This window comes from Thalassophryne amazonica, chromosome 3, assembly GCF_902500255.1.
Source record: "Thalassophryne amazonica chromosome 3, fThaAma1.1, whole genome shotgun sequence".
In the NCBI taxonomy this organism is placed as follows: Eukaryota; Metazoa; Chordata; class Actinopteri; order Batrachoidiformes; family Batrachoididae; genus Thalassophryne; species Thalassophryne amazonica.
In genome coordinates, this window is record NC_047105.1 from 65,576,074 (window position 1) to 65,648,162 (window position 72,089).

The following is a 72,089-nucleotide window of genomic DNA, read 5'->3' on the forward strand; positions in this document are numbered from 1 at the left end:
TTAATCATTAGTGATCGATCTCTGCTCCCTTCCACAGCATGTCTTTTTCCTGGTTCTCTCCCTCAGCCCCAACCAGTCCCAGCAGAAGACTGCCCCTCCCTGAGCCTGGTTCTGCTGGAGGTTTCTTCCTGTTAAAAGGGAGTTTTTCCTTCCCACTGTAGCCAAGTGCTTGCTCACAGGGGGTCGTTTTGACCGTTGGGGTTTTACATAATTATTGTATGGCCTTGCCTTACAATATAAAGCGCCTTGGGGCAACTGTTTGTTGTGATTTGGCACTATATAAAAAAATTGATTGATTGATTGATTGATGTAACAATAAGAAATATACTCAAAACCTGGATTAATCTTTTTAGTCACATAGCACTACTATTATTCTGAACACTACTGTAAATGTACAAGTAGTACATATGTCTGCAAAGGCGTTTTTGACGATGCATGGATTTTGTGTGCCTTCATTGTGAAGTCATTCACAGATACCTTTCTGATCAATATATGCTTCAGATCATCCACCTGGTCTTCTTGGTTGTTGAGATTTATTATAAAATGTGTTTTTCTAACCTTTCCTTGACCATTGAACAAACTACTCCAAAATCCCATCACCTCTGGATATCTATCCAAGTAATATTCCCAACAGATTTGAAGGAAATTCATCCAACTATTAGCTATCGCAACTTTAGTGATGTGTTGGGAAAAGGTGTAGTCAGATTGAATCAATACCTGCTGCTTAAATGACATATAAGGGTGATTCTTAGACTACGGGCACTTATTATGTCCTTTGATCATATTGTATGAAAAACAGAAAAAAGGGGAAATTTCACACTTTTATAGTTATCTTTACAATGAAAGTGTGTTAAGAAATTTGTTCTAGTAGTCTATGATGACTTTTTCACCTTTTTTTCAGCATCATTATATGCAAATATTGCCATTTTGTGCTTGTCCCACACCCAGACTTTTGATCTTCAATGATAAAAATGAATGGTAAAGAAACGTTTTTTTCTAATGTTTTAAAATATCTCTGAATAAAATATCAGTAAAATAATCAAAACATAATTGGGGTATTCAATGTCATACAACTGTTGTGATTTTTTTAAACAAAATGTAGTTGTCCCACACTATTGCCGTAATTTCCACCACAACACTGTAATGTCCCTTTAAACAGTTTGTATGAAAGATTGTTTGGGTAGTTTATATGGAGATAAACAGTGACATCAGAGCACATGTATATAGCGCCAAATCACAACAAACAGTTGCCCCAAGGCGCTTTATATTGTAAGGCAATGGTGTGGTGGAAATTACATTTACAAGGCCAATATTGCCCGTAGTTAAAGAATCACCCATAAACTATTAACACCCACTTGGACTGGAAGGATTCGGCATAGCTGTTGGTGTCATTGCCAAAGGTACTGTTGCTTCGGAACATCTCCAGACCCAATAGACCTGCCCTGTATGATAGGAGATTACATGCATGTAATGTGTGTAACATCAGCATTGGTAACACCAGAGATATGTTCACAATGGGGCCAACCGATTATTTTTGATCACACAGTTGTACCAAGGAAAACTGAATGAAGACTTCACTGAAATTAAAGCATTTTGCAGACAGTTGCTACAAGCTCATAAGCTGCTGAAGGTATTAGATCATGTGCTCATTGTTTATCTGCCATCTTTGGTTGGCATGACAAGTGAATCTTTAATTTAATTCTGTAATATTCTTTCATTTTGAACCTTCTTGCTCAAAGGAGATGTGGTGTGAGGTTGAGCAAATCGCCGCATTACTGAGCATGGACTGGAAGAGGATAGGTTGTAGTTTGACAGATTTCCATCAAACACCCCCCACCCCACCCACCCCCAAAAAAATGATCACCAGAAATGGAGGAGAAAATGGAGTAATCTTCATCAAGTAGATGCTGTCCGGTCCATAGGTATTTGGACTATGATGCAATTTTTTTGTGTAATTTCTGCTTCTGTACTACCACAATGCATTTGAAATAAAACCATTAAAATGTGCTTGTAGTGTCAACTTTTACTTTAATTCAGACTTTAACAAAAATATCACATTACTTGTATTTGTATGTACAATCCCTCTATTTTCATATGCCAAAAAATAATTGGACAAAACAAAATATAAGGATCATTAATCCAAATCCACCCCCTGCCCATCACTGACTCATCAGCACTGCACTGTAATCTGCCTAATAATGTCATGTTTATGATGTATTAAAATATATCAGGGTACATTTCAAAACCGCAACCAGTGACTACTGTGTGTGATAAATAAACACAAATAGTTAAGAAATACAACCTATCTGTGGCAATAGAATTGAACAAATCCCCAAAATAAAGAAGGTGTAATGAATGGCAGTCTTTAAAAAAAAACTGAGGCACTTATATAATAGTAAAAAAAATAATAACACTAATAGAATGAAACAACAGACCAAATGCCGACTGGTGATTTAAAAGATGTTGGCAATTCTGGTTCGATTCTTATTTTTAAACTTTCATCTTTAATGAGCTGCACAGTCACTGTTTGGTGTATTTTTATCTCTCTGGGCCTAATCCTTGAAGAGTACCTGATTTTATTTTACATTTTTTACATCATCAATACTTTAATACTTTTTTGACCCAGTGCAGCACTCGCAGTTATTTGTTCACAAAGAACCTACACTTTACCAAACATTTTCTGGTGTAAATGAAACAGGTGTTTGACTTGTTCTATGTCCGCGTGTCATCGGAGTCCTGTGAATACAAGTGAATAAACCCTAACTGCCAGAAACTGTCATTATCTGGTCAAAGTCAGTGAAGACATTTGAAGTTCTTACCTTTGACGGTTGACAGTTGAAATACTGCTGTTATTTCTCTTAATGTTTTTTAGTACAAATCATTCTGAAGCTGTACCTTCAACTACTTAACACACCCAAAACGTTCCCATAAAGAAGGACAAAGTCCACTGTCAGACACTCTGTGATCGATGGGGCATCGAGGCAGGTGAGGGTGTGAAGAGAACTTTAATATGGCATCCTACCTGACCAAAGGTCAACAGAACAAACAAGCTGACAGCTCTTTAACACCTCAACGTCACAGTCTGGCCTTCAGAATGAGACGCACAGCTGGATCTTTAATCCTCACAACATCTGGGCCTAAAGGTGCATCAGTCCGACATCAACAACCCAAAAAACACTATCAAGTCTGAGCAGTTTATTTGAATTCCTGATATAAATTGTGTTAACTACAGAACAGTAAGTAGAGAGGACTTTGGAGAGTATTTTACTGTATGGGCCCCTCTTGGGTTGTACAGAGCAATTTCAGGTACACAAGATGACATTAAATTTTATGTAATATTTATGCATTTTATACATAAACATTACATGCAACATGTTGCATGTAATGTTTCTCTATGTATATCTCAGTACACAGAGAAACCCCAATAATTCCTAGGGTGAAGGTCCCTAGGTGGCGTTGTTGAGCTTTTCTTTTTGCTGGTTTATTGATCATCCCTTGACTCAAGTTGGCACACATCCACATCTCTGGCGCTCTAGCTGCCACAGTAAATGGGTGATTCTTAGACTACGGGCACTTATTATGTCCTTTGATCACATTGTATGAAAAACAGAAAAAAAGGGGAAATTTCACACTTTTATAGTTATCTTTACAATGAAAGTGTGTTAAGAAATTTGTTCTAGTAGTCTTTGATGACTTTTTCACCTTTTTTCAGCATCATTATATGCAAATATTGCCGTTTTGTGCTTGTCCCACACCCAGACTTTTGATCTTCAATGATAAAAATGAATGGTAAAGAAATGTTTTTTCTAATGTTTTAAAATATCTCTGAATAAAATATCAGTAAAATAATCAAAACATAATTGGGGTATTCAATGTCATACAACTGTTGTGATTTTTTTAAACAAAATGTAGTTGTCCCACACTATTGCCGTAATTTCCACCACAACACTGTAATGTCCCTTTAAACAGTTTGTATAAAAGATTGTTTGGGTAGTTTCTATGGAGATAAACAGTAACATCAGAGCACATGTATATAGCGCCAAATCACAACAAACAGTTGCCCCAAGGCGCTTTATATTGTAAGGCAATGGTGTGGTGGAAATTACATTTACAAGGCCAATAGTGCCCGTAGTTAAAGAATCACCCAAATATAAGGATTATTGCTAATACATGATGAAAATATGTTTCTGCCTGCTTGAAATGTGGAATCTGGACGTCACCAACTGCTATGTTTCTTCCCTTCAAATGCTTTGAAAAGAAGTTTGACCTTGAGCTTATTTGTGGGTGGTTCCAGAACAACAACATTAATGTTATGGAGTGGCCAGCCCAATCCTGGGACCTTAATCCAACAGAAAACTTGTGGAGTGACATCAAAAATGCTGTTTCCGAGGCAAAGCCAAGAAATGCAGAGGAATTGTGGAATGTAGTTCAATCGTCCCAGGTTGGAATACCTGTTCACAGGTGCCAGAAATTGGTCGACTCCATGCAACACAGACATGAAGTGGTTCTCAGAAACAGTGGTTATACAACTAAATATTAGTTATACAGTAACTGTTTAAGTTTGTGAAGAAAAATGCAGATACTACAATGTTATTTGAACAGCCTAACATTCCTTTTTCTTCACTTTCTGTAAAGTAATAAATTTTGTAAATTTTTCTTCCTGTTTACCTCTGCCAACGAAGTTGGGCGAAGATTATGTTTTTGCGCCTGTTTGTTTGTTTGTTTGTGAACAGCCTGGAGTCCACAACTTTTCATATATCGTTATGAAATTTTTTAGAGGCTTCATATTCTGATTCAATTTTCAAGGACATAGGTCAGAGTTCAAAGTGAGGAAAAATGTTGGGGAAATCCCTATTCTTTAACATTTTAATTTTTCAAAAATTCATAATTGTCCAAAAAAGGTCAAATTTTTTTCACATTTGAGGGCATTATGTAAGGTGGTGTCCTTTATCGACTGACAGTTTGTTCCAGCTCTGATCCAGATTACAGATTTTGTGGCCGTTTAAATTTAACATTGAAAACCCCATTTAATGTTTATTTTACATTATATTTTAATCAAGCATGCCCCAATCACTGTCACTTTTGAAAGTGAAGTGCAGAATGGCACTATCGACTGACAAAGTTTGATCCGTATCTGATCCGGATTGTGGATTTTGTGACTATTTAAATTTAACATTGAAAACCCCATTTAGTGTACATTTAGAATTATATCTCAATCAAAAACGCCTCAATCACTCATTTGTGACAATGAGGTGGAAACTGGCACTCTCAATGAATACACTAAGTTTGATCTGCATCTGATCTGTATTGAGGATTAGCAGATATTTGATTTTAACATTGAAAAGCCCGTTTGATCTATATTTTGTATTATATTTTAGCTTATGGAAAGCCACTTCTAACAAGGCTTTAACCTTGAAAATCTTTTCCAAAGTAAAAATTTGTGGAATTGAAAACTAAGTTTAACTTGTGTCGGCGGAAGTTTGCGCTGTACAAGCACAGTGCTTTGACTCGGAAAAGAACTCAAGTTCAAGTTTTCAAGTTCAAGTTTGTTTATTTGAATATGTACAGTACACAAGACAAGACAAAACAATATCATTATTACATAAAAAAGTACATATTCAAAAAGGAATGGGAAGAAGTATAGACTTATTAGTCCCATCCCTTTACTCTGAACTTGCAACTTATATCAACATTCGGTTCCTTGGTTACAGTGTTGTTCCCACTTCTGCAATTTATATATTTCAGAAGTTTCAAGCTACTTAGAACAATTTATACTCACTTATTTGTGAACATTTCTTGTTGCTTTCACAGTTTCAGTCAACTTTTCTATGATTTACACATAAGAAATTCCAACATTCATTTGCATCATTTAATAAGACAAGTGCAACAGGGTTTCGTCTATTGCTCAACTCTCAAAAATGTATGTTTTCTAAGTTGCTTCACTGTATCGTGACAGAATCACCAGGAATTTGAGCTTTACTCACTTTTTTAAACACACTATTAGTTTGAACACAACAGTATTATGTCAGATTGCTCACTATTACCGCATATATGTCAAAACTTTTTTGAATGTTTGTAAACGATCGGTTATAACATTCTGAAATACCAGTACCACAGATTATTCATGTTTGTCCCGATTGGGTATCAGACTGTTTTTTTTACGCCACTATAGTTAATGATCTTGTGCCATGAAATGGCAAAGGAAGATCTCAACACAGTTAACACAATTTAATGTTGGTGTTCACTGCGAGGGGGCCTACAGCCTGGTCTGTGACAGGTGACATGCTCGTTAGGGTGGTTCCGAAAAACAAACGTCAACGTTTTCAAGGTGCTTCTTCATTTTTTTTAGTGCCTTTAGGGGTAAAAATAAATTAGGTGAAATTTCATGAGACTTGAAAAACATTCTGTTTTTTGTGACGTGTGAGTGACATTTTGGGTTCTGGACTGGATACATTAGTGGCAGATTTTGTTACATCTGCCCCAAGTCGTACTTTTGAGGCCTTCAACATCAACATGGACTTCCTCATCAAGGACCTCTCAGAGTTGGAGGATGACCCATCATTCCAGTTGTCACAGCAGGTCCTGGATAACATCACTGCTGTCAATGATTTTGTTGATTGAGGAGTTGCACTTATCCAGGATTAATAAAGGATGAACAGCAGCGCCAATACCTGATGCAAGTTGTTAAGTGGCACCAACATCAGTTCCTGAAGGCAAAGAAAATCAGAACTAAATGCCACTCCTCAAGACTGTTTCTGTTCACCAAATAGGTGGACAGTGACATGTAATACTTTAAGGATTGTTGTTTCATTTTGTGTTTCCAGCTACAACCCCAATTCCAATGAAGTTGGGATGTTGTGTAAAATATAAATTAAAACAGAATACAATCATTTGCAAATCCTCTTCAACTTATATTCAATTGAATACACCACAAAGACAAGATATTTAATGTTAAAACTGATAAACTTTATTGTTTTGTGCAAATATTTGCTCATTTTGAAATGGATGCCTGCAACACATTTCAAAAAAGCTGGGACAGTGGTATGTTTACCACTGTGTTACATCACTTTTCCTTCTAACAACACTCAATAAGCGTTTGTGAACTGGTTAAAATAGTAACAAAATAAAATTTTGCACACAACATTTTCTCATCAAGGTGAACAATTTTGTCAGGAAGCACCTTAAGAAAGTCACATTTTTATTTTTGGCACACTGTAGAGGACTACCCTAAAGTTCATACAGTAGTGTTCAGAATAATAGTAGTGCTATGTGACTAAAAAGATTAATCCAGGTTTTGAGTATATTTCTTATTGTTACATGGGAAACAAGGTACCAGTAGATTCAGTAGATTCTCACAAATCCAACAAGACCAAGCATTCATGATATGCACACTCTTAAGGCTATGAAATTGGGCTATTAGTAAAAAAAAAGTAGAAAAGGGGATGTTCACAATAATAGTAGCATCTGCTGTCAACGCTACAAACTCAAAACTATTATGTTCAAACTGCTTTTTTAGCAATCCAGTGAATCACTAAACTAGTATTTAGTTGTATAACCACAGTTTTTCATGATTTCTTCACATCTGCGAGGCATTAATTTTGTTGGTTTGGAACCAAGATTTTGCTCATTTACTAGTGTGCTTGGGGTCATTGTCTTGTTGAAACACCCATTTCAAGGGCATGTCCTCTTCAGCATAAGGCAACATGACCTCTTCAAGTATTTTGACATATCCAAACTGATCCATGATACCTGGTATGCGATATATAGGCCCAACACCATAGTAGGAGAAACATGCCCATATCATGATGCTTGCACCACCATGCTTCACTGTCTTCACTGTGAACTGTGGCTTGAATTCAGAGTTTGGGGGTTGTCTCACAAAGTGTCTGCAGCCCTTGGACCCAAAAAGAACAATTTTACTCTCATCAGTCCACAAAATATTCCTCCATTTCTCTTTAGGCCAGTTGATGTGTTCTTTGGCAAATTGTAACCTCTTCTGCACATGTCTTTTATTTAACAGAGGGACTTTGCGGGGGATTCTTGCAAATAAATTAGCTTCACACAGGTATCTTCTAACTGTCACAGCACTTACAGGTAACTCCAGACTGTCTTTGATCATCCTGGAGCTGATCAATGGGTGAGCCTTTGCCATTCTGGTTATTCTTCTATCCATTTTGGTGGTTTTCTGTTTTCTTCCATGCATCTCTGTTTTTTTTTTGTTTTTTTTTTCCATTTTAAAGCATTGGAGATCATTGTAGATGAACAGCCTATCATTTTTTGCACCTGCGTATAAGTTTTCCCCTCTCCAATCAACTTTTTAATCAAACTACGCTGTTCTTCTGAACAATGTCTTGAACGTCCCATTTTCCTCAGGCTTTTAAAGAGAAAAGCATGTTCAACAGGTGCTGGCTTCATCCTTAAATAGGGGACACCTGATTCACACCTGTTTGTTCCACAAAACTGACAAACTCACTGACTGAATGCCACACTACTATTATTGTGAACACCCCCTTTTCTACTTTTTTTTTTTACTAATAGCCCAATTTCATAGCCTTAAGAGTGTGCATATCATGAATGCTTGGTCTTGTTGGATTTGTGAGAATCGACTGAATCTACTGGTACCTTGTTTCCCATGTAACAATAAGAAATATACTCAAAACCTGGATTAATATTTTTAATCACATAGCACTACTATTATTCTGAACACTACTGTAGATGCCAAATCACAGAAGCATTTCAGGAAAGGCAGAGAGATGAATCATCTTCTGCCTGTTTTTGTTCTGCATAGAACTGCAACAAACCTGAAATGATGTTCATGTGCTGTCTCCTATAAATGTTGTTAGCAGGTAAAGTTTTATCAGCTTGTGAAGTAGGTAGTCAACATTTCTTCCTCAAACTGTCCTAAAATCTGATAGGTATATGAAGCCTCTTCTTCTGGCAACTTGGTCAGGGATGGTGTTAGTCTTGTGGCCAACTGCTGGATTCTCTGAAAATGGAGTCTGCTGTTCATACATACTCCAGTAAAAAAAAAAAATCTTGCCAAAAGATTTCCACAAAGATCTCTTTGTTGCCCTATTGCATGACATTGCCGTCATGTTGTTCTGAGCAGCATTTTCCAGTGACACTCATGAAGCTCTTGGGTGTATGAAAGCTTCCAAGATGGAAGGTAAGCCCCTTGTAGATACCAGACAGAATGTCTCCCAGTAGGTTTTGTAATATTTTCTTTAAAAAAATATTTCAACTGTAATGAAATATCTCACTTTTTTATTACATTACATTCATAAAGTACTCACAGTTATTCTCCTTTTCCACATTTTATGTTATAGTCTTATTCTAAAATAGAGTAAAATATTTTTTCCCCTACAAATTCTACTTGCAGCACCCCATAATGACAATATATTTTTTGCAAACCTATTTAAGATTAAAAAAATAAGAAAGCACATGTATAATATGTGTATATGGACATGAGCAAGCGAAGCTCAGCATCTCACCATGTCACTTAGGTCCTTCAGACTTGTCTTTCAGTCAGGGGGACAAAGCTCCCCAGACCCCCAACTACAGCCCTCTTAACCCCCACCATTTTAAGCATTTTCCTTATTTGCATCTCAGATGCCTGGACAACAGTCCTCTCATTTTACATCCAACACACTTTATTTTCATTAAATGCTTCTGGGGAGTACAAGTATGGCTAAAAAACAACTTCAGCTTCAACTTCTTAACCCCCCGTCATTTTAAGCATTTTTTTAAAATGTAGATATAAATTCATATTCAAACTTTTCAGCTAATTGACAGTACAGCTGCACAATATGGCCAAATTAGCTGAACTTTCAGGTCTTATTTTTCAGAAAATCCTCCTCTACACCACTCCATCAGGAAGCTATATTTTATATGTTTAATTAAATTTATACCAGGTTGTAGAGGTTTGCTATCAATTTGAGTTTAAGGGAGACAATTTTAGATTTTTTTGTATTTGAAATGGCATCAACAAATTAAAATGTGTGAAATACCAAGTGTTCCAATACTTTTGAGAGCAAATAAAAAACACTCGGGCAGCAACTTACATCTCAAATAAGCAAACGGAGCACGAATCAGCTGCTGACTGTTCATTTGATTAAGCTAAAATCACTGGAGAAACATGTATATATATATAAGGCAACCAGAATGAAAGGAGAAATGCCACTTTTAACAACCTGGACCTCATTTCTGTTATAAAATACAGCCGTTTACTCACCAATATAACTTTGGTGTCATGAGGAGTCAGTTGCTCAAACAATGTGTTCAGGTTCAACTGTGGCTCAAAGATGTACAAACTACTGTACAGGAGGAACCTAGCAGTCAATATGTCACCAATTTCAAAATGCTCTTTTCAACTAGACGTGCTGTGCCGTAGCATGTCAATCATCTGGGTGGCACCTGGGGTGTCCAATCAGATTTCATGGGAGTCCAGTGTAACCCAGCTACACCCATGCCAGGAAGTGTTCAACATTTTACATTTCCTGTTTCACTGTGGACCCAAAATTTAGCACTTCCTGTTTCAGTCTAAACTTGCTACTGAATTCCTGCGAGATCCCACGAGATCTCCTTTATTGTCAAACCAGGAGGTGTTCAATATTCGACTTTTTTTTACTATTGAAAGAGATAAACAAAAAGTTATACAGAAACTTTACAGAGGATTAAATAGAACAGCAAAAACAGCATACCAAAGAACAGGTTCATTTAAAAAACAGATCAAAAAATGGGAATTATTAAAAAAAAAAATTCAAAAGTTAAACACATTTAAACACACTGTGGACTCAAAATGTGGCACTTCCTCTTTGGGACTCAGTGTACCATGACTATATTCGCGCAGCTGTGCTTCGCTCGTATAAATATCCACACCCTTTGCCATGAATCTTAAAATGGAGCTCGGGTGCATCCTGTTTGCACTGATCATCATGGGGTAAATTCAGTTGATTAGACATGATTTGGGAAGGCACACACCTGTCTACATATAAGGTCCCACAGTTGACAGTGCATGTCAGAGCACAAACCAAGCATGAAGTCAAAGGAATTGTCTATAGACCTCTGAGACAGGATTCTATCGAGGCACAAATCTGGGGAAGGGTACAGAAACATTTCTGCTGCTTTAAAGGTCCCAGTGAACACAGTGGCCCCAATCATCTGTAATTGGAAGAAGTTCAGATCCACCAGGATACTTCCTAGAGCTGGCCACCCGTCTAAACTGAGCGATCAAGGGAGAAGGGCCTTAGTCAGGGGGGTGACCAAGAACCCAATGGTCAGTCTGTCAGCACTCCAGCATTCCTCTGTGGAGAGAGGAGAACCTTCCAGAAGGACAACCATCTCTGCAGCAATCCACCAATCAGACCTGTATGGTAGAGTGGTCAGACAGAAGCCAGTCCTTAGTAAAAGGCACACGAGTTTGCCCAAAGACACCTGAAGGACTCTTTGACCATGAGAAACAAAATTCTCTGGTCTGATGAGACAAAGATTGAACTCTTTGGCATCAATGTCATGTTTGGAGGAAACAAGGCACCATACTACAGTGAAGCATTGTGGTGGCAGCATCATGCTGTGGGGATGTTTTTCAGTGGCAGGAACTGGGAGACTAGTCAGGATTGAGGGAAAGATGAATGCAGCAATATACAGAGACATCCTGAATGAAAACCTGCTCCAGAGCACTCTTGACCTCAGACTGGGGTGACGTTTCATCTTTCAGCAGGACAATGACCCTAAGTACACAGCCAAGTTATCAAAGGAGTAGCTTCAGGACAACTCTGTGAATGTCCTTAAGTGGCCCAGCCAGAGCCCAGACCTGAATCTGATTGAACATCTCTGGAGAGATCTGAAAATGACTGTGCATCAATGCACAATAGAACAGGGGTCACCAACCTTGTTCCTGGAAGGCATCTGCCCTGCATGTTTTCTAACTCTCCCTGTTCCACTCCCAGGCAATTAACTATTAGGTGTGCTCAGCCAATCAACAGCTGGAAGACACCACTTAAAAAAAAAAACAAAAAAAAACAGGTGTGACTTGAGTAGGTTGTCGTGGAAAACATACAAGGCAGGGGCTCTCCAGGAACAGGGTTGGTGACCCCTGCAATAGAACATCTCTGGAGAGATCTGAAAGTGGCCATGCACCGATGCTCCCCATCCAACCTGATGGAGCTTGAGAGGCGCTACAAAGAGGAATGGGCCAAACTGCCCAAAGATAGGTGTGCCAACCTTGTGTCATCATATTCAAGAAGACTTGAGGCTGTAATTAATCCCAAAGGTGCATCAACAAATTATTGGGCAAAGGGTGTGAATACATACATACAGGTGATTTATTTTTTAATTTTTAATAAATTTGCAAACTTTCATGTTGTCATTATGGGGTGTTGAGAGTAGACTTTTAAGGGGAAAAATGAATTTACTCCATTTTGGAATTTATACACACACACACACACACACGGGTGATTCTTAGACTACGGGCACTTATGTCCTTTGATCATATTGTATGAAAAACAGAGAAAAGGGGAAATTTCACACTTTTATAGTTATCTTTACAATGAAAGTGTGTTAAGAAATTTGTTCTAGTAGTCTATGATGACTTTTTCACCTTTTTTCAGCATCATTATATGCAAATATTGCCGTTTTGTGCTTGTCCCACACCCAGACTTTTGATCTTCAATTATAAAAATGAATGGTAAAGAAACGTTTTTTCTAATGTTTTAAAATATCTATGAATAAAATATCAGTAAAATAATCAAAACATAATTGGGGTATTCAATGTCATACAACTGTTGTGATTTTTTTTAAACAAAATGTAGTTGTCCCACACTATTGCCGTAATTTCCACCACAACATTGTAATGTCCCTTTAAACAGTTTGTATGAAAGATTGTTTGGGTAGTTTCTATGGAGATAAACAGTGACATCAGAGCACATGTATATAGCGCCAAATCACAACAAACAGTTGCCCCATGGCGCTTTATATTGTAAGGCAATGGTGTGGTGGAAATTACATTTACAAGGCCAATAGTGCCCGTAGTTAAAGAATCACCCACATATAAGGATTATTGCTAATACATGATGAAAATATGTTTCTGCCTGCTTGAAATGTGGAATCTGGACGTCACCAACTGCTATGTTTCCTCCCTTAAAATGCTTTGAAAAGAAGTTATATATATATATATATATATATATATATATATATATATATACACACACACACACAGTACCTTTCAGAATAATAGTAGTGCTATGTGACTAAAAACATTAATCCAGGTTTTGAGTATATTTCTTATTGTTACATGGGAAATAAGTAGATTCAGTAGATTCTCACAAATCCAACAAGATCAAGCATCAGAGGTGATTTTAGACTTCCAGTTTTAGGGGTGCTTATCACATTTTTAAAAATTTTAAAATCTAGATGTCCAGAAATACAATTTTCCATGATTTCAGAGTGAAAACATTGCTTGTTAAAGCTGCATTCATTGTCAAAATGATTAAAAAAAAAGCATATTAGCAATGGATAAAGGCCCATACATAAAATTCCTGCATTCTGGTGAAGTTCATATAACAATTTAATCTCCTAATGTGGTGAGGGCAAATAGTAATTGTAACTTAGGAGCAGGTCTGAAATATTCAGAGGCTGAGTACAGTATATTATGCTTGTTTTTATATTAGTCTTATGAGCCTATAATTATTGAAGATTTTTTATTTCATCTTAACAGATTATTATGTCATAGTACTTAGTACAGAACACTCACCCTGGTATCACTTTTCAATTACATTTAGAAAGTTTTAGGCATTACTTAGATTGTGTTTTAGTTTTGGCTATTCATTTATTCTACAAACTGATTGATGTCTCAGTTTTTCTGGCAGCACGTCCATCCACTCTGCAAGTCATAAAAATACAGTAGTTGCAGTTGTTATGATCAGTGAGGTTTAGTGCCGTGTGCAGGAGGACCTGGTTTAGCACAGCGACAGCAGCACGCCACTATAAGGCTGGATGGAGAACACAGATGGTACACTGCACATAAATGGGTTCAGGATATATGAATATGTGAAATATATGACTATGAATTATTTATTGAATTAACAGCAAAGCATAGAAAGGACAGACAAAATCTAATGAAGTCCTTAAAAGTAAGAAAAATAAAAATGTGTGACTTAAAAGTCAGAATTTATACCAAAACACCAGTAACCTCCACAGTCTGATACACATATTCAATTTACCCCGAGCTTCACTTTCCATCCTTTGCTATTCTCAATGTCCATATCTACTATCACATAAGGTCTATAGAGTGCACAAACCTCACCTGAAGCTTTTTTTTGCTTTTGAAAAAAATGCTCTGATATCCATCACTGCACTGCAGGTTTGCCACTTACTGCTAACAAATAAAAATACAAAACGTTTTATGATTTATGCCTTTTTAGCAGGAATTTAAATTATTCACTTATTATCATGCTGTGCATTAAACTTTGTGGTAAAGTTTACTGTCTTAATTCTGAAATGCTTAGTTAAGGACCTTAACTAAGCATTTAAGGTCAGATCTGTGTACATGGTATTTGATGGAGAGTGATTTGTTAATGGAAGCTACACAGACTGAAGGGCGAGCACCATTTAGTAGCTGACATTAGGATTTAGTTGAAAGAAAAAAAAAAAGGACAACACTGAATCAATGTTACATTTGATCACGCACAGCGCGCACTAATTTGTAGAGCAATATACTGTGTTTAGCGATAGCTAGCTAGGTGAGTAAAATAAGCACTTTTCAGAAAGTTGCACTTGCTCTTCACATTCAGAGACATAAACTATGAAAAAATACCTCGCAAATGTGACAGTCACCTGGCAATCACTTGACAGCGCGGCTGTGTGAGGTTACCACCACCAGCACTCACAGGACAGCGCCTCTACTAAATGAGCGCCACCCGCAGCCGCACCACGTGACACAAACACATGCCAGAGCAGAGAGAGAGATGAATGTAGGTGCGCTTCGTGGATTGAACCATTTGCCCAAGAGATGATCAAATTACTGTGTTCTTGTAATACATATTTTGGCATAATGCTTGAAATAGGTTGTCCAAAAAATAGTAGTATAGAAGCATATATATAAATATTTTTAGGGGTGCTTAAAATATATTTCGGGGTGCTTGAGCACCCCTAAAAATAGGCTAACTCCGCCCCCACCAAGCATTCATGACATGCACTCTTAAGGCTATGAAATTGGGCTATTAGTAAAAAAAAAAAGTAGAAAAGGGGGTGTTCACAATAATAGTAGTGTGGCATTCAGTCAGTGAGTTCGTCAGTTTTGTGGAACAAACAGGTGTGAATCAGGTGTCCCCTATTTAAGGATGAAGCCAGCACCTGTTGAACATGCTTTTCTCTTTGAAAGCCTGAGGAAAATGGGACGTTCAAGACATTGTTCAGAAGAACAGCGTAGTTTGATTAAAAAGTTGATTGGAGAGGGGAAAACTTATACGCAGGTGCAAAAAATTACAGGCTGTTCATCTACAATGATCTCCAATGCTTTAAAATGGACAAAAACACCAGAGACGTGTGGAAGAAAATGGAAAACAACCATCAAAATGGATAGAAGAATAACCAGAATGGCAAAGGCTCACCCATTGATCAGCTCCAGGATGATCAAAGACAGTCTGGAGTTACCTGTAAGTGCTGTGACAGTCAGAAGATGCCTGTGTGAAGCTAATTTATTTGCAAGAATCCCCCGCAAAGTCCCTCTGTTAAATAAAAGACGTGCAGAAGAGGTTACAATTTGCCAAAGAACACATCAACTGGCCTAAAGAGAAATGGAGGAATATTTTGTGGACTAAGAGTAAAATTGTTCTTTCTTGGCCGCAGACAGTTTGTGAGACGACCCCCAAACTCTGAATTCAAGCCACAGTTCACAGTGAAGCATGGTGGTGCAAGCATCACGATATGGGCATGTTTCTCCTACTATGGTGTTGGGCCTATATATCGCATACCAGGTATCATGGATCAGTTTGGATATGTCAAAATACTTGAAGAGGTCATGTTGCCTTATGCTGAAGAGAACATGCCCTTGAAATGGGTGTTTCAACAAGACAATGACCCCAAGCACACTAGTAAATGAGCAAAATCTTGATTCCAAACCAACAAAATTAATGCCTCGCAGAAGTGAAGAAATCATGAAAAACTGTGGTTATACAACTAAATACTAGTTTAGTGATTCACAGGATTGCTAAAAAAAAGCAGTTTGAACATAATAGCTTTGAGTTTGTAGCATCAACAGCAGATGCTATTATTGTGAACACCCCCTTTTCTACTTTTTTTTTTTTTTTTTAACTAACAGCCCAATTTCATAGCCTTAAGAGTGTGCATATCATGAATGCTTGGTCTTGTTGGACTTGTGACAATCTACTGAATCTATTGGTACCTTGTTTCCCATGTAACAATAAGAAATACTCATAACCTGGATTAATCTTTTTAGTCACATAGCACTACTATTCTGAACACTACTGTACATACACACACACATATGTCCTATTTTCAGGGTTACCGTACTCCAGGATTGGGGTCTTCAGCTGGTTCAGAACACTGCTGCAGAAGGTTTGAACATATCACACCCATTCTGGCCTCTTTACACTGGCTCCCTGTCTCAGTGAGAGCAGATTTTAAGGTTTTATTATTGACTTATACAACCCCTGGCAATAATTATGGAATCACCGGCCTCGGAGGATGTTCATTCAGTTTAATTTTGTAGAAAAAAAAAGCAGATCACAGACATGACACAAAACTAAAGTCATTTCAAATGGCAACTTTCTGGCTTTAAGAAACACTATAAGAAATCAAGAAAAAAAATTGTGGCAGTCAGTAACGGTTACTTTTTTAGACCAAGCAGAGGGAAAAAAAATATGGACTCAATTCTGAGGAATAAATTATGGAATCACCCTGTAAATTTTCATCCCCAAAACTAACACCTGCATCAAATCAGATCTGCTCGTTAGTCTGCATCTAAAAAGGAGTGATCACACCGTGGAGAGCTGTTGCACCAAGTGGACTGACATGAATCATGGCTCCAACACAAGAGATGTCAATTGAAACAAAGGAGAGGATTATCAAACGCTTAAAAGAGGGTAAATCATCACGCAATGTTGCAAAAGATGTTGGTTATTCACAGTCAGCTGTATCTAAACTCTGTCAAATACAAACAACATGGGAAGGTTGTTAAAGGCAAACATACTGATAGACCAAGGAAGACAAAGCGTCAAGACAGAAAACAAAGCAATATGTCTCAAAAATCAAAAATGCACAACAAAACAAATGAGGAATGAATGGGAGGAAACTGGAATCAACGTCTGTGACCGAACTGTAAGAAACCGCCTAAAGGAAATGGGATTTACATACAGAAAAGCTAAATGAAAGCCATCATTAACACCTAAACAGAAAAAAACAAGGTTACAATCGGCTAAGGAAAAGCAATTGTGGACTGTGGATGACTGGATTAAAGTCATATTCAGTGATGAATCTCAAATCTGCATTGGGCAAGGTGATGATGCTGGAACTTTTGTTTGGTGCCGTTCCAATGAGATTTAGAAAGATGACTGCCTGAAGAGAACATGTAAATTTCCACAGTCATTGATGATATGGGGCTGCATGTCAGGTAAAGGCACTGGGGAGATGGCTGTCATTACATCATCAATAAATGCACAAGTTTACGTTATTTTGGACACTTTTCTTATCCCATCAATTGAAAAGGATGTTCGGGGATGATGAAATCATTTTTCAAGATGATAATGCATCTTGCCATAGAGCAAAAACTGTGAAAACATTCCTTGCAAAAAGACACAGGGTCAATGTCATGGCCTGCAAATAGTCCGGATCTTAATCCAATTGAAAATCTTTGGTGGAAGTTGAAGAAAATGGTCCATGACAAGGCTCCAACCTGCAAAGCTGATCTGTCAACAGCAATCAGAGAAAGTTGGAGCCAGATTGATGAAGAGTACTGTTTGTCACTCATTAAGTCCATGCCTCAGAGACTGCAAGCTGTTATAAAAGCCAGAGGTGGTGCAACAAAATACTAGTGATGTGTTGGAGCGTTCTTTTGTTTTTCATGATTCCATATTTTTTCCTCAGAATTGAGTGATTCCATATTTTTTTTTCCCTCTGCTTGGTCTAAAAAAGTAACCATTACTGACCGCCACAATTTTTTTTCCTGATTTCTTATAGTGTTTCTTAAAGCCAGAAAGTTGCCATTTGAAATGACTTTAGTTTTTTGTCATGTCTGTGATTTGCTTTTTTTCTACAAAATTAAACAACTGAATGAACATCCTCCGAGGCCGGTGATTCCATAATTTTTGCCAGGGGTTGTAGGGTTGTTCATGGACTGGCGCCATCTTATCTGGCCGATCTGGTGGAACACTACTTGCCGGCCCGGGCTTTGCGGTCGCAGGATGCGGTACTTCTCTGTGTTCCCAGGGTGAAGACAGCGGGACAGAGAGCTTTTTTTTTTTTTTTTTTTAAACGTGCACCCGCTCTGTGGAACGGTCTTCCTGCGACCGTGAGGCACGCGGAGTCCGTGGACATTTTTAAGTCAAGACTTCAGACAACTTTATTGATCCCAAAAAAGGGCAATTATGTTTACACTCCAATTACCTCAGACACAAGATACAGCAATTAATCCACAATTATTACTTGTTTACCGTAATAATGGCACACATCAAAAGACATTAAAGACAACACATATGCATTTGACACTGTTTATGTGCACTAAACCTGAAGCAGTCCATCATCCGAATTGAGGCAAAGTGGGTGAAGGCCGCTGCAACTGTAAGTCGCGCCACCAGACAATCTTGAGAGGGGACAAGGCCTGCCGCAGAGAGGGAGGGGCAGAGAGTGGTAAGAGGAGAGGCGGGAGCATGCTTTGGTCCATCTGTAAGTCTTAAAACCTATTTTTATTCTCCTTATGAATATTTTTTTGTTTTATTCTTTTACTTGTTTTAATTATCTTTAAATGTTTGAATGTTTAAATTTTTATTCATTTATTTTGATTTTTATGTTGAACTGTTCTGTGTGAGGCGCCTTGAGACAGCTTTTGTTGTGATTTGGTGCTTTATAAGCTAATTAAATTTGATTGAAATTGATATTTTTTGCAGGCCTTTAAATGCAGGAAAGGATGTGTATTAAGTTGGCCATACAAGTCAACTCCTGACACCCGATCATGTACCCTATATCATCCCACGTTTTAGTAATTTCAGCTTCTAACACCCCCCCCCCCCCCCCCCCCCCTTGTCCTAGTATGGTAGATTGTGTGCCTGATAATTCTTGTCCACATTTTTAACTATAGAATAAGTGGGTGGTGATGAGATAGTACAGGTGAGGTAATGTGTTTGTATGCAGGGACGTCAAGCTAAAATCTAACTTAGGTATAATCATGTATTGTTTGGCATTTGACGAGTCTCCAAAGTATACATTAGACCAATAAGAAAAGGCCTCTTGTTAGGTTATCCCACTGGAGGCGAGTGATGTTGCACAAGTGCATTCAGACTTTGCATTGTTTTGTTTATCTGATGGTGCCCGCAGCAAAAAAAAAAAAAAAAAAAAAAAAAAACACACACCTTTCTGGAACATCTTGCACACTGGACTACAGAAAACAGCTATAAGTTCCTTGAAAATTATTATTAAAATTATTTTTATTTTTTTGCATTTTCGGTATTTATATTGCATGCTATTAGTACTTCCTGCGAGTTTGAACAGTCCTCATCCTAAGCATTTCATTGCACTGCTGACTCTGTGTTAACCTGCATATGATCAATAAATTATCTTGTATCTTCTAAAAGCAATAATGCTGTTGTTCAGGCTGCATATTGGAAGACAGGCTAAACAACAAATGACATTTCAAAACAAAATTAATTAGTGTCATCTTTAACACTTTTATTGATTTAACTAAACATTTACGGTTACAATCAAGCATTATTCTGCACCGACATCCATTACAAAACAGTTCTATATAGCTGTTTTGTTATACTGCTGCCAGAATTCAGCGGGCTTAAAAAAAACATACAACAAAGATATGCATACAACATCCTACAACAGAATTGGAACATTAAAATGTAGGCCAAAATGAGCATAGGTGAATAAAATGTAAGTTCTTTCATATTTGCAGGAATTCTACAACAACCAAATTACATTTAAGAATAAAGACTTTTGAAACAGCTGAGTGTAGCTCGATAATATAGTCATATATATATTAATGTATATGTGGGATTGTAGTTACCTTTGACACAATTCTCCCAGAACATCTTTTATATCATTGTTGGGGCACTACACCTAGTGTGGCGAACAACCAACTAAAGAAACGTTTGGTACTCACTGATCAACTCTGTATAAATAAAGCACTTACTGTCAATCATTAACTACTTTAAATGTTCCCGCAATAAGTAGAACTTTGAACCTGCAGTCACCACATCTGCCTACAGTAGCTGCACAAATGCTGCAAGGCAGAAGTCAGCTGCTCTTTACACAGAAGTATAGACACACTAGAGAAATATTGACATTGATATAAATTCTAAGAATATGAAAGTAATGATAAATGCTGTAATGTGTACACTTCTAAATATGATTATTCATGTACTTCTCAGAGTAGGTAACTTGATAGCAGTATGACATACATATACGTACATATATAAGTGTGTGTGTGGGGGGGGGGCGTCGTGACGTAGCTGGTAGCTTGGTGCGACGGCCGTTTCACTGAGACTGTAAAGCCTGGGCGATGTTCACGGCTGAGCCCGGGGGCAGCTGCCAACCATCTTGGCCTTGGTGGGTCTGCAGCAAACAGTACAGCTGCTTAAGGTGAGTCACGATGTTGTCTTTGATATCTGGGATAGAAATCTGCAGACGAACGCTGCCACTGTCAAAGGATCGTGTATTGTCCCCAGCAAACATCTCACTGATCATACGAGCCACAACTGGAATGACCTGCAGGGCAGAGGAGGGAGAGACGGCCACTGGGTGAAATGCAAAACTCCTGAGAAAACATTCTCCATGATCCTGTGGTTCACCATGGCAACAGTGCATTTGTTGTTTGCACACTTTGTCCCCACAGGCCTTTCAAGTGAACTCAGATCAGTTAGTTATTTTTGGCACATTATGTCAACAGTGTAAATTAACTCAGATGCATGTAAAGTTCTCAGTTGTTTAGGCATGTTTCTAGGCTTTTTGTACTTTGTAATATGAACACAGAAACAGATTTCAGTATGTTTATGTTTAAGCTTTTGCGTCCTCTGTGCTTCCCAGGCAAACATGCTAGTTACATGAGCAGAAGAAACAGCAGCTCTCCATAAATGGTGCATCTATTTTCACATCGTTGTGAGAAAACTGTGCTCGTCTCTTCCTTCTCCTGTTACCTTCTCTTTGGATGTGACTTAGGTAATTTTGTAAAACATTTCCCGCTCCCTGAAAATGTACCACATCAGATGTATAAAGTTTGTGCAACAGATGAGACGGGAGATCTGAGTTTTTGAACTTACAGAAGACTCCCAGGTTGGCTTGTGTGAAAGTGTAGTGTAAAAACACTAAGATTATTTTTAAGATGTACTATGAACTATTTTTCTGCCACTGGATGACGGACTTGTGCCAGACTTCAGCACGTAAACAAAGCTTCTCTCCTCTCCTCTGTACTGAGCAGAAAGATTAGGCAGTTTAAGCCTTTTAATAGACCTTAACAGATCTCAAAGTGGTAAAAACTAGATTTATGTGGATTGTAATCTGACCATGTTCTTGTTCAGAGGAATTTTTAACTTCTAACTGGAGTGCCAAGGGCCCTCTGGGTTACCGGCCCAATGAAAGCCCAAGGCAAAATGCCCATTTTTGGCATAAAAATGGCCACCATTTCCAAACAAATTAATCTATGAATAAACTTTTTTGATGTGAAATATGTCAATGACCCATATTACATCGTTGACAAATTCGAAAAAAGTTAGACCGTTTTTGATCAAATTGCTTTTAAGTGCTCAAAATGGCTATTTTTGGCAAAAAATGGCTGCCATTTCCAAATGAACAAATCTACAAATATGATTTTTAGACAGGAACAATGTCAATGGCCCATATTATGCCCTTGCCAAATTAGAAAAAAGTTAGACAGTTTTTGAGAAAGTGCAATTAACGGCCAACGACAACTACGATGGACGATGTGCCACGACATAGGGATAGTGGCCTATCGGCCGGTAGCCCAACATATAAAATGTGATTTTTGGATGCGTTTCTCTAAAGTTATTGGCATCTGCCACCTTGGAAAAATTCAACAGCCATGCATGCTCATTATGAGTAATGAGTACTGCTGCCTCTTTATAAATGTGAGAACGGGCAACAGTTTCACATGGCACAACTCACGTGCACTAAATATGCACATCCAGCCAGTCAGGGAATGTACATGGAAGAGACAAGCTCAGAGACAAGGTGATGGTTTACTGGTTAGGCGATGGGCTTGAGACCAGAGGATCCTCAGTTCAAATCACAGTGCGACTGGAAAATCACCAAGGGCCCTTGGGCAAGGTCCTTAATCCCGAAGTTGCCCCCAGTGTGTAGTGGGCGCCTTGCATGGCAACACCCTCACACTGGCGTGAATGTGAGGCATTATTATAAAGCACTTTTCCATCTGATGCAGATGGAAAAGTGCTATATAAATGCAGTCCATTTACCATTTATTCTCTGTACAGAAAGACCATCCAACCAATAAATACTTACATAGAAAACATTTGTTGGCTGCTATGAATGTTGGTCAAATTTTTTTTTATTTATTTTTTTTTTATTTTGAGACAGATAAAAAATATTGCACACAAAGACTGCTGGATATCTGCTAGACACATGTAAGACAACGCTCAGGTGCATTGTGTCAACTGTCAATACCCATGTTAGTTAATTACATAAAGCCATCTGTGGAAAAGCATCACTTGTCATTGGTAAGCTTGTCAATGTCTGCCCAGGGTGCCATGGGTTAGTACAAACTATGCGCTTGTTCTTCTGTCTTGGCTAGGCCTGTCGCGACAATTACTATGTGAACGTTGAATAATTAAGATGAACACGGTCATTTTGCTAGCCTCGATATAAAATTCTTTCCATGCGTGCTTGTTTGCATAAGTCACCAACATTTCAGCAAGTCACACTACTTCTGTCCCTCTCTGTAGCTGGTGGGGTCAGCCTGCTCTGTCAGAGGGCCTCATGCAGCAGTGAGCCAGGCAGATGAAGTGACACATTATCACTCACTCATCACCTATCTTCAACCGCTTACTGCAATTAGGGTCACGGGGGGCTGGAGCCTATTCCAGCAGTCATAGGGCATGAGGCAGGGTATTATTCCACCCAGAAATTTTTGAAGAATAAATGACATTAGTTAACTTGGGCTTTTCTTCAGAAATATGAACCTAAAAGCCAAAGCATACCAATCCACATTTGTGTTAAATCACTGTCCCCATATAAGATCAGACTGCTGCATGCAAGTTTAGGCAGAGAAACTAATAACAAAAGTTGACCTTTTACATGAATTGGTGTAAGATTTCACAGATGGGTCGGTTGCTAAATAACAACGCTGCCTAAAATGATTTCAAATCTGTACAGAGTGAGGTTTTGTGAGTTTCCGTCACTTGTGCAAAATCAAAAACTCGACGAAATATTGACAGTGGTCTGATTCGGTACCTTAAAAACAAATAAAAAACAAATACTTAACGCACTGCACAATAAATTCATCCAACACGAATGACCAGAGATGTAATACAATTCATAAGCTTTCAATGAAAGAAGAAATTTTACATTTACACTGTGTCACAAAGTGCACAGCTCTCTGCTGCTTGCTCAATAAAAGCTACTGTTTGTATGTTTTGGATACAGGATGCTCTGTCCATCCAATATTAATGTATTTTTAAATTTGTAAACATTATGACCTATGCATAACATCAAATTAAATAAAATGTAACATAAAAGAACTTGATTTTAACATCAAATGTCATGAACTGTAACATAAAATAATAAAATTTGATTTAAATTGTTGCTCTTGCACTAGACAACAAGAGTGCTCTGAGAGCACAATATCCCCCGCTGGCACATGCTGCTTTGGTACAAGTGCTTGCTACATTCTGATAACATTTCAAGGTGATAGTTGATTTCAGAATGCAGAAACCAACTCATGAAACTGGCAGTGTCTACGTTTGATAATCAAGGGCCATAACTCTGGTAAAAAAGGGTCCAATTCGAACTATATGATAACATGCGTACTACCAATCTATAACAAGGACTTGTACCAAGTTTCACAAAATTCCTCCTAAAAATGTGAGAGGAGTTGCTTTCAGAACACTTATACCCTGTTTGGGAGGGAGTAGTCAAGAACCTAGCTTAGACATGTCTTAGACAAGTATATACATCATTTAGGGGAGGATAACTCAACTATTCTAAACTAATATGACCCCAATGAACAACTGGATGTCCCAAAATCTCTATCTGGGATGAACAGCTCAGAAATGACCACGCCCCTTTTCATCCCGAGTGTTACTTCAAATACAGCTGTATTTTCTAAACTGCAGCAGCAAGATTTTCCAAGGTACTCAATATATCCAGAAAGGCCAGTACAAATTTAGAAGGATCATAGAAGAGAGTAAAATATCTAATTTTGATATTTTTAAGAGAAAACATTAGGTCAAATGACCTATATAAAGTCTAGAATCACCACATATTTAGCTACTTAAACTTTCTGGGCTATTGGCTGTTGGGAAATTTCCCTGATAATCTTTAAAACATTTAAAATCTCTAGAGACTGCTGTCTGCTAAATAAACATGTTTTGTTTTGTATTTTTCCACTTTAAATGATTATTCCATTGATAACAGTATGACTGAAAATTAAATTTCATTATATTTGGCCAATGTTTGTTTTCTTTCCATGTATGGGTAATAAGTTGGCCCACTTATTTTAACTATTTTCTCTTAAAATATCAAAATTTTACACTTTACTATGACCCTCCCAAACATGTACTGGTCATTCTGAACATTTTGAATACCTTGGAAAATCTATAGCTGCTGCAGTTCAGAAAATACAGCTGTGTTTGAAGTAACGCTCTGGTCATTTTCGGGCTGTTTATCCCAGATAGACATTTTATCACATATCCCAAGTTTTTAATCGGGGTCATATTAATCTAGAACAGTGGAGTTATCCTGTCCTAAATGATGTGCATACATGGGTGATTCTTAGACTACGGGCACTTATTATGTCCTTTGATCATATTGTATGAAAAACAGAAAAAAGGGGAAATTTCACGCTTTTATAGTTATTTTTACAATGAAAGTGTGTTAAGAAATTTGTTCTAGTAGTCTATGATGACCTTTTCACCTTTTTTCAGCATCATTATATGCAAATATTGCCGTTTTGTGCTTGTCCCACACCCAGACTTTTGATCTTCAATGATAAAAATGAATGGTAAAAAAAACATTTTTTCTAATGTTTTAAAATATCTCTGAATAAAATATCAGTAAAATAATCAAAACATAATTGGGGTATTCAATGTCATACAACTGTTGTGATTTTTTTTTTTAAACAAAATGTAGTTGTCCCACACTATTGCCGTAATTTCCACCATAACACTGTAATGTCCCTTTAAACAGTTTGTATGAAAGATTGTTTGGGTAGTTTCTATGGAGATAAACAGTGACATCAGAGCACATGTATATAGCGCCAAATCACAACAAACAGTTGCCCCAAGGCGCTTTATATTGTAAGGCAATGGTGTGGAGGAAATTACATTTACAAGGCCAATAGTGCCCGTAGTTAAAGAATCACCCACATGCCTCTGCTAGGTCCTCTACTAGTGGGAAATCACCACGACATAATCACCCCTTCGGGCCTTTGGCCAGAGGAGATAAAAACATGACAAATTTTGAATTATTCATCTTATTATATGCCACTTTGCATAGGCCCACTGATAATGTCTGACAAGGGCCCATCATATGGAGAAAATGGCCCATTCGTTCAGGCACTGAAGGCCCATCAGCCCATACCATCCTTAGGAAATATGCATTTCTAATTTATGATATTTTATTTACTTTCCAAATTTCAATTCCAATGCTGAATATTCTTAAGAATTAAACATTCCTTGCTCTTTGAAAGGATGCACTTGCATTTTTATTATGCTATATTATCATTATATCTATGTCATAAATGGTCTTTAAACTACATTTGATGATAATATTGTGATATTATCATTTATCATGGAATTTTCTGAGGCAATTATCATCCAGCAAAATTTGTTATCATGACAAGCCTAGTCTTGGCTAGATTACCTTACAAAATGACATCATCATCCCTCACCTGAACAATGATGAGTTTCCTCTCCCGGGGCCGTCCATCAGGCCACTCCTCCCCAAAACACAAGCTGATTTCAAACTGAGGAGGGGAGGGTGTCTGGCCTCGCTGATGGGCTATCACACCTGCACACCAATAACTTTATTAGTCAAATTCCCCAAAAATCAAAACCATACTAACTGAAACATATATGGAAGACATTTTACACATTATCCAGACAAAAGTACTGCACAGAGAAAACTCTACTTACCACTAAGAAAAGACTCCAGGCAAAAGAGTTTGACCTTCCGCTGACGCTCTATCAGATTTGGTTCAGCTGTACCTGGAGCACAGGGTCCAGACCAGTATACTTTACACTGGCAGAGGCGGACTGCATAGATGTCATGACCGCTGACCTCCAGGATTAATCCTCTGTCCATCACATCCAGTAGACGGTTAGTGAAGATCCTCTGCTTGTCATTGGTAATGTGCTCTGTGGTGGGAAAGCGCAACTGTTCCAGATTCACAGGTCCAAACAGCTCCTCCTGGTTCACCATGGGCCCGAGGTCTCCAAAGAACAATCTGCAGCCATGTGGGTTACTGACTGTGACTGTTGGACACATCTCTTTCCCTCTGTATTGGAACTGCACCTCCAGGTCAGTCACTGTGTCACACACAAACAAAGGTGCATATGAAGTTCTTGCGTACAGTCAGGTCTCCACTAAAAACAGCATACCCCAATAAAAATTAACATCTTACAAGATATGTCCTAGACTCCAGGGAAAGTGCTCCAGAAAACCCATGGTGCCACTTTCCACAAGGAGATTCTAGGTCACCCCCCTATTCTGCTGGCTTTTGAGAGAGTGTGATGATATCATCCCCTTCCAGGTCACTGTCAGCTTGACGAGAACTACCTGCATTTGTCTCCTTTGACTAAAGTTTGAAGTCAAGTCTGAAACCTGTGCACATGATCTCTTCTGGTAAACTGAGCCATCTCCTGAGATCCACTCACATCTCAAATGTTTGCACCCTTCGCTACCTCACCAGTCTTTCCTCCTGGCTTGTACAAGCTGATGCAACAAGGGTCTCTCTTTTGGAAACTACTGATCCTTTACCTCTGGGCCACCACATGAAGGTGAGAGCTTCTAAAATTGTCAGCATTGCTCAGCATATTTATATTATTCAAAACAAATGACATACCTTAAACAGTCTCAAAGACTGTATCAACAAGCAGCTCTGAAACTTTTCAAAGATATTCAGGAATAAGTAGAATTTATATGTAGAAACTACTACCCTTATGTCAACAGCCCCAAAAAGGATAGCCATGCATAGACTAATGTTCGATATGTGGATTAATAGTCCTTTTATTGATGCATATAAAGATCACTCAATGACGGTATTTATACCAAAGTATTAGAAGGAACATATGCTCACTGGGGAGGGAACTGATCCACGTTTCAGGAGAGGCAAACAAGGTATCAGGTAGGGAAGGGGGCTGCATTGAAGGGTCAGGTAGAGCAGCAGGGGGCATGTCAGCCAAAGGCGTTGGGTGCATTTCCACATCTGCAGGCTCCTGTTTAGGCCAAATTTTAGCAGGCTCATCTTCGGGCCACACCTCTACTGAAGGAGGACAACTCTGAGGCTGCATAGAAGATTCAGAGCCAACAGGAGACCACATGGTGAGAGGAGACGGACTGGTGCCTAAAATTGATAAGAATACATGAGTTTAATCTGTTTACCAACAAAACTGTCACTGCATTTTCTGTTATGTTATCATCATTTTTGATTTTCTACCATAATGATGAAAGAGTGAAAATAAATCACCATTGGATGGGTATGGAGGGAGGGAGTCTGGTGTATTAGGAACATCTTCATCACCACCATCTTCATCATACGGAGTCCAAGAACCTGTGTCTGAAGAAGCTGCAGAGTGGGAACCTGAAAACATTAAAGTGGATGAAACTGAGGCATGACTGCAAAAATTGACTGAAAATACCTCTTATGTCCACTAACACATAAAATTTCATATAAAGTCCAATAACTCTTGTTCACCTTGGTTACTAAGGGGTGGTGGAATGTCACACACGTCATATATCTTCAAGGGATTCATGGGGACCTCTTTGGTGCCATCGTAGACCAGCTTAAATTCACGGCTTTTGTTCAGAGCACATCGAAGCTGAGCTTTCCACTTGGCAGGATCAGGCTCATCGACTCCCTCTTGAAATTTTCCTGTCTCTACAGCCCATGCCTGGATGAATTAATTAAAACAGAAGAGACTTAGTCTTCATCACATTTCTACAATGGATGCATGTTTTTTTTCTTGATATTATATATATATATATATATATATATATATATATATATATATATATAAATAAAAAAAATATGATATATAATATATATCAAAAATATAAATATGAAAAGGCTGTCCCATTTCAAAAGCTGCTTGTGAAGCAGCAGCCTTCTTTCCTCCTAAAAAGGATACGACAGGTGGATCCTTCACAGCCCAAACAATCCCATGAGTCATTGTGTGGTTTAGTTTTTCTTTCCCCAAGACAAAATGGTTGATAAATTTGAAAAAACAAAACACTTTTACGTTGCATATCTACAATTGTAAATACACTGAACAAAAATATAAACACTTTTCTTTTTGCCCCAGTTTTTCATGAGCTGAACTCAAAGATCTAAAACATTTTCTATATACACAAAAGACCTATTTCTCTCAAATATTGTTCACAAATCTGTGTTGGTGATAGGCCTGGGCGATATATCAATTATATTGATTAATTTGAGTTTTTTGTTGCAGATGATTTAAAAACTAAAAAATTCCAAGTTTTTTCTCCTCTTGCTGCGGCACACCTGTTTGTCCCCAGGACCTTCCGTAGCTCCTCCCTCCCCGTCCCGTTTCCTTCACACAATAACAAACATGGGGAACCGCTAATGAACAGCGAGTTTCGTTAGCTGTTTGGGATTGCTGCGACAGATGTGGAACAAGTGACTGCACGCTGCAAAGTTTGTCTAAAGCCCACTGCAACAAAATGCAGCCGCACAACAAACTTATTCCAGCATCTAAAACAGAAGCACCCAGCTGCGTGAAAAAATGCCACACTTTACGAGGGGAACAAGAGCGCAAACTCCCGCTAAAAAGCAACTTACTCTGGTGGAATCATTTACCCAAGTATATTTTTTAAATCAAAAGAACAGTTGGAGCTTCAATTCCAGGAGGTAAGTAGGGGTTATTTTTGTTAGGTTTTTGATAAAATAAAAGCAAAACTTGTTTTGAGTCATTGCTCTCATTTGTACTAAATGTTTTCTTTAAAAAAAAAAAAGTGTGTGTGGGGGGGGGGGGGGGGTCGGAAAAAAGTTTGATCCAGATCTGATCTGGATTGTGAATTTTGTTGACATTTGAATTTAATATCGAAAAGCTTATTTGGTGTACATTTTGCATTATAGCTCAATCACATGTGCCTCAATCACTCATTTGAGACAATGATGTGCAAACTGGCACTCTCAATGAATAGACTAAGTTTGATCCGCATCTGATCCCCATTGCAGATTTAGCTGATATTTGATTTTAACATTGAAATCCCTTTTTATCTATATTTTGTGTTATATTTTAGTTTATGAAGAGCCACTTCTAACAAGACTTTGACCTTGAAATTTTTTTCCAAGGTAAAAATTTGTGGAATTGGAACTTAGTGTTGGCGGAGGTTTGCACTGTACGAGTGTGGTGCACTACTCTAAAAATGCATTTTACTTTTTCAGATTTAGAGCCAAAATATTTCTATATTCCGTGTTCTGGACAGATATCAAATCAATTTTATTTATATAGCGCCAAATCACAACAAACAGTTGCCCCAAGGCACTTTATATTGTAAGGCAAAGCCATACAATAATTACAGAAAAACCCCAACGGTCAAAACGACCCCCTGTGAGCAGGCACATGGCGACAGTGGGAAGGAAAAACTCCCTTTTAACAGGAAGAAACCTCCAGCAGAACCAGGCTCAGGGAGGGGCAGTCTTCTGCTGGGACTGGTTGGGGCTGAGGGAGAGAACCAGGAAAAAGACATGCTGTGGAAGAGAGCAGAGATCAATCACTAATGATTAAATGCAGAGTGGTGCATACAGAGCAAAAAGAGAAAGAAACACTTGGTGCATCATGGGAACCCCCCAGCAGTCTACGTCTATAGCAGCATAACTAAGGGATGGTTCAGGGTCACCTGATCCAGCCCCAACTATAAGCTTTAGCAAAAAGGAAAGTTTTAAGCCTAATCTTAAAAGTAGAGAGGGTGTCTGTCTCCCTGATCCGAATTGGGAGCTGGTTCCAGAGGAGAGGAGCCTGAAAGCTGAAGGCTCTGCCTCCCATTCTACTCTTACAAACCCTAGAAACTACAAGTACGAGGTCTGTCCATAAAGTAACAGTCCTTTTTATTTTTTTCAAAAACTATATGGCTTTCATTCATATGTTTTTACGTCAGACATGCTTGAACCCTCGTGCGCATGCGTGAGTTTTTCCACGCCTGTCGGTGACGTCATTCGCCTGTGAGCACGCCTTGGGAAGGAGTGGTCCCGCCCCCTCGTCGGATTTTCATTGTCTGGAAATGGTGGAATGAAAAGGACTTTTTTTTCCATCAGAATTTTTTCAGAAGCTGTTAGAGACTGGCACCTGGAAACCATTCGAAAAATTTATCTGGCTTTTGGTGAAAATTTTACGGGCTTCACAGAGAATAAGGACTTTAACTACAGCTTTAAGGACCCCTTTAAGGACGGTCGGTGCGCCGCGCTCCGAGCTGCGACGACAAGGCACAAACCACTGGATCATTTCTAAACGGATGGCTCTGTGGATACGAGACCGTCGTGTGCTCTTTCTCTGGTTATCACAAGAGCTGGACATCAGCCATTTTCCGGCAGATTTCACTTTTAACAAGAGATTTTGTCATGGAAAGCCACGCGGAGGCTTCGCGCGTCACGACCGATTCGCTGATGAAGCAAGACAAAGGAACACCTCCGTTTCGGAGTGTTAGAGGACAAGTTTGGACATGTCCAGCTCTCCACAATTTCTCTTATATTCACTCGACTGGTAAGCACTGAAAGCCGAGATAGTAATGTCCCAACTTGTCCTCTAACACTCCGAAACGGAGGTGTTCCTTTGTCTCGCTTCCAAAGTGAATCGGTCGTGACGCGTGAAGCCTCCGCGCGGCTTTCCATGACAAAATCTCTTGTTAAAAGTGAAATCTGCCGGAAAATGGCTGATATCCAGCTCTTGTGATAACCAGAGAAAGAACACACGACGGTCTCGTATCCACAGAGCGATCTGTTTAGAAATGATCCAGTGGTTTGTGCCTTGTCGTCGCAGCTTGGAGCGCGGCGCGCCGACCGTCTTCAAAGGGGTCCTTAAAGCTGTAGTTAAAGTCCTTATTCTCTGTGAAGCCTGTAAAATTTTCACCGAAAGCCAGATAAATTTTTCGAATGGTTTCCAGGTGCCAGTCTCTAACAGCTTCTGAAAACATTCTGATGGAAAAAAAGTCCTTTTCATTCCGCCATTTCCAGACAATGAAAATCCAAGGAGGGGGCGGGACCACTCCTTCCCAAGGCGTGCTCACAGGCGAATGACGTCACCGACAGGCGTGGAAAAACTCACGCATGCGCACGAGGGTTCAAGCATGTCTGACGTAAAAACATATGAATGAAATCCATATAGTTTTTGAAAAAAATAAAAAGGTACGTTACTTTATGGACAGACCTTGTAAGCCTGCAGTCTGAGAGCAAAGCGCTCTATTGGGGTGATATGGTACTATGAGGTCCCTAAGATAAGATGGGACCTGATTATTCAAACCTTATAAGTAAGAAGAAGAAGAATCCTTCTAGTCCCTGTCAGTACTCTAGCTGCAGCATTTTGAATTAACTGAAGGCTTTTCAGGGAACTTTTAGGACAACCTGATAATAATGAATTACAATAGTCCAGCCTAGAGGAAATAAATACATTAATTAGTTTTTCAGCATCACTCTGAGACAAGACCTTTCTAATTTTAGAGATATTGTGCAAATGCAAAAAAGCAGTCTTACATATTTGTTTAATATGCGCATTGAATGACATATCCTGATCAAAAATGACTCCAAGATTTCTCACAGTATTACTAGAGGTCAGGGTAATGCCATCCAGAATAAGGATCTGGTTAGACACCATGTTTCTAAGATTTGTGGGGCCAAGTACAATAACTTCAGTTTTATCTGAGTTTAAAAGCAGGAAATTAGAGGTCATCCATGTCTTTATGTCTGTAAGACAATCCTGCAGTTTAGCTAATTGGTGTGTGTCCTCTGACTTCATGGATAGATAAAGCTGGGTATCATCTGCGTAACAATGAAAATTTAAGCAATGCTGTCTAATAATACTGCCTAAGGGAAGCATGTATAAAGTGAATAAAATTGGTCCTAGCACAGAACCTTGTGGAACTCCATAATTAACCTTAGTCTGTGAAGAAGATTCCCCATTTACATGAACAAATTGTAATCTAAGATATGTGACTAGGGATGGGTATAGATAAGATTTTATCGATAACCATTATCGACCCGCTTATCGATCAGATTCCTTATCGATTCCCTTATCAATACCTCTTGTGAATTTTTTTGTGTACTAAAAGTAGGCTTTACAGGTTTTCTATGACAGCGGGTCAAAGACTTTTTTCTTATCGTGCACCTGCTCTGTGGAACGGTCTTCCTGTGACTGAGGCAGTCAGAGTCTGTGGACATTTTTAAGGCAAGACCTATTTTTATTTTCTTTTTTATGAATAGTTTTTAGGTTTATATCTGTTTTATTGTTTTACTTCTGTTTTTAATTATGTATTTGATTTTTTTATTTTTATTTATTTAATTACATTTTTTATGTTGAACTGTTCTATGTGAGGTGCCTTGAGATGGCTTTTGTTATGATTTGGCGCTTTACAAGCTGATTAAATTGAAATTGAATTGAAACTGAACAACATTTTATTGAGTCTTAAAGTAAATAAATATGGACTTCCTGGAAGATGGCGACGGAGTAAGACGTGTAGTTGCGAGCCCCTGAAGCCAGTTAACTAAAACTCCACATAGCTAGAAACAAATCCAAAATAAAAAAGAAGGATGAGTGGAGGTAGCAAACGTAAGGGCCGAAAAATAAGGAAGGACAATTCTGATATGTCTACTGCTGAACAAGACGAGAGCGATTATGAAGCCGTCGAAGATGTGGCTAGCGAAGCTAGCGAGGCTAGCGAAGCAAAGCTAAGTGAAGAGCAAAGCCAAACCGCGTCAAAGCTAATGGTAGAAGGACTAGCGAAGCTTAGCAATGACATTCAAGATCTTGGCATGAAGCTCCGAGCAGAATTCAATGCAGCGAAAGACGAGCTAAAGCAAGAAATAACATCTCAGACAAGATATGGATCGAAAACTTCAAGAAAACAAAAAGGCATTGGAAGATCAGAAAGCAGGTTTGACCGAGGCACAAGCACGCATAGCAGCGCTGGAGGAACGGAATACAGATGCGGACGACTTGCTGCATAAACTACAGAAACAAACTGGATTGAAGCAGGAAAAGATAACAGATCTTGAGGCCAGATCAAGAAGGTGCAATATTCGAATCTTTAACCTGCCAGAGAACAGTGAGGGGGATTCCATTGCTGCGTATTTGACCCAATTAATCAAAAGAGAACTGGAAATACCCGAAGGAGTGGAACTTCAGATACAACGCGCTCACAGAACCCCTCCATTCAAGCCGAAGCCAAGTGAGTGACCCAGACATATAGTGGTCAATTTTCTGAAGTTTGAAAATAAAGAAATGCTGTTGAAAAAGGCCTGGCAAAAGAAAATACGAGTTGCAGACCAGCTTATTCAGTTTGACCACGATTATCCAGCGGGAATCGTCCAGAAAAGGCGCGCTTACCTGGATATTAAAAGAGTGCTGAAAGAGCGAGGAATTCATTTCCAAACTCCATTTACAAGGATTAGGATCCATTGGAAAGACGGCGTTAAGAGCTATGACACCGCTGAGAGTGCTGCGTGGGACATGAAAGATGAAAGGAGTCCCCGTGCCTATGCCGCGCGGCGACGGAGGAAGACAGCAGACGTGCAGCGAGTGAGTGGCAGCGCGCCGGTAGCGGGGGAACCAGCAAAGATATGGCACAACGCACACGAGAGACTCCGGGAATACCAGCGGTAGTAAAATAACTACTGTTTGATTGATTAAGGCTATGTTATGGACTTCTGTTTTGCACCCCATACAGTAGTAAGTAAACAATTAATGATTAAGCAGTGGACAATGAGGGGGGAGACAGGCCCAATTAAGCAAAAATGCCGACGGGGGGGCTTTGGGTTGTTTTTTATGTTGGACATTGCTAGACCTTTGATTCCATCCCCAGGATGTGCTCGTGAGTCTAGGAGCAGGCCCCCACCTTTTGTGGGGACTCCCTGCCCACCCACCATCAGGGACAATGGGAGAGGTTTGGAATATACCTCACTGTGGAAGTCATATGTTCCTTGTTCAGGTTGTTCATATGTTTGTTTGGTTTGTTTCTGTTGTTTTACACTGTCTGGGGACACACAAATTGAAGCAAATCTACACATACGAATATGCTAAAGTTTATATCTTTGAATGTAAATGGTCTAACAACTCCAATGAAAAGGGGGAAGGTTTTACAAAAATTGAAGAAGGAAAAAATTCAGTTTGCTCTACTGCAAGAGACTCCTTTAAACGATCAAGAACACGAAAAACTTAAAAAATTAGGATTCAGAAATTCATACTACAGCTCATTTAAACAAGGTCGTAAACGTGAAGTTGCAATTTTGATATCTAACTCTACAAAGTTTGAACTAAAAAAGGAGATAAAGGGAAAAGAAAGTCGCTACATTATAGTCAAAGGGAGGCTGGATGACACGATTATTACAGTAGTTAATATCTATGCACCTCCAGAAAGTGATAAACAGTTCTTCAAGTCTCTGTTTAACGCTATTGCAGTTGAAGCAGAAGGAATTTTGGTTTGTGCGGGTGACTTGAACATAGTTTTGAATCATAGGCTCGACACAACTAGCACCAATGTAAGTAAAATGACGCTAACTAGATTTGTTAAAATATCCTTAGAAGAATTAGGATTGACTGATATATGGAGGACTATGAACCCCTTTGAGAAAGATTTTACGCATTACTCTGCTCGACATAAGACACACTCTCGGATAGATTTTTTTTTTTTTTTTACCAACAAATCAGACATATACAAGATTGAGGAATGTAAGATTGGAAGCACAGACCTATCTGATCATAATGCTCTATATATGAAAATTAATATATATAACAGGAAAAAACAGACATTGTGGAAGATGAATTTGAGCATTTTAAACAATGAAACAATAGTAGAAGACATAAAAGGAGATATAAAACAATACATTGAGGAGAACAATAATGGAGAAGTAGACCCAACAGTGTTGTGGGATGCTCTAAAAGTAGTAATCCGGGGAAAACTTATAGCCAAAACTGCATGGTTAAAGAAAAATAAAATTAAAATTTATGAAGAATGTTCTGAAAGACTCAAAGAACTCGAGCTACAATTTATGAAAACAAAAACGACAGAAATTGCTCAGCAAATTCAAGATAAAAAAAAAACAAATTCATAATATACTAATTGAAGAAATTGAGAAAAAGCACGTCTTTTTTTAAGCAAAGTTACTATGAAATTGGCCCTAGAGCCACGAAGTTATTAGCTAAAAGAATAAGAAAACAACAAACATCAAATACAATTAACGAAATCAAGGATCTAGATAATAATAAATTAGTTTATAAGCCAGAGGATATTGAAAGAATATTTACAAACTACTATAGCCTCACAACCTCCTTCAGGGAGTGAAGAAGAAAAGAGAAACTTTCTTCAACAATTGGATCTTCCATCTATAGGTTTGAACCAGAATAAAGTGCTCACAGCAGAGATTACAAAGGAGGAAATATTGAAATATTAACAGCCATACATGCCCTGAAAAACCATAAAACACCAGGAAGCGACGGATTTCCCTCAGAATGGTATAAAGTATTTAAAAATGACCTAATAGATATCCTACATAACTCCTTGAATTGGACTTTAAAAGAAAATAAAATGCCAGCTTCTTGGTCTGAAGCAATAATATCAATTATCCCCAAACCAGGCAAGAACAAACAAGACTGTGCAAGCTATAGGCCCATCTCGGTATTAAACATAGACTATAAAATTTATACATCAATAATATCCAAAAGACTAAATACATTTTTATCAGACTTGATCGACGAAGACCAGACAGGATTTGTACAAGGACGTCAGACACATGATAACATTAGGAGGACATTACATATAACAGAGAGAGCGCAAAGGGAAAAAATAAGTACAGTTCTTTTGAGTATTGATGCTGAAAAAGCATTTGACTCTGTAAACTGGAATTTTTTTACATTTGGCGCTGGAGAGAATGGGATTTAACTCTAAATCTATAAAAATCATTAAAACACTTTATTCGCAACCAACAGCCAGAATTAAAATAAATGGAAATTTAAAAAATTTAAATTGGAAAGATCAACCAGACAGGGATGCTGCCTCTCCCCATCCTTGTTTGCTCTTTTTATTGAGCCCTTGGCACAAGCGGTAAGACAAAATACCAAAATAAAGGGAGCCATATTAAACAGGGCTGAACATAAAATCGGACTTTTTGTGGACGACGTGATTGCTTATCTAGAACAACCAGAGAAGTCCCTCCCTGAATTAATGGCACTGTTAAAACAATTTGAGCACCTGTCTGGTTATAAAATAAACATTTCTAAAACACAAGTTTTAAAATTCAATTTTACTCCAAGCAGATACATTAAAAAACATTTAAATTTAAATGGGGAATGCAATCTATTAAATATCTAGGGGTTGAAATAACGGCAGATTTTTCAGATATCAATACCAAAAACTTTTCACAGGTACAGGAGAGAATACAGAATGATACTGAAAAGTGGTCTACATTACCTCTGGATTTCAGCTCTAGAATTGGAATTGTAAAAATGAACATTTTGCCCAGGTTTTTATTTTTATTTCAAGCATTGCCAGTAGGGCTCACCAACACACAATTTGTGACATGGGATAGGATGATTTCAAGGTTTATTTGGGATAATAAGAGACCTAGAGTGAGATTTGGAATTCTCCAGCTGCCCAAAGAAAAGGGGGGAATGTCGCTACCCAAGTTAAAAGAATATTATTACGCATGCCAGTTGAGATATCTATACTGCTGGTGTAATCCCTATTATAATGCAAAATGGAAAGAAATTGAGAGTGGTACTTTAGAGGAACCCATACAAAATTTGGTTGGAGATAAAAATGAATATGAAAACTTAAAATCAAATTTAGACCCTATACTAAATCATACCTTGACACTATGGTTTAAAATACTCAAAATGTACAAGACTGGAAAAAGTGAATTAAAGCTGAAATGGGTAGCATATGACAGTCATTTTAAGCCAGCAAAATATGACCAAAATTATAACTACTGGACAATTAGAGGGATGACAGCTTGGTGTGTACTGGAGGAAAATGGGCAGCTGGGGAGTTTTGAAAAATTAAAGGAACAATATCACCTTGGAAAGCATGACTTCTTCCGCTATCTACAAATGAGGGATTATTACAAAAGTGAAATACAGGGGAACTCTTCCACAGGAGAGAGTGGTATAATTCAAACAATAACTAAAGCCTATAAAGACAGTAACATCAAAATAATAACAACAATTTATAAAGCTCTAATTGAGCATGATAAAAACACAACTGAAAAGATTAAAGGTAATTGGGAGAAAGAGCTCCACATAAAAACTGATGATCAAGACTGGATAAATATGTGGAGGCATCATCATACTACTATCAGCTCTCGAACATGGAGGGAGTTCGCATGGAAGAACCTGATCCGTTTTTTTATTACACCCAAACTTAATAGTAAACGGCTAAAAATACAACAAACATGTTGGTGGGAATGTGGAGGAATAAATGTAGACCATGCTCATATTTTCTGGAAATGTCCAACTATTATGTTTTGGGAAATGGTTTGCAATGTACTTTGCGAAGTGTTGGGATATACAGTTCCCTTAGCACCTGAACTGATTTATCTGTATAATTTTCCAGAAGACACCATTTCACATAATGATGTACATTTGTTTAAAATGATGTCATTAGCAGCCAAAAAATGTATAACCAGGACATGGGGCACAACATCTGTGCCAAGAAAAGACCAATGGACATCAACGATAAAAGACATTTATTTAATGGAAAAGATAACACATAGATTGAGACTACAAGAAGTGAAAGTGGAAAAACAATGGGGAAAAAATGGACAATATATAATGCAAAATTGAAGATATAGTGTTGCCCAGGTATGTGTGTAACCATTTGTTTTTTGTTGTGTTGTTTTTTCCTTTTTTGCACTGTTAAAAACCAATAAAAATAAAGTAATAAAAAAAGTAAATAAATATGAAATTGGTTACTGGATCCTTAAACTCTGGACATAAACTCTACATGGTGGATCCTTGAGCTCTGGACATAAATAGAAATAAACAAAATCTGTAGTTTTTGTTAAAAGCATTTCTTTCAGACACTACTGGCATGAGTGCCTTTCCATACATCTGAGCTGAGCTCTTGCAGCTGCTGTGCTCCACCTCAGAATGTAATTTATAAAGAATGCAGGACGTCTCATTTTGGGAGGAAAAAACGTTTTAGTCGATTGTACAACCCCTGACAAAAATTATGGAATAACCGGCCTCGGAGGATGTTCATTCAGTTGTTTAATTTTGTAGAAAAAAAGCAGATCACAGACATGACACAAAACTAAAGTTATTTCAAATGGCAACTTTCTGGCTTTAAGAAACACTATAAGAAATCAGGAAAAAAAATTGTGGCAGTCAGTAACGGTTACTTTTTTAGACCAAGCAGAGGGAAAAAAATATGGACTCACTCAATTCTGAGGAATAAATTATGGAATCACCCTGTAAATTTTCATCCCCAAAACTAACACCTGCATCAAATCAGATCTGCTCATTAGTCTGCATCTAAAAAGGAGTGATCACACCTTGGAGAGCTGTTGCACCAAGTGGACTGACATGAATCATGGCTCCAACACGAGAGATGTCAATTGAAACAAAGGAGAGGATTATCAAACTCATAAAAGAGGGTAAATCATCACGCAATGTTGCAAAAGATGTTGGTTGTTCACAGTCAGCTGTGTCTAAACTCTGGACCAAATACAAACAACATGTGAAGGTTGTTAAAGGCAAACATACCGGTAGACCAACGAAGACATCAAAGCGTCAAGACAGAAAACTTAAAGCAATATGTCTCAAAAATCAAAAATGCACAACAAAACAAATGAGGAACAAATGGGAGGAAACTGGAGTCAACGTCTGTGACCGAACTGTAAGAAACCACCTAAAGGAAATGGGATTTACATACAGAAAAGCTAAACCAAAACCATCATTAACACCTAAACAGAAAAAAACAAGGTTACAATGGGCTAAGGAAAAGCAATCGTGGACTGTGGATGATTGGATGAAAGTCATATTCAGTGATGAATCTCGAATCTGCATTGGGCAAGGTGATGATGCTGGAACTTTTGTTTGGTGCCGTTCCAATGAGATTTATAAAGATGACTGCCTGAAGAGAACATGTAAATTTCCACAGTCATTGATGATATGGGGCTGCATGTCAGGTAAAGGCACTGGGGAGATGGCTGTCATTACATCATCAATAAATGCACAAGTTTACGTTGATATTTTGGACACTTTTCTTATCCCATTAATTGAAAGGGGGATGGGGATGATGAAATCATTTTTTCAAGATGATAATGCATCTTGCCATAGAGCAAAAACTGTGAAAACATTTCTTGCAAAAAGACACATAGGATCAATGTCATGGCCTGCAAATAGTCCGGATCTTAATCCAATTGAAAATCTTTGGTGGAAGTTGAAGAAAATGGTCCATGACAAGGCTCCAACCTGCAAAGCTGATCTGGCAACAGCAATCAGAGAGAGTTGGAGCCAGATTGATGAAGAGTACTGTTTGTCACTTATTAAGTCCATGCCTCAGAGACTGCAAGCTGTTATAAAAGCCAGAGGTGGTGCATTCTTTTGTTTTTCATGATTCCATATTTTTTTCCCTCTGCTTGGTCTAAAAAAGTAACCGTTACTGACTGCCACAATTTTTTTTCCTGATTTCTTATAGTGTTTCTTAAAGACAGAAAGTTGCCATTTGAAATGACTTTAGTTTTGTGTCATGTCTGTGATCTGCTTTTTTTCTACAATATAAACAACTGAATGAACATCCTCCGAGGCCGGTGATTCCATAATTTTTGCCAGGGGTTGTAGTTTCTTGTCTGTATTACAGCGTTTGTAAAGAGGTGTCATTTTATTTAAAGTGGTGATTCATTTTGAAGTTATTAATTCCGAGCGGACTGTCTCGGCAGAGAGCCGCGCAGCGATTGGAGCTGTGCCAATGGAACGAAGGACGATTCTCGTTTCTTGTCTACAACAAGACACGAGTCCCAGTCAGTTGCTTTAATCCACACAAAAGTGACTCACGATATTTTAATGGCTTTGAGAGGGGTTAAGAAGTGGACCTGCCGCTTCTGAAAAGCAGCGAATCAAAGAACCAACAAGCCAGTGGATCAAAGCATTGCTTTATTGGTTCACGCTTCAAGGTGGAGTCGCGCTGCAGAAATGGAATGATCATTTTCCCGACAAAGACCCTCAAAAACAATTGCTGCACTGAAAGACCGATAAGAGAATCGTTATGCACAAAGGCTATTGATATCGGTGGACTGAATCATTTTTTAAACTTACTCGAAAAGAACCGGCTCTCGATACCCAACCCTATATGTGACACACATGCTGAAAACTGAGATTGTTGCCAACATTTTGATATGCAACACATGGACATTATACTTTACCAAACTAAGATTAAAATCTAAATAAATACCAAAGGGCTAAAATAATGTATGATTGTATAGTGTAATTTTTTACCAAAGACAGATGATGTGCTATTAAAAAAAAAAAAAACTTATGATGATATGCAAATGCCAGAAGATGGTTAGATTGTGTATTATTGATACCATTTAAACAGATGTTTAGCAGGATAAAGTATATACTCCTTTTGCGCCAACAGGGTAATAGCATTAAAAAAAAAAAAAACACCTAATATATTAACATCTAATATAAGCGTATGCAAAAACACATGTTGTACGCAAATTACATGTTTTCTTTAAAAGAAATTATGAGGCCAGAATTTAGAATTAAGGGAATATAATTTGAATCAAGTACTTAATTTTTAAAGAAAAGGAAAATTGCATACCAGTGAAAAATTATGATAATTTGGGTTTTTAAAGAAAAGGTAAATTTCCATGACCCAGAGTTGAACTCTCCAGGCCTGGGGATTTTCTAAGAAGTGATCTCATCATACCCAAGTATAACCTGGGGTGGAGAAATTGCCCTGTTCACAATATATAAGGGGACTGCAAATTAGTGTAAATCTAAGCTGTTCCAGTGAATTTTTCCTTTTGCCGGAAAAATAAAGAACTGTTGCTTTGGGACTCTGATTTATCTCTTGCTTTTCTGGACACCTTTAAGAAGATATTTTTAAACAATTGAGCACAATTAAAACACTAGACTCTCATCTGGTGATAAAGGACTCTGTCCTGAGTCTCCACGACAACTGTATACATTAAACCACTTTAAACAGTACAATTTGGTACTAATAAGCACTTAATAAATAAGATTGTTATTAGTACTATCTTTTAAAAAATGATGATGTTAGTGGCATCAGCAAGAAATGGGACATAATCCACCTATTAGATACCACTCCATTACCATGACCTAAAAAGCGGACAACCAGAAAGGAATACAAAAACTGACATAAATAAGGTTCAACCTTTTGCCAGTGATCAACTAAAAATTGTAGATTTAAGAATATTGGTTTTGTGACAAGACATTCCAAATGTTTTGCAAAATTTAGTATTTTTCTGAAACAGCAATTCCATTTAAGATAATCTCTCACATGTTGCATTTTTGTCATCACTACCCAAACAAGGTGCCAGGAGTGCCCAATCTATTAGCATAGCACAGCATTTTAGTTGTGTGTGCTGAAATCCATATGCTCCCCCACACCGACACTTTTTTTATGTTACATGTAAACATCCTGTTAGGAGATTGGAGTGCACGTCACTCTGCATCACTTGTGTACCAATATTTCTCTTCTTTGTATTAGCCAGAAGTGATGCAACCATGCAGGACAACGGGCCATGAACAAGTGCTTAAACAGACTAACACACTATGAACCACTGTGATGGGATTTACAAATTATGAACTGCTGTACTGGTTCAGTAAGTATACTGTTTACACAACCAAATGTAACTATCAAAGGCAGACATCAATGTATTGAACACAGTATGACTCCTTAAAAAAAAAAAAAAAAACAATAAAAAAAGATTGTTTGTTTCTCCTCACATGCCGTAAACTCAGTCACCAACATTTCAGCGAGTCACTGCTTGTATTCCTCAGTCTCCTGCTTTCTGCAGGGGGCAGAGTCAGTGTGCTCTGCATGGGAAAGGTGCTTAAAGTGGTCAGCATACAACAATTACCCAGCCTGCATCGCTCTATCCAGAAAATTTGGAAAAACAAACAGAATTTGTTCACTTATTTTTTTCCAAAGTATAAACCTAAATGCCAAAGCATACTGATCCACATTTGTGCTGAAACACTGTCCCCATATGCAATCAGACTGCACTGTATCCTGGTTTAGGCAGAGAATGCCATCAACTTATTACAAAGTTAACTTTTTATATGAAATATAATGTTAATGCTAATAAAAATTCAAATATATTTAATGAAAAGAGCTGACATTTACAATCTGTCTGGTAAAGTGTCTGATGTAAACTTTTGAACACAGTAGGAAATGCTGTATCCATCCAATATTAATGTGTTAACATTTTACAACATTATTTATGACATACAACATCAAATATATGAAATATAACAAAACAAGAGCAATCAAAGATTTCTGACATCCACCAATCGGAATCTGGATCACCTCCAAAATTCAGTGGAGTCTTCTATGCTCTAATATCCATCTGTAGTGCAAATTTGGTGAGAATCTGTGAAGTAATTTTGATGTAATCCTTCAAAGCCTATATAAAGTGAAATCTTAATCCAAAATCTGGATCCGGATCACCTCCAAAATTTGATGGAATCTTCCATGGTCTAATGTATATCTGTGGTGAAAATTTAGTGAGAATCCCTGCAGCAGTTTTGACGTAATCCTGCCAACAGTAATCCTTCAAAGAATGTATAGAATCCGGATTTGAAATCACCTCCAAAATTTAATGGGTTCTTGCATGGCCTATTATCTATCTGTGGTGAAAGTTTCATCAAAATCTGTGCGGTAGTTTTGACGTAATCTTGCTAACAGACAGACAGATAAACAAATAAATAAATGCCAATGATTTTATAATAACAGGATTTGCACATTAAGTTGTGGCTCTTACAATAGATAAAAAAAAATTACAAATCTTAAATTCTCATTTATTTTATTCAGCTTCACTTTAATAAATTTCCAGCCAATTCTGAACGTGCAAAAAGAACACCTGTTTCATTAGAAAAGACATGAGCCCCTACAACACTGTGTAAAACATCTTTAGTCCTAGATTTGCTTTTACACCTTTAGAAAACACTGTGGAAAATACCTTTAGTCATAGATTTGCTTTTGTTTGTTGCCTCTTTAAAATATAAAACTACACTTTGCTTTCACTTGCCAAACCACCTTTCCTTTGCACTGAATTAATTTAGAACTGAAAATCAATTTTTGAATCAAAATTCCTTTTGAATTGAAATCAAATTGAATTGTGAGACACTGAAATATTCACATCCCTAGCTGGTGACTCCCCTAACTCCTTGCATGGTCACTCAGTTTTTGAGAACTGTCTACTCCAGGCAGGTTTACCATAGAGTACCACACACTCTGCATTTCTACATGATTTATGCAAATAAAGTAAAAGACATACATATTCAGTGACTTGGAAATGTTCAGGCTTTCATTCTGACTTGTCTAAAGAAAACTGGCTGCAAAAGTGAATTTGTATTCACAATAATCCTTATACTTCATTTGTCCAATAATTTATGACCTCTGGAAGTGGAGGGACTATGTATGAAAAAGGGCTGTAATTTCTAAATAATTATATATTTTTTAAATAAACTGATTTGAGTTGGAGTTTAAATACTTCCAGCACACTGTAATTGTTTAATTTAATCTCTGTTGTGGTGAAGTACAGAGGCAAAATTAGAAAAATAAATGACATGCCCAAATAGTTATAGACTTTATGTAAATTAACGTAATAAGACCGTAATAAGACCAGGCTTTACTAAATTATAAATAACTTTTGAATGATATGAGATAGAAACTTAGTTGTTTTTTTTTTGCTTAAAAGTTAACTCCTTGGACTTTCGAGCCAGTCATTGGCCATCTTTGTACTCCTCATAGAAGCTGGGTGATGACGTGCGCAATGTGAGTGTCCAATCGGAATTGGCTCACTGTTACATGGTTTTCCAAAATCCAATCGTAGGGCAGATTTACCTCACGTGAAAAGCCAAAGATCGTTTTCAGGAGTGATATGTTACTAGTTTGCCCGTTTGAATACCCCCTGGGTGCTCCAATGAGCACATACTACTCAGTGCGCCCTACGCCATTACGCACAGAGATCAGTGAAAGCAAGAGTACATGGAAAGCCTCTGATGACAATCTCACGTGTTCAAACAAAGAGTGTGTAACTATCAAGATTGCTCCACTAGTTTGCATGTGAATGTTACTGGATAACTGTTGCTTTCTCTGCATAAAGCACTGTTTATCATATCAATGGACAATGAAACACATAGACCACTTTGTATATAATGTTCAAAATGTGCATTTGTGTTTATTGTTTGAACCTTTCTGCTGTACAGACTTTCACACAAGACCTCAAATTACCTTTATAAATTCTCAAAACAGTTGTTTATTATAGTTTACCGTGTGTTTTGAATAAATGTGTGTGGAAAATTATTTTTTGCTTTATTTTTTCTTTGCCTATTTTTGATTGTAAACCTTTATTACACTTATAAAACACAACAAAAAATATCTATTCTGAAAGCACAGGTTGTCCTGAAAAAAAGACATAAAAATTGATTGTGGGATGCAGGGAGAGCTGTTGACAGCAATAATAAAAGATTTATGCAAGGCAAGTGAACTGTCCAAAAAATGCCCTCGGACCCCAGAGGGTTAAAGGACTGAGAATTGAATATTATTCTGGACACATTTATCAAAAACGTTATAGATGTTGTATGACTGGGATTCTGACAGTGTTTTGAATATAAACAAATGTTTCTCATAAGAATCAAGAAACTATAGCAGAAGTGAAAGCCTGCCATTAAAAACAAAAACAGTTCAGTGTAGTTCACTTGTAAAAATCCAGCATATATGGTTTAAAGACGGCAAGCAGCGGATGATAAAGACTCAGGATGTTATGGAGCTCATAAACAGTTTGGCTCAGTCTAACCTTAAATATAGTGTCCTCGTCCTCGTGCTGGGGTGTGTGTCGGGTGGCGTGTTTCCACGGGATCTTGAAGCGCATTACATCACGGTCGATCCAGACCAGACCCGGGTATCGCGCGCTGTCCACCTGCGCCACGAGCCAGGGCTTCAGGCGCACGCGCCGCGGAGTGAGCGACATTCCACTGGAATTCACAAACACTACAATTAAACATTATAATGCACTCTTTTGGCATAACGTTTCAGTCAGCTACCCTCTAGCATCATTTTAACAGGTTTAAAAGTCCTTTTAACAGCCTTCGTGTATGAATAATAACCGACAAACGAGCTGACATACCTGTGGAAAACCAGGAAGTTTGAGGACTTTCCTTGTCGGCCAGCTGGAGAGATTTAAGAAACAGAAAACAAACAAACGTAGTTTCCGTTGCAGGATATTCTTCCCTTCGAACAAAGTTTACTACAAATTGACATGAATATGGCGAAAGTTTATGTCGGAGAACTCTTGAAAAGTTGATGTTTGTTCAGGCGCACCTCCTCCTCCGGCCTCACCGAAACTCAGGTAGGCGGATATGACGTCACAGTGAGACCACACCTTCTCTGTAAAATCATATCAAAACTTCTTTCGTTATTTAAATATTAAATAAGAGGCCATTCCGTATCTTTGTGCACTGTGTAAAAAGAAATCGTAATTTTCTTAATTTTTTTGTCATTTCCACTCAGCTCTCTCTACATATTTGTTTGGGGGTTTTTTTTTCATTATGCGCACAGTGATTTTCAACATACGTACTTCTTTCCAATAGAGTGTAATTTTCTTAATTTTGAGGGAAAATTCGTGAGAATTTTTACTTAAGTTTTTAGAATTACAAAAACATTTTCCGTGTCTCCAATGCTGGTGGGTTTGCCAACTGAATTATAGGGCCTATTTAATGTTTTTGTTGTTGTTGCTGCTGCTGCTGTAGTTATCCAGAAACAACAAAAGTAGTCAGACTCCCAGTTAAATGCGCCCACAATATGCACAAGCATATACAGTAGCTATTTTACAAAAGTACGCTACATGAAAATTCAGTAAGGTATATCTTATATATTATATTCCAATTCTAAAGTGGAACTATGTTAGTGTATAAGAAAAATGTTCAGCCACTTTTCACATCAACAAATACTGCATATTATTGTGTTCCCATGTAAAATGACAATTTTTAATGTAGACTCAAGTTTAAAAGCTTTGAATAACAAATTGATTTCACGCCAAGTGAACTGTTTACCTACAACTCCAATTCCAATGAAGTTGGGACGTTGTGTAAAATGTAAATACAGTGAGGAAAACAAGTATTTGAACACCCTGCAGTTTTGCAAGTTCTTCCACTTAGAAATTATGGAGGGGTCTGAAATTTTCATCTTAGGTGCATGTCCACTGTGAGAGACATAATCTAAAAAAAAAAAAAAAAATCCGGAAATCACAATGTATGATTTTTTTAATAATTTATTTGTATGTTACTGCTGCAAATAAGTATTTGAACACCTGTGAAAATCAATGTTAATATTTGGTACAGTAGCCTTTGTTTGCAATTACAGAGGTCAAACGTTTCATGTAGTTTTTCACCAGGTTTGCACACACTGCAGCAGGGATTTTGGTCCACTCCTCCATACAGATCTTCTCTAGATCTTTCAGGTTTGGAGTTTCAGCTCCCTCCAAAGATTTTCTATTGAGTTCAGGTCTGGAGACTGGCCAGGCCACTCCAGGACCTTGAAATGCTTCTTACGGAGCCCCTCCTTAGTTGCCCTGGCTGTGTGTTTGGGGTCATTGTCATGCTGGAAGACACAGCCATGACCCATCTTCAATGCTCTTACTGAGGGAAGGAGGTTTTTTGCCAAAATCTTGCAATACATGACCCCATCCATCCTCCCTTCAATACGGTGCAGTCGTCCTGTCCCCTTTGCAGAAGAGCACTCCCAGAGTATGATGTTTCCACCCCCATGCTTCACGGTTGGGATGGTTTTCTTGGGGTTGTTCTCATCCTCTAAACATGGTAAGTGGAGCTGATTCCAAAAAGCTCTATTCTGGTCTCATCTGACCACATGACATTCTCCCATGCCTCCTCTGGATCATCTAGATCAGGGGTGGCCAAGTTCGGTCCTCGAGAGCCACCTTCCTGACACTCTTAGTTGTCTCCCTGCTCCAACACACCTGAATCCAATGAAAGACTCGTTAGCAGACTTTTAATGAGCTTTTCATTAGATTCAGGTGTGTTGGAGCAGGGAGACAACTAAGAGTGTCAGGAAGGTGGCTCTCGAGGACCGAACTTGGCCACCCCTGATCTAGATGGTCACTGGTGAACTTCAAACGGGCCTGGACATGTGCTGGCTTGAGCAGGGGGACCTTGCTGCCTGCAGGATTTTAAACCATGACAGCATCATGTGTTACTAATGTAATCGTTGTGACTGTGGTCCCAGCTCTCTTCAGGTCATTGACCAGGTCCTCCTGTGTAGTTCTGAGCTTTCTCAGAGTCATCCTTACCCCACAAAGTGAGATCTTGCATGGAATCCCAGACCGAGGGAGACTGACAGTCATCTTGTGTTTCTTCCACTTTCTAATAAATAATCATAACAGTTGTCTTCTACCAAGCTGCTTGCCTGTTGTCCTGTCATCCATCCCAGCCTTGTGCAGGTCTACAGTTTTGTCCCTGGTGTCCTTAGACAGCTCTTTGGTCTTGGCTGTGGCTGGTGGACAGGTTGGAGTGTGATTGATTGAGTGTGTGAACAGGTGTCTTTTATACAGGTAACAAGTTCAAACAGGTGCAATTAATACAGGTAAAGAGTGCAGAATAAGAGGGCTTCTTAAAGAAAAATTAACAGGTCTGTGAGAGCCAGAATTCTTGCTGGTTGGTAGGTGTTCAAATACTTATTTGCAGCAGTAACACACAAATAAATTATTAAAGAAATCATGCATTGTGATTTCTGGATTTTTTTTTTTTTTAGATTATGTCTCTCACAGTGGACATGAACCTAAGATGAAAATTTCAGACCCCTCCATGATTTCTAAGTGGGAGAACTTGCAAAACCGCAGGGTGTTCAAATACTTATTTTCCTCACTGTAAAAACAGAATACAATGATTTGCAAATCCTCTTCAACCTATATTCAACTGAATACACCACAAAGACAAGATATTTAATGTTCAAACTGATAAAGTTTATTGTTTTTGTGCAAATATTTGCTCATTTTGAAATGGATGCCATCAACACGTTTCAAAAAAGCTGGGACAGTGGTATGTATGTTTACCACTGTGTTACATCACCTTTCCTTCTAACAACACTCAATAAGCCTTTGGGAACTGAGGACACTAATTGTTGAAGCTTTCTATGTGGAATTCTTTTCCATTCTTGCTTGATGTATGACTTCAGTTTTCAACAGTCCGGGGTCTCTGTTGTTGTATTTTGCACTTCATAATGTGCCACACATTTTCAATGGGCGACAGGTCTGGACTGCAGGCAGGCCAGTCTAGTACCTGCACTCTTTTACTACGAAGCCACGCTGTTGTACCACGTGCAGAATATGGCTTGGTATTGTCTTGCTGAAATAAGCAGGGATGTCCTGAAAAAGACATTGCTTGGATGGCAACATGTGTTGCTCCAACACCTGGATGTACCTTTCAGCATTGATGGTGCCATCACAGATGTGTACGTTGCCCATGCCATGGGCACTAACACACTCCCATACCATCACAGATACTGGCTTTTGAACTTTGTGCTGGTAACAATCTGGATGGTCTTTCTCCTCTTTTGTCCAGAGGACACAACGTCCTTGACTTCCAAAAACAATTTGAAATGTGCACTCATCAGACCACAGCACACTTTTCCACTTTGCATCTGTCCATTTCAAATGAGCTCAGGCCCAGAGAAGGCAGCGGCGTTTCTGGATGTTGTTGATGTATGGCTTTCGCTTTGATGGTAGAGTTTTAACTTGCACTTGTAGATGTAGTGACGAACTGTGTTAACTGACAATAGTTTTCTAAAGTGTTCCTGAACCCACGCGGTAAGATCATTTACACAATGATACTGGTTTTTAATGCAGTGCCGCCTGATGGATCGAAGGTCACGATCATTCAATGTTGGTTTTCAGCCTTGCCGCTTACATGCAGAAAGCTCTCCAGATTCTCTGAATCTTCTGATTATATTATGGACTGTAGATGATGGAATCCCTAAATTCCTTGCAACTGAACGTTGAGAAACATTGTTCTTAAACTGCTGAACTATTTTTGATGCAGTTGTTCACAAAGTGGTGATCCTCGCCCCATCTTTGCTTGTGATTGGCTAAGCCTTTTGGGGATGCTCCTTTATACCCAATCATGACACTCACCTGTTTTCAACTATCCCAGTCTTTTGTTGCCCCATCCCAACTTTTTTGAAATGTGTTGCAGGCATCCATTTCAAAATGAGCAAATATTTACACAAAAACAAAAAAGTCTATCAGTTTGAACATTAAAAATCTTGTCTTTGTGGTGTATTCAATTGAATATTGGATGAAGAGGATTTGCAAATCATTGTATTCTGTTTTTATTTACATTTCACACAACATCCCAACTTCATTGGAATTGGGGTATATGACAATACTATGACATTTTCATATGATTGTTCAATAATAAAATAACTGTAAACACATGATTAAATTAAAAGCCAAGTTGTTTTTTAAATTGCAGGAAAACACCTAAAAGAAAAGATATACTCTTGAAAGTTGAAAAATTTAACACATTTACTGATTTGTATTTATTTAGAAATATTAGGAATGACAGTTTCATTATTTTAAAAACATAATTGCGAAAATAAATTTGTCAAAAAATGTTACTTAGTGCTGCTGTATATATAAAGAAGATTTTTTATACACACACACACACACACACACACACACACACACACACACACACACACACACACACACACACACACACACACACACACACACACACACACTGTATAGTGTTTCACAACCAGCAGCCTTAGTGGAAGGAGTGTTTGGTTTAGCTTGCAGACGGGGATTTTCCAAAGAGAGAAACAATGCAGTGACAACAACAGCTTGGTGATGATGATTGTCTGCCTACTATTAGTTAATAGGAAAAAAAGTAGCATAGCAACAGGACACGCCCTGAAACTCTTTCAGAGTGTCATTCAAAGTGCGCACCTTGTGCTGGCTTTCCTTGTTTTAGTACAATCACACATAATTTACCTTGTTGTTCTTGAGATGATAGGATAATTTTACTTTTGGATGCTGGTGATTGTTTTTATTGACTGGGTGTGTCCGATCAGCATTAAGACACTCAGAGCAACACAATGATGTGTGTAATGATGCATGCAAAGGGAGAATTGTCTGTTGGGAAAATTGTAGCATTTACAAACTCATATGAAGACATTTGCAAACAAATAATTAATAAATAATACGTAAATACTCAAATACATCATGCACAAACATTCATGCCAGGATCTTAAAAGGAAGATGGCAAATTCACATTTAAGTCATGGGTGGTAAAATCATAAAATCAGTGGACATTGTTTGGCTGACCCATGGTTTGTTTCATCACAAATGTTAATTACTGTAACATGACTGGCGTCCTGTCCAGGGTGTACTCCGCGTCACAGCCTATCCTATGACTGGTGGGACAGGTTCCAGCATGCACACAGAGTGTGTGGGATTGTTATGTGTCCCATGTGTCCATTGTCAGGATTAGAAGGAAGTGCAACCACAAGCAGGATAAACCACAAGGGTTTATAGGTAGGAATGGGTTATTGAAACAAGCAGGGCTACTATACAACCCCAAAGCAGAAAATGGTGGGACAGTATAGAAAATGCACATACTCCGGGAATGTAGGAGTCGGGAGTGGACGACTGGATCAAACACATGAATGACACACAGACCTGGAGACAGATGAGGAAACCCAAGGAGGATAATGGATGAAGATGGCAAACAGATTGGCCAGAAGGAACAACAAACCAGTAAAGACAGAGTGAAAGCCAGAGGCTGACACTGGAGCTGACAACAGAACACCCAACAGGTATGTGATTACCAAATTATCTGTGGGTGTGCAGTTAGACAGTAAAGACAGAAGATGGTGCACATTTCCCATACAGACACCAGAGGGACACAGAGACAAAGTGAGAGATATAAAGCAAGCAGATTATCCCAGAAAATCAAAACCCAGTAATTATTAAATGAGCACACAGGCAGAGCACAGGCAACAATGAAACCTGACATAATTAACTCAAACAATTCAGAGAGACTGGGTTGGTTTGTAATAGTGAGTTAAATAAAACCCCGTCATGAAAATTTGACTCATTTCGTGACGAGAGCATGAAAAAAAAACAAAAAACGTGAGACTGGGCTGCACACACTCACTCACACATCAGTGTCAGGGTGTGATATATTATGGTGTCACTGAGTCACAACAAATTAATTTGCATGAATATGTTTCCTTTAAGTTAAGTTTCCTATATTGTCTCCAAGAACTACTATGTCAGATAGTTGTAATGTTTTTTCAGTTAGCAGATGGCAGTAAGTTCTTTGGCTCTGATGCTCATTCACATCACATTATTGTTATTATTCAACTCTTAAGTTTTCATTTGCTGTCTCTATAAAAAGTCATATTCCTCCCAAACTGATTTGTGCTGATAACAATCAGCATGATCACATTTATTTAGGCAAACATGCAACCAGATACTTTCACAAAATGCTTGCATTTAAAAAAAAAGAAATGTTGTGTTTCATGTTTCCTGCATCACTATAGAAATTACTTTATTTACAAATGCAGCTTTTGCACAAAATCACAGAGAGCTTGTGATATTTGCAGGCAGATAGAGTATCTGTGAATATGAAAAGAAATATTGCTGTAAGTTTAGTGGAGTGTCTGATTTGGGCAGTGCGCCCTGTCTTCCACTTTGCACAAAGCAGTACTCGGCGCCACACGTGGATCATCCAGCAGCACAGTTGTCATTTTCACAGCTAGCAAGTAGGAGCACTTGCACTTTGTGCACCTATGGGTGTACTGGTTTTAAAATGAAGTGTAGTCAGGTGCACTGCAGGTGCGTTGTTAAAGCAAATGTATTATAGACCACCAAAAACCTGGTCTAAAGGTGACAGCGGATAGGGGCCCATATCTGGAAAACATATGGCACATGGTGTAAAGTGCATATAGCACAAGTGCATTTGGGGTGTCTAAATCCACTTTGATATTTACACAGCATGCAAAGTAAGGTGCAGGACACAAAAGGGTTGTGTTTAATCATTTAAATAGTCATGGGTTTTATTTTTCATGGTTGGGTGTAACATGAAAAAACAAACAAACAAACAAACAAACAAAAGAGTAGGAATGTCACCTGTCACTGCTTTTAAGTGACAGGTGTCACTTGTTGGGGGAGGTGATGGTCTAGTGGTTAAGGTGTTGGGCTTGAGACCAGAAGATCCTCGGTTCAAATCCTCACCTGACTGGAAAATCACTAAGGGCCCTTGGGCAAGGTCTTTAATCCCCTATTGCTCCCGGTGTGTAGTGAGCGCCTTGTATGGCAGCACCCTGACATCGGGGTGAATGTGAGGCATAATTGTAAAGCGCTTTGAGTGTCTGATGCAGATGGAAAAGCGCTATATGAATGCAGCCGATTTACCATTTCCATTTAGGTGTACCAGCAACTGCTATTATAGCACATGACAGCAAATGTTGCTCTAAAATCTCAATATACTTTTTTGTACTAATGCTGCCATTCCAGAAGTATAAACTACCTTTGCCAAAAGCACTGACACAACCTCATGTCACGACAGACCCTGGTTATTGGACTTGTTGCTCATAACAGTTTGGATGGTCCTCCTTGTCTTCAGTCCAGAGGACACAGTGTCCATTTCTTCTATTTACACACACACACACACACACACACACACACACACACACACACGCACACACACACACACACACACACACACACACACACACACACACACACACACACACACACACACACACACACACACACACAAAAGATTGGAATACTGATTTGTCTTTCCACCTGTAGTGTGTCTGACTAAAATTCATTTTAGAACCAATACACCCACAGGTGCACAAAGTGCAAGTGCTTTTTCTGATTAGGGGCTGTATAAAAAGCAGAAAACCTCTGCTCTCAACTTTAGACTGTGTTTTTGGTGGTCCAACCCAGATGCCTTAGAAACCAGAGAGGTCAATGCCACTTCGGGACAAGGTTAAATCAAATCAAATCAAATCAATTTTATTTATATAGCGCCAAATCACAACAAACAGTCACCCCAAGGCGCTTTATATTGTAATGCAAAAGCCATACAATAATTACAGAAAAACCCCAACGGTCAAAACGACCCCCTATGAGCAAGCACTTGGCGACAGTGGGAAGGAAAAACTCCCTTTTAACAGGAAGAAACCTCCAGCAGAACCAGGCTCAGGGAGGGGCAGTCTTCTGCTGGGACTGGTTGGGGCTGAGGGAGAGAACCAGGAAAAAGACATGCTGTGGAAGAGAGAGGTTAACATAAAGCTTTTTTGTTGCACGGTAAATTTTTAAATGCCATTTATGAATGTAACTCTGTATTGTAGTGCTCGACATCAGCTATTATGTCAGCTCTATTATATCAGCTATTGATGAATGAACTTTGTTGATGCATTGCTGTCTGAGAACTGGAGATCATGGGTGTTCATCTTAGGCTTGCACCCTTACTCTTTATGTTCTGAAATTCCTCCAGATTACTTGAATCATGGAATGATATTATGTACTGTAGTGGGAGAAATATTAAAATCCCTTTCAATCTTTATTTGAGAAACATTGTTTTTAAACATTTCAATAAATTTCTCATGCATTTGTTGACAAACTGGAAATCCTTTGCCCATTTTTCCTCCTCAAAGACTCAGCCTTTAGTGGATTCTGCTTTTGTACCAAACCATGACTACAATCACCTGTTGACATTACCTGTTTGAAATAACATCTTTATTCATTTTTTAACCTCATTAAAAATGATCCCTGTCCCAACTATTTTTTTTCCCAACTATTTTTTTTTTTTTTTTTTTTTAGTGTTGCAGGCCTGAAATGCAGGAATGCATGTATTTATTTATTTATCAATTTTCCACACCATCCAAACTTTTCTGATTAGGGGCTGTATAAAAAGCAGAAAACCTCTGCTCTCAACTTTAGACTGTGTTTTTGGTGGTCTGTGGTGCAGTCACTTTCTGCTGCCTAACAACAGCAGTGCATCAGTGTCGGACCTGATCACACATTTTAAGTCCAACATATCGATGGCCTCACACACAAGTTCAAGCCACATACAATTTAACAAACATGATCGGCACCTGCGCAGGCTGGAAACTGCCAATGATACTTGTATAATGTTGTGCGCTACTTTCTAGCAGTTTTGTCTTTTTGTGCACAAGCTACAATCGCAAAATATTTGTAATCATGCAGGAAACCTGACAAGAAACAAGTGACGCAACTCTTCAACACAATGATAGTTATATTTAAAATATAAATGGAAACTTTTTAAAGTGTAGGTGCAATCATAAGAATTGGCAGCTGGTCTGCTCTGTGTCAGCCTGATCCCATCAGATCTCAGAAGCTAAGCAGAGCAGGATCTGGTTAGTACTTGGATGGGAGACCTCTTTGGAACACCAGCAGCTGTGTGTATTTCTCCAGGTAAAACTGGAGTTGCGTCAGGAAGGGCATCCGGCGTAAAACTTGTGCCAATTACCAATGCGGATCTGGCTGTATCCGCTGTGGCAACCCCCCCCCCCCCCCCCCCCCCAAAATAACGGGAGCAGCCGAATGAACAAGTGAAATCATAAGAATGATTTTTTTATGTTTAATGTAGGTATTTCCAAATATATGTCCATATCTATACATATTTTCCCCCTAAGCGTACTCACCTTTACTTCGAGCCTCCAAGGCACCTTCATCTGCTGTCACGTCCATGAGCTGCTGGGTCACCGAAGTGAACAAAGTCAATACTTGTTATCCTTCAGTCTAAATACCTCATGCTTATGAAATATGTTGCTATCATCATCGCCCTAAAGAACACTGGGCACAACAGCAACCTTTAAACTAGCTGTAACTGCTAATGGCATTTGCATTCGTGAGGGATTTCATAAGACTTTGCACAATGTTCACTGGGTGTCGCCATCCCCTCACATGATGGCACCAGCCAGGAGCTCTTCAATGGCATGGACCGCTGGACATTACGTATTTCATCCTGCGGCTGGCTATCATGTGTCATTTGTGAATTATGACGCCAACCAGGACCTCTTTGATGGCATGGACTGCTGGACATTATATGTTTCATTCTGTGTGAAATCATTCTACAAGTGGGTGAGTGCCTTGTTCAGTTTTCTTCCTGATGTATTTGTTTCTCCTCAGTGAAGAAAAAGGCTTTGTTGTCATTATTTATTATTATTTATTTTTGTTATTTTATTATTTATTTTATTTTATTATTATCAGTCAAGGGAATGTCCACAGCTTCTATTCACATGAATAATAGCAGGATAGTATCAGGTTAATACCAGCTGAGCACTTTGTGCGCAATGTGTCGTTTGAACCATTTCAGTGAGATACCAACTGCGAATTTTTCACTCATTCACGTGTTTGGACGGTAATTTGTGTCTCCAACTTCTCTCCAACAGTCATGCCCAATGAGATATTCACCTTAGAGATGTGAAAATAGAAGTTTTGAAGGATTCATCACCTCAAAACCTGTGGATTATTTTCTAACACACTTTAACTATGTTTGGTTAAGCCTATAAAAATATAAAAATTCACATTTTGCAATTGTAATAAAATGATATAGGAATGAAGAGGAGGGAAGCAGAAGACCATCAGAGACCATGTGCATCATCACTCCAATCAGGACACTGATGCGATTCAATAAACATACTGGAATTTTAGCAATGTTTGTCTCCTACTCCTCCCAGATACCCCCCCCCCCCGCACAACGATGTCCACACAACTATGTAGATGGGTTCTGGAATCACTCAGGTGAGACCAAATTTACCAAAGGCCAATTGGGATCAATGGTCGAATTTTAAGATTCTCACTCCAGTTTGCACCAGTCATGACGCACACACATGTAGGTGGGTTCTAGCATTGCCCTATAAGGTCACATCTGCAAAAATCCATCATTGTGGCCAAGGTCATGTCTGTTTGTTGACTAACTCCTTCCAGGTCTCTTTGCTGACGTCTACCAAACTTGGTAGGTCAATAAAGGTTTACCCTGAAACTTCCCATTTGAATTGTAAGTAAGTCAGTTTATACAGCGCCAAATCACAACAAAGTCATCCCAAGATGTTTCACACGAGTAAGATCAAGCCTTAGCGAGCCCCTTTAGTAAGCACACAGGTAACAGTGGGAAGGAAAAACTCCCTCTGGCTTTTCTTTAACCTTAAAGATATTAATTTGGGCTAAAGTCAAGGAATTTGATTTTCAACCCAAACTGGACCAAATGTGGTAAACATAGGTGAATCCCAGAACTGTCCTGGCGAAATAAATCAGAGGCCAGTAATTTGAATGAGGTTAAGGTCCTTGCTGTCTTCATGCCCACAGGGAACTATTACTGAGTAATTAATCATTTTCAGAAACAGATGAAGCTGACAGCCTGGCCTTATCAGTTTTGTACATGCTGTCATAACTCCCGCTGAATGTCTGAGTGAAGTGAAAAGAGCCATGATGGGAGTTATACGCCTGCTTTTGTCTGATGATGTGCTGCTTTAGGTGTGCACAGTGTAGCAGGTCTAATGTTAGAGGTTGCTGCCAGCACATTCTTCACATTTCACCATTCTTTAGTCAGCACAGTGAATTTAAGGACAGCCGAACAAGACGGACCAGTCTGGTTTGACGTAAACATGACCCAGGTTTAGGTGTGACAGACAGAAACGCCGTGACTCTGACAGGTGAGGGGGTTAAAAAAAAAACATGACTATCTCTCTGAATGTGGCCAACAATTTAAAAACAAGATATTATGTAATCAAAGGCATGAGGCCAAACATACCCCCTACTCAGATTAGGTTTCCTAATTGTTGTATGGCTGGGGGGGCCTGGCTGCTGGTTTGTTTGCCTTTTGTGTTTCCTCCCAGGTGGCGTGCATTTGGGACTGAGTGGCTGTGTTGCTGAGGCTGTTATCAGGACCTCACCCTGATCACCTGCGACTCGTCAGGACTCACAGCTGAGGTGCATCTGGAGGGATTGGAGTATGTTGGCATTTAAGACTGAAGTGCACAGTGTGCATTTGCCAGAGACTCGACCTTGTGACCAGACGGGTGAGATCGTCGTCTTGGGAGCCATCTCATCAGCAGCGGACGCTGAGAATGTCCAGGTTTGATGCACGGTCTGTGAAAGAGGAGAGGGTGAGGTCTCACGCTCGTCAGCACACTTCCTGAGGTACGTTGGATTTTGTGACTAACAGTTATACAGTCAGTAAATGTGGTGTCCCTCACACCTTATTGTATTGAGCTGTATGTTAGTCATGTATCAGCTTCCACTGCGGTGGTGATTTGTGAACGGGATGTTCCATGCCTGCAGGTTGGAAGCTGATCAGTAATCAAGCCAGGAAGTGTTTGCTGTTTGTACACCTTTAAGTGTTCTGTGTGTAGAGTGTGGACTCACATAATGGTTCCTTCTTTCACAGACTCGGTTGTTGCGGCCACCTGGGGGGTGTCGGCGGGGTCCTTGGGTCCGAAACAGCTTCTGGCTCCGGACCATTAGCGCTGCTGGGAGCGCACCACGCCAGACCGCACCTTTTATTATTCTTTTGATCACTGTTATGTATTAAATTCAGTTAGCCTTTGTACCGTGCTCTGCTTATTTCATACTGGGTCCTTCAAACGCTGGTCGGTTCTCCGAGCTGCGTCCGACACATAACACTAATTCCATTTTCTATTCACAAGTAAATGTTAGTATTCCTGATCTGCTATTTTTATCATGTTGCTTCTTGACTTTCTTTTCATAAAACTGTTCAACTTCACATTCACAGGTTTCCTGTTTACAGGTCTCAACCTTATGTTAACTAGAGGGACACTCAGTAGAGTGCATAAACCACAACACACTCAATCATCATATATGGTAAAAATGGTAAATGGACTGCATGTATATAGCGCTTTTCCATCTGCATCAGACGCTCAAAGCACTTTACAAATAATGCCTCACATTCACCCTGATGTGAGGGTGCGGCCATTACAAGGTACTCACTACACATCAGGAGCAACTAGGGAATTAAGAAGCTTGCCCAAGGGCCCTTAGTCATTTTCCAGTCAGGCTGGGATTTGATCCGAGGGTCTTCTGGTCTCAAGCTCAATGCCTTAACCATTAGACCATCACCTTGCCCACCTCATCATCATCTGTCCCGCTTCACAAATGGAGCAGCACAGTGGCCAAACACAATCATTCGCTTGGTTTAACCACACACTGCTTTATGACAGTCTCCTTTGTTCATTTAATTAATTTAGGAAGAACATTCCTCACCCATAAAATCAGTTCCCTGTTTATTCAGAATGACGCTTGTATCGAGTCCCATTTGTACTATTACATATATTTGACACATGAAAATGCTCCTCAGCCAGCAGGATTCTGAATAATTATTTTCTTAGTGACAGCACCTGAGGCGTACATGTTTGTAATCACACTGGTCTCTATACAATAGTGGTTTCCAAACTATTCCAGAAAGGGCCGAGAGAGTGCAGGTTTCTGGAATAGTTTGCAGACCACTGCTATGTCAGCGTGTATGTGTGTTAGCAAGGCAATTTAACAATGCCCAGTCAGATTTTAATCAAACTTGGCAGGTACAATTGTGCTCAAAAGTTTACATGCCCCGGCAGAATTTCTGATTTCTGATTTTTTTTTTTTTTTTTCAGAGAATATGAATAATAACAAAAACATTTTTTGTCACTCATGGTTAGTGGTTGTGTGAAGCCATTTATTGTCAAACAACTGTGTTTACTCCATAAAAATTACAATGCCAACAGAAACTAAATTGAAATTGAGGAAGTATCTAGGAACCCATTACATAACATTTTCAAGTCAGTACTTTAAATCAAGTTATATTTATGTTTTACAGACAAACAGCAGTCACAAAGAGCTGATTACAATGTATTCTACCTCACCCTTGTGTGCAGAATGATTAATAAAATTATTTATAATTTTAAAATTATTACTACTAGTTTAATAATCACCTAAACGAACATCATGGCATGATTTAATACATATTTATAGCGCTGACAATGAATCAGACAGGTATTTTATTTTCCCATCACCACTTCCAGTACTTCCTGGTTCAAGCAAAAACAAAGCATTTAGTTGAGCATTATTATTTAAGGCCCATCTGATTTTTTTATGGAGGCATTTCAATGTGAAACTGCTTCTGAAGTTACTGTGATGGGACACAATAAATCTAACACAGATGAACAAACATTCAAACAAAACAAACAAAAAAACTTTTATTTAACTTTTATTTTTAATGGGGAAGTTTCAACCTGGGTCATATTTTTGGTTGTGTTGCTTATCTTTTCACTTTGGATGAAAATTAATTTAATTAGCCAGTATTGATTTAGAACACACAGCCTGTCACAGACAATCAGGCTATATAATATAATGGCATGGGACAAGCTAAAAACCACTTTTTGTCACTAGTAAACAGGTAAAAAAAATCTCTACAGAGGTAAATGTGTGCATGTTTACTTCATCAAATATAAAAAAAACATTTTTTTAAAGGTTCTAATTATACATTAGTCGCTTACCTTAGCTTCCTAGTAATCCAGTGGCACTGTTGTACAGACCCTAGTAAGCTTTTCTAGTTTGACACATTGACGAGTCAAACCCATTTTTGCCTACCTTCTGCTGTCACATGAGGCTATGTGGAAATATCTTACAACCCCAATTCCAATGAAGTTGGTATGTTGTATAAAAAGTAAATTAAAACAGAATATAATGATTTGCAAATCCTCTTCAACCTATATTCAATTGAATACACCACAAAAACAAGCTATTTAATGTTCAAATTGATATATTTTATTGTTTTTGTGCAAATGGGACAGCGGTCTGTCTGTCCCAACGTTTTTGAAACATGTTGCAGGCATCCATTTCAAAATAAGCAAATATTTGCACAAAAATGTTGGGACAGTGGTATGTTTACCGCTGTGTTACATCACCTTTCCTTCTAACAACACTCAATAAGCGTTTGGGAACTGAGGACACTAATTGTTGAAGCTTTGTAGGTGGAATTCTTTCGCATTCTTGCTTGACGTACGAATTCAGTTGTTCAACAGTCCGGGATCTCTGTTCTCGCATTTTGCGCTTCATAATGCGCAACACATTTTCAGTGGGTGACAGGTCTGGACTGCAGGCAGGCCAGTCTAGTACCCACACTCTTTTACAATGAAGCCATGCTGTTGTAACACGTGCAGAATGTGGTTTGGCATTGTCTAGCTGAAATAAGCAGGGACGTCCCTGAAAAAGACATTGCTTGGATGGCAGCATGTGTTGTTCCAAAAGCTGGATGTATGTTTCAGCATTGATGGTGCCATCACAGATGTGTAAGTTGTCCATGCCACTAACACACCCCCATACCATCACAGATGCTGGCTTTTGAACTTTGCGCTGGTAAGAATCTGGATGGTCTTTTTCATCTTTTGTCCAGAGGACACAACGTCCATGATTTCCAAAAACAATCTGAAATGTGCACTTATTAGACCACAGCACACTTTTCCACTTTGCGTCTGTCCATTGCAAATGAGCTCGGGCCCAGAGAAGGCGGCAGCGTTTCTGGATGTTGTTGATGTATGGCTTTCGCTTTGCATGACAGAGTCTTAACTTGCAGATGTAGCAACGACTTCATATATAACGACATATATTTTTTTGCCAGCTTGCACTCGGCCGAGACGGACGCATTTTTCTCTTCTCCCTCCCTTCTTATCTTTCCTGCTTCTGTGGCGTGTTGTCTGTGAGGCTGCAGCTCTGTTAAAGTGGTCTCTGAACGCAATTGACACTATTTTTTCCACAAGACATTCGGGGGCGGAGGACCCAACCTGTCCTGCCGGGACACATGTGATGGGTTACGTGATGGACTCGTGGAGGAGATGGCAGGTCATGTGCCTTTACACGCTTTCTGTGGAGGACGTCGAAGATGTGTATATATTTGGCTTGGTGGTGACTGGCTTTCTGCTGTATGGAGCGGGCATGGTGCTGGTTTACCAGAAAATTATGAAGGTGGAATCAGCGATAATTGGGCCATCCAGGCTGCCCCACATGATTGATTCGATTGGGAAGGCAGTGGCTGCGCAGTCGGCGGGTGTTAACCGCACACTGGAAAACATCTTGGGCAGGATTGCAGCTCTGGAAATCCGCTTTGACCGTCAGTAAAGACCACATCCTACATTCAGATGTATTGAGAGCCACTCTGTTCTCAGAAGTGTGGAATCTTTCAGGCAGCTGCACTTCAAGGCCGCTGCGATAAAAAACCTCCTCAAGAAGATCAACACTTAAGCCTCGCTCCCTGGTCATCCCCCTCCCCTCAGCTTCTCCAGCTCTGACGTTGACTGTGGACAGTGGACTGCTCAGGGCTGAGCCCCTCCCCCTTCCAGGATTGTCGGACAAGGCCGTTGATGGCGCCTAATAGGCTGCCTCCAGAGTGTTCTGATGAACTGGACTTTCAAATCTCGGTTGTCGTCCTGCGTCTTTGTTTGTCTGTGTGATTATTGTTTTTCTGTGCTGATGGGGTTTTTTTTCCCTCATTGCTGCTGTGTAATGCAGTGGCTATGAGGGTTTTTTTCTCTTCCTTACCTCGTGTGTGCTTTTTATATGTGTTTATGTACCGGGCCGGCTTATGTTGTGTGTTATGTGTGTGTCGTTTGTTATGGGTCGGTCTTGGTTTGCTCAGGCAGGGATGTACATCTGGAGCTGGTCCCCGGGCGCCTAATGGCGACTTCTGCTCCTAACTGGCAATTAGGATGGGTTAAATGCAGTAGACACATTTCATTGTGCAGGGAACATGTTCCTTTGTGCATATGACAATAAAATTCTTTTGAATCCTTTTGAATCCTTTTGAATCCTTTGAATCCTTGAACTTTGTTAACTGACAATGATTTTCTGAAGTGTTCCTGAGCCCATGCAGTAAGATCCTTTACACAGTAATGTCTCTTTTTGATGCAGTGCCGCCTGAGGGACCGAAGGTCACGGGCATTCAATGTTGGTTTTCTGTCTTGCCGCTTATGTGTAGAAAGTTCTCCAGATTCTCTGAATCTTCTGGTTATATTATGGACTGTAAATGATGGAATCTCTAAAATCCTTGCAATTGAATGTTGAGAAACATTGTTTTTAAACTTTTGGACAAAAACAATAAAGTTTATCAGTTTGAACATTAAATATCTTGTCTTTGTGGTGTATTCAATTAAATATAGGTTGAAGAGGATTTGCAAATCATTGTATTCTGTTTTATTTACATTTCACACAATGTCCCAACTTCATTGGAATTGAGGTTGTACATCCAGGTTTTGGAGCAACACATGCTGCCATCCAAGCAACGTCTTTTTCAGGGACGTCCCAGCTTATTTCAGCAAGACAATGCCAAGCCACATTCTGCACGTGTTACAACAGCGTGGCTTCGTAGTAAAAGAGTGTGCTAGAATGGCCTGCCTGCAGTCCAGACCTGTTGCCCATTGAAAATGTGTGGGGCATTATGAAGCGCATAATATGACAACGGAGACCCCAGACTGTTGAACAACTGAAGTCGTACATCAAGCAAGAATGGGAAAGAATTCCACCTACAAAGCTTCAACAATTAGTGTCCTCAGTTTCCAAACGCTTATTGAGTGTTGTGAGATGGAAAGGTGATGTAACACAGTGGTAAACATACCACTGTCCCAGCTTTTTTGAAATGTGTTGCAGGCATCCATTTCAAAATGAGCAAATATTTGCACAAAAACAACAAAGTTTATGTTTGAGCATTAAATATCTTGTCGTTGTGGTGCATTCAACTGAATAGAGGTTGAAAAAGATTTGCAAATCATTGTGTTCTGTTTTTATTTACATTTTACACAATGTCCCAACTTCAGTGGAACTGGGGTTGTACAAGGAATTTGATCTGATGTCATTGATGCATAATGAACAATAAAAGAAAATACTTCTGTAAGAAGTAATAGGTGCATAAACAACAGTAAAAAGAAAAGGAAAAAATACTTTGTAAGAAGTAATAGGTGCATAAACAACAGTAAAAAGAAAAGGAAAAAATACTTCTGTAACAAGTAATAGGTGCATAAACAACAGTAAAAAGAAAAGGAAAAAATACTTTTGTAAGAAGTAATAGGTGCATAAACAACAGTAAAAAGAAAAGGAAAAAATACTTCTGTAACAAGTAATAGGTGCATAAACAACAGTAAAAAAGAAAAAAATACTTCTGTAAGAAGTGACAGGTACATAAAGAACAGTAAAAAGAAAAGGAAAAAATACTTTTGTAAGAAGTAGGTGCATAAACAACAGTAAAAAAAAAAAAAAAATTAAAAAAAAAACTTCTGTAAGAAGTAAAGGAGCCAAATAGACACATGGGCAATGCTAAGTTTATGGTCAAATAGATATAGTGGAATGGTGAAATGGGGCTGTGCAGACATGCAGATGAACAGTACAGGGATGATCAAACTGTACTTTGTGGAAGTGTGTGTGTGTGGGGGGGGGGGGGGTGCAGGGTATATGGGGGACTCTGGCATTATATATTAGTCTAGCTGGGGACAGAAAGAAGCTGTTTTTGTGTCTTGAGGTTTTAGTCCTGATGGACCTCAGCCGTCTGCCAGAGGGGAGAGTAACAAAAAGTTTGTGTCCTGGGTCAGATGGATCGGCTGCTATCGTCCTTGCTCGCATCAGGGCTCTGGAGGTGCACAGGTCCTCTAGGGATGGCGGATTGCAGTCGATCACCTTCTCTGCTGAGTGGATGATACGCTGCAGTCTGCTCCTGTCCTTAGCAGTGGCAGCAGTGTACCAGATGGTGATGGAGGAGGAGATGATGGACTCAATGATGGTCAGTGTGGAAGTTCACCATCATTGTTTTTGGGAGGTTGAATGTCCTCATGTACAACCCCATATCAGCAAAAGATGGTAATATGCTGGAAAAAAAATATGCAGTGATCTGATCCTTAGATTTACTATGACTTCTACTTCATTGCAGATAGTATAATCAAAAGATATTTTTCCTTTTTTTCTGGACTTAAAAAAAAGCTCCACACCAGAAAAAAAATCGTCTGAAAACATCTCGAACTCCATTGTGTTTGCACTTGATTTGGGTGTGAATCAGCAGGTCCTGTTCTCCTGATGAGGGCTGAAATAGAGTGCAGACTTCAGACAGCTGTTGTTTATTCTTCACCCGTGCACTTATCTTTTATTGTTCAGGATTTTTTTAAATATCAACATTTCATAATTTTTAGTGATTATTTGTGCACATTTTTTGGTGTCAACTACACTTTAACCCATATTAAAACACTTGATTAGGAAATAAACATTATTTATTCAAGAATAAGCAGTAGGTTTTTGTTGTATGGCTGGGGGGCCTGGCTGCCTTTTTGTTTCTGTCTTTTGTTTTTCCTTCCAGGTGGCTTGCATTTGGAACTGAGTGGCTGTGTTGCTGAGTTTATCAGGACCTCACCCTGATCACCTGAGGCTGATCACCTGCGGCTCATCAGGACTCACAGCTGTGGTGCATCTGCATGGATTGGAACATGGTGGCATTTAAGACTGGAGTGCACAGTGTGTATTTGCCAGAGACTCGACCTTGTGACCAGACGGGTGAGATCGTCGTCTCAGGAGCCATCTCATCATCAGTGGATGCAGAGAACGTCCAGGGTTTGATGCACGGTCTGTGAAAGAGGAGGGGGTGAGGTCTCACGCTCGTCAGCACACTTCCTGAGGTACGTTAGTTTTTGTGACTAACATTTATACAGTCAGTAAATGTGGTGTCCCTCACACCTTTATTATATTGAGCTGTATGTTAGTCATGTATCGGCTTCCACTGCAGTGGAGTTTTGTGAACTGGATGTTCCATGCCTGCAGGTTGGGAAGCTGATTAGTAATCAAGCCAGGAAGTGTTTGCTGTTTGTACACCTTTAAGTGTTCTCTCTGTGTGTAGAGTGTGGACTCACATAATGGTTCCTTCTTTCACAGACTCGGTTTGTTGCGGCCACCTGGGGGGTGTCGGCGGGGTCCTTGGGTCCGAACAGCTTCTGGCTCCGGACCGTTAGCGCTGCTGGGAGCGCACCACGCCAGACCGCACTTTCTGTTATTTTTGTATCACTGTTATGTATTAAATTCAGTTAGCCTTTGTACCGTGCTCTGCTTATTTCATACTGGGTCCTTCAAACGCTGGTCGGTTCTCCGAGCTGCGTCCGACACATAACAGGTTTTATGATGAAACCAGTGGCATTCATTACTATAGAGTTCTGTAGTACTTCTGTAAAATAAAACAACAAAAATATGACTGAGAATAATCCAAAATTAATACAAATTTGGCATGCAGGTCTTTAGGTATACAATATTCCTCATGCAAAAATTTTAATCTCAGACTTTAGTGGTTCTTGAGTTTTATGATGCAGAAGGTTTTGCTGTATGGATGGACGGAAACACAGCAATTTCTCTTGACAAGCACAACTTACATTTGTTAATCACTGTAGCTATTGTTAGAAGCAGTGATGATGTGTGCATGTGCAGGGTGTGAGCAGCAATGGTGTCAGTATGTATTGTGCAACCGGAAAAACACATTAAAAATATTAACACTCAAAGAATTTTACACACGCACTTTTGTCGAGGCTTGACTGGGCATATGAGTCCGAGCCTAAAGTATTCTCCCTGTGGTTATGGTAGCTTCTGAACTGCCCTTAGTCTGACCCGTCACCTAGGACCTGTTTGCCTTGGGAGACCCTACAAGGGGCACAAAGCCCCCGACAACATAGCTCCTAGGATCATCCAGGTACGCAAACTCCCCCACCACGATAAGGTGGCAGCTAGAAGGGGAGAGTATTATAATATATCACTTGAAAAAAAAAAGCAAAAATAATGTCAGGGGTCTCTGGAACACTATAAATTGTGCAATTCAAAGAGAACAAACTCATAGTTCTCCCCCTAACTATTTCACTAACAACAATTTAAAAATACATGATAAACAGGAAATTGTAATTCAATGATTATTTTGTAAATATCGGTCCAAAATTAGCAGCAACATTTGAAACGCCTAGGGAAAACCTGGTCAATGTAGGTATGTATACAAACCTAAGCTCATTTTTTATTTTTGTAACAAAAGAAAAAGAAATAATTGATATAGTAAATAAATGTAAGTGTAAAACATCCACCAATAGTGATGATCTTTACATAATAATAATTAAAAAAAAGTCATTGATGTTATTGTCAAACCTATGTCCCATATATACTCAACAAAAATATAAACGCAACACTTTTGGTTTTGCTCCCATTTTGTATGAGATGAACTCAAAGATCTAAAACTTTTTCCACATACACAATATCACCATTTCCCTCAAATATTGTTCACAAACCAGACTAAATCTGTGATAGTGAGCACTTCTCCTTTGCTGAGATAATCCATCCCACCTCACAGGTGTGCCATACCAAGATGCTGATTAGACACCATGATGGGAGCAAAACCAAAAGTGTTGCGTTTATATTATATAACCAAAAAGCAAATTCCCTGATTTGATGAAAACTGCAAAAGTGATACCCATTCACAAAAATGGGGCTAAATGTTATTTCTCAAATTATAGACCTATATCAATTCTTTCACAATTTTCAAAAATTTTAGAAAAACTCTTTACAGTGAGGCTAAATAAATTCATTGATTAAAAACAGCATATTAAATGATCAATAATATGGGTTCAGAGGAAATCAATCAACTGCTCTAGCTATAACTGAACTGATAGAATAAATTACTAGCACAATAGATCATAAACAAATATCAATCATAATCTTCATTGGCTTAAAAAAGCTTTTGATATGTTGGACCATGATATTTTATTACAAAAAATAAAAAATAATGGGATTTGGGGAATTGCCTTGAAATGGGCTGAATCATATTTAACAAATAGAAAACAGTTCGTACAAATAGAGGACAACAAATCTACCAACAAAGTAATAACATGTGGGGTCCCCAAGGATCTGTCCTGGGACCTAAATTATTTTTGCTCTACATAAATGACTTGTATTTAATTTCTGAAAGATTAAAATTTGTCCTTTTCGCTGATGACACAACAATATTATGCTTGGGTGATAATGTTCAACAGCTTGTGAAGTTATAAATGAAATGGGTAAGTTGGAACAATGGTTTAACAGAAACAAATTGTCGCGAAAATTAGCTAAAACAAAACTAACTCAGAAATTGTATGATTAACAAAGAAATAAAAATAAAAATTGAGAATGATGTAATTGAAAGAGTTTATGAGCATACATTTCTGAGTATAACTCTCGATCACATAGTTGGAAGCCACACATCGCCAAAATCCAATCAAGGTATCAAAAAATGTGGTCCTAATGGGGAAAGTTAAACATATACTTGACCAAAAATGTCTTTATATTATTTACAAATCACTTGTTATGCTTTATCTCAATTATTGTTTAGAGGTTTGGAGCAACACATACCAAAGCAACACAGATGTACTGACCAAGTTACAAAAAAGGCAGTTAGAACAATACACAGTGTGGGATACAGAGATCATACAAATCAACTGTTTTTAAAGTCAAAATTACTCAAATTTAGGGACTTGGTGAACTTCAAAACCATCCAAATAACGTTTAAGGCAAGACATCACTTGCTACCAGGCAATATCCAAAAACTATTTGGAGATCGGGAGGGGGGATACAGCTTAAGAGGAAATTTAAATTTAAAAAACAGTGTAACCGCACTTCATTAAAAAGCAAATATATCTCATGTTGTGGCGTTAACTTATGGAATAACTTAGATGATAACTTCAAAGAATGTACTAATCCAATTCAGTTTAAACAATGTATAAAAGATGTATATTTATTGAATAAGCAAATGATCAAAATCAGAGGAAAACGTAAGTATCAGCATCATCTTATTTAACTAGCGCCAATGCTTGCGTTTGTTATGCATAGGTGTTAGTACACCTCATTGGATGTATTGTTTAATTTTGTATTTATTGCAACCACAGGTAAATGAAATTATGTTTTTGTTTGCTCTGAAGAAATGTGCTTGTACACATGCATGTGTCAGTACACATGGTGAAAGTACACCTCATATGTTAATTGAGACAAATGTTATATATCTGTTCAAAAGAAATGCCATTTTATGTTAAATGATTTGTAGTGCAACCTTGTTATGTTTACGCAGCACACTGCAAACTGTCCATAAGTAGGCACATGCACTTGGTGAGTGTATGTGCCTGGGTATGGGTTAGACACACCTGGGGATGGGGGCAGGCACCTATAAGTAATTTCTAATATAGTATATATAGTAATTTCAGTACATATGTTACGATCAATTGTAACAAACAAAATCTATGTAGTTTTTATTTCAGGAACATCAGTTGAGTATAATCATCACATGTAAAGAATGACATGGCCATGAACTAATTATAAGCAGCAGAGTGGTTTTCTACGTCAACAGCACATATACGTCAAACGCTCCGTCCATATGGGTTTTTGGAACCAAATGACCCAAAATTTATACTGTTATGGTTTATTCCATGTATATTTCCATATTCCATGCAAAAATTTATAGATTTCAAAAATTTTTGAAATAACACCCCTCCCTAGTATAAGCTCTGCTTCAGCCTGCTCCTTCTGGGCATTGCACACATTTCCTTTTTTTCCCTTACCAAATGTCTGCATTGTCTGAAAACCTGATGCTCAAATAAAATTGATGAAATGAAATAAAAGACGGGAGAGAGAGTCAGACAGCAGCATGTCTGAGTCTGACTCTCTGAGTCTGACTCGCTACACCCAAAGTGATCAAAGGGAATAATGTGATTATTAACCATCAGATGACAAAGTAAAACCTCTTAAATCATTCTAAGGTCAGTTTTAAGCAGAAACGAGGCGATAATCAGTGAATCGCTGCTGACGCTCCAAAAAAATGCAAGTGCAGCAGCGCATCAGACTCAAACATGCTGCTGTGGTGCTCTGATCGCTCTCCCGTCTTTTATTTTTTGGGATTAGACACACACACACACACACACACACACACACACACACACACACACACACACACACACACACACACAGGTACAGGCAGGCCAAGCATATATATATATATATATATATATATATATATATATATATATATATATATATATATATATATATATATATATATATATAATTAAATGTTCCCTTATGCTGGCAGGCAGTCACAGCTATCATCAATCAAACATCTTACTTTTGTGAGCAGGTGCCATCAAATTCCTTTAAATGTCATTTTTATGACTTACTATCTCATTATTATGACTTATTATCCAGTAATTATCTCTTAGTATCTCATTTGTGTTGCTGGACATTTTTTTTTCTTTTCAGATGGAAAAACAGCAAAAAAATCCCTCTAAAGCATGAATATAAATTGTCTTAAGACAGGTGGAGCTCCTTCTCTGTATGCTGGAATGTCTGGGAACAGGAGGAGGAGGAGGAGGCCTCACCTGTCGAGAGGTGATAACAGGGAGGCCCAGTAACAGGGGGAGGAGGTGGAGTCAGCTCCATTTTCTCAGCCCGTTTTACAAGTTCACACTCGAACCAGGATTTAGTCGGACCCGGCGGAGCACCTGCCGCTGCTCACCTGCTTTCCGCCAGAGATATTGTAAAAACGTATCACGATGTGTCACCAGGCCCTTCGGAACTGAACGACTGTATCGGAACCGCTTTAATCAGTAATCATGAAGAAGGGAGCGTTGAAGTTGGGTCGAAAAAATCAGTCTCTTTTCGACACCTCTGTCAAAATGAAGGACATGGGTGAGTAAGACTACTAACAGGACCACTTTTTTAAAGAAAGAAAAACAGACAAAAAAATAAAAAGACACTAACTTTTATGCTTGTTAAGCGAACAGACCAACGTTTTAAAGTAAAAGTGTTAAGACTCCATTAATGCTGATAAGTACGGTTAGTGGCCAGAAAAATAGGCACACCTGTATTCCAATTGTAATAAACACGGACCTCGGCACTAATTTATGATAGCAGGTCAGTAAATTTTCGATTTAACACGGATTATGTTGTAGTATTGTTTTATACGTTCATATTTACAAATTAATTGACAAAATATTGGAAATACTTTGAAACATATGGCAGCAAAGTATAATAAAGCCACAAATTACAACTTTAGGCTGTATTTTAAAATGTAATCAACATATAAGCAAACAAATAAGCGTTTTAACTAAGGTGAGTAATTTACTGTACAATATTTAATTGGTACTCTAACAGTTTATGAGCATTATCGTTTTGTGTAAGATTGAAAAATTGAAAAAAACATTTTCAGGATACTTGTTTTGTCTGTGCAGCAGTCCAAACTGTAAAAGTTAATTTTGCATTGAAGAAAATAAAGCACTACAGGTTATAAGGAGCAAAATGTCACGTTTGAAAAACTAACCAAAGATTATAGGGCTTCTTAGCTGATTAACCAAATCAGATATTTCTGTCAGGCAGCAGGGTGACTAAGTGGTTAGCACTGTTGCCTCACATCAAGAACGTCATGGGATCGATTCCCACCTGTGGCCTTTCTATATGGCGTTTACATGTTCTCCCTGTGTTTGTGTGGGTTCCATCCGGCTTCCTCCCATATCCAAAGACATTCAGGTTAGGTGGAAATTGGAAACTTTAATTTGTGTGTAGGTGTGCGTGTGGGTGTGAATGTGTTTGTCTGTCTATATGTGGCCCTGCGACAGACTGGCGTCTTGTCCATGGTGTACCCTGCCTCACGCCCTATGACTGCTGGGATAAATTCCAACTCCTCCCAACTGTGACCTTTAATTGGAGTAAGCAGTTGAAGATGAGTGAGTGGCATATTTCTGTCAGCCGCCCATTGATAAATGGTTTCAACTCCACACTTTGTAAATTGTTAGTAGATTATAACTGAAGTTTTCAGTGTTTCCTCATTGACAGTGTGATAAACCTGCTGTTACCTGTTCATCGGGTAACAGCAGTTTCATAAAGGCATCAAGTTTCAAGACTCAATAGTGCATAACATACATTTTAAATGTTATAATTCCCTCTTGGTTAATCCATT

General features: G+C 38.7%; 2 protein-coding genes and 1 long non-coding RNA gene across 3 annotated transcripts in view; 1 reads left to right on the forward strand and 2 right to left on the reverse strand.

Moving 5' to 3' along the window:
• Positions 1-1,918, reverse strand: part of eps8l3a (EPS8-like 3a) — a 27,238-nt gene extending 25,320 nt beyond the window's left edge. Inside the window, exon 1 of the mRNA XM_034166594.1 lies at positions 1,356-1,918. Coding sequence (XP_034022485.1) covers positions 1,356-1,420 — 65 coding nt within the window. The 5' untranslated portion in view covers positions 1,421-1,918. The remainder of the gene's footprint in view (positions 1-1,355) is intronic.
• A 17,956-nt stretch (positions 1,919-19,874) lies between these two features.
• On the reverse strand, positions 19,875-46,418 carry irf6 (interferon regulatory factor 6). Its single transcript, XM_034166595.1, has 8 exons — positions 46,193-46,418; positions 45,863-46,040; positions 28,340-28,535; positions 28,112-28,225; positions 27,722-27,988; positions 26,559-26,951; positions 26,315-26,433; positions 19,875-20,943 (listed from the first exon to the last, which is right to left on the reverse strand). The coding sequence occupies exons 2-8, from the start codon at positions 46,034-46,036 to the stop codon at positions 20,713-20,715; spliced, it is 1,494 nt and encodes a 497-aa protein (XP_034022486.1). The 5' UTR covers positions 46,037-46,040; positions 46,193-46,418; the 3' UTR covers positions 19,875-20,712.
• A 17,247-nt stretch (positions 46,419-63,665) lies between these two features.
• Positions 63,666-63,953, forward strand: LOC117507925. Its single transcript, XR_004559890.1, has 2 exons — positions 63,666-63,705; positions 63,743-63,953. It is a non-coding gene; the product is annotated as an uncharacterized LOC117507925 (long non-coding RNA).
• The last annotated feature ends 8,136 nt before the right edge of the window (positions 63,954-72,089 follow it).

What these genes read in the sequence shown, in the direction of transcription:
- irf6 (XM_034166595.1), bottom strand. Translation starts at nt 46,036, where the DNA reads ATGTCGCTCACTCCGCGGCGCGTGCGCCTGAAGCCCTGGCTCGTGGCG. An exon ending in ACGAGGACACTATATTTAAG is followed by an intron (nt 28,536 to 45,862) that starts GTTAGACTGAGC and finishes TAATTCATCCAG; the next exon opens with GCATGGGCTGTAGAGACAGG. An exon ending in GGAAACTCATCATTGTTCAG is followed by an intron (nt 20,944 to 26,314) that starts GTGAGGGATGAT and finishes TCTGCCCTGCAG; the next exon opens with GTCATTCCAGTTGTGGCTCG.